The sequence below is a fragment of the Carcharodon carcharias genome (assembly GCF_017639515.1).
Source record: "Carcharodon carcharias isolate sCarCar2 chromosome 27 unlocalized genomic scaffold, sCarCar2.pri SUPER_27_unloc_1, whole genome shotgun sequence".
In the NCBI taxonomy this organism is placed as follows: domain Eukaryota; kingdom Metazoa; phylum Chordata; class Chondrichthyes; order Lamniformes; family Lamnidae; genus Carcharodon; species Carcharodon carcharias.
Window position 1 is genome coordinate 9241762 of NW_024470624.1, and position 71322 is coordinate 9313083.

A 71322-nucleotide genomic window follows, 5' to 3' on the forward strand; every position below is an offset into this window, starting at 1 on the left:
AATCAGACAGTGTTACAGTGAGGGTTATGGGGTATATCAGAGAGTGTTACAGTGAGGAGTGTGTGGTATGTCAGAGAGTCTTACAGTGAGGGGTGTGGGGGAAATCAGAGAGTGTTAGAGTTAGAGGTGTAGGGTATATCAGCGAGTGTTACAGTGAAGGGTGTGGGGTATATCAGAGAGTGTTACAGTGAGGAGTGTGGGGTATATCAGAAAGTGTTACAGTGTGGAGTGTGGGGTATATCAGAGAGTGTTACAGTGACGGGTGTGGGGAATATAAGAGAGAGTGTTACAGTTAGGGGTGTGGGGTAAATCAGAGAGTGTTACAATGAGGGATGTGGGCGAAATCAGAGAGTGTTACAGTGACGGGTGTGGGGTGTATCAGAGAGTGTTACAGTGAGGGGTGTGGTGTATATCAGTGAGTGTTACCATGAGGGGTATGGGAAATATCAGAGACCGTTAGCGTGAGCAGTGTGGGATATATCAGCGAATGTTACAGTGAGGGGTGTGGTGTATATAAGAGAGTGTTAGGCTGAGGGGTGTGGGGTATATCATAGAGTGTTACACTGAGGGTTGCGATGTATACCAGAGAATGTTACAGAGAGGGGTGTGGGGTATATCAGAGAGTCTTCGAGTGAGGGGTGTGGGGTAGATCAGAGAGTGTTACAATGAAAGGTGTGGTGTATATAAGTGTTTGTTACACTGAGGGGAGTGGGGTAGATCAGAGTGTGTTACAGTGCAGTGTGTGGTGTATATCAGAGAGTGTTACAGTGGGGGGTGTGGGGTAAATCAGAGAGTGTTCAAATGAGGGGTCAGGTGTATATCAGAGAATGTTACAATGCGGGTGTGGGACATATCAGAGAGAGTTACAGTGAGGGGTGTGGCGTAAATCAGAGAATGTTACAGTGAGGGGTGTGGGGTATATCAGAGAGTGTTACAGTGACGGGTGTGGCGTAAATCAGAGAGTGTTACAGTGAGGGGTGAGGGGTAAATCAGAGAGTGTTACAGTGAAGGGTGTGTGGGGTATATCAGAGAGTGTTACAATGAGGGATGTGGGGGAAATCAGACAGTGTTACAGTGAGGGGTGTGGGGTATATCAAAGAGTGTTACAGTGAGGGTTGCGGGGTATATCAGAGAGTGTTACAGTGAGGGGTGGGGGTATATCAGAGAGTGTTACAGTGTGGGGTATGGCGTATATCAGAGAGTGTTACAATGAGGGGTGTGGGGGAAATCAGAGAGTGTTACAGTGAGGTGTGTGGTGTATATCAGAGAGTGTTACAATGAGGGGTGTGGGGGAAATCAGAGAGTGTTACAGTGAGGGGTGTGGGGTATATCAGAGAGTGTTACAGTGAGGAGTATGGGGTATATCAGAGAGTGTTACAGTGAGGAGTGTGGGGTATATCAGAGAGTTTTACAGTGAGGGGTGTGGGGTAAATCAGAGAGTGTTACAGTGAGGGGTGTGGGATATATCAGAGAGTGTTACACTGTGGGGTGTGGGGTACATCAGAGAGTGTTACAGTGAGGAGTGTGGGGTATATCAGAGAGTGTTACATTGAGGGGTGTGGGGAATATCAGAGAGAGTGTAACAGGGGTGTGGGGTAAATCAGAGAGTGTTACAATGAGGGATGTGGGGGAAATCAGAGAGTGTTACAGTGAGGGGTGTGCAGTATATCCGAGAGTGTTACAGTGAGGGGTGTGGGGTATATCAGAAAGTGTTACACTGAGGGGTGTGGGGTATATCATCTAGTGTTACAGTGAGAGGTGTGGGTTATATCAGAGAGTGTGACAGTGACGGATGTGTGTTAAATTGAGAGTGTTACAGTATGGAGTGTGAGGTGTATCAGAGAGTGTAACAGTAAGGGGTGAGGGGTATATCAGAGAGTGTTACAGTGACGGGTGTGGGGTAAATCAGAGATTGTTATAGTGAGGGGTGAGGGGTAAATCAGATAGTGTTACAGTGAGGGGTGAAGAGTATTTCACATAGTGTTACAGTGAGGGGTTATGGGTATATCAGATAGTGTTACAGTGACGGGTGTGGGGTAAATCAGAGAGTTTTACAGTGAGGGGTGAGGGGTAAATCAGATAGTGTTACAGTGAGGGGTGTGTGGTATATCAGAGAGTGTTACAGTGAGTAGTGTGGGGTATATCACAGAGTGTTACAGAGAGGGGAGTGCGGAATATCAGAGAGAGTGTTACAGTGAGGGTTGTTGGGTAAATCAGAGAGTGTTACAATGAGGGATGTGGGGGAAATCTGAGAGTGTTACAGTGAGGGGTGTGGGGTATATCATAGAGTGTTACAGTGAGGAGTGTGGGGTATATCAGAGAGTGTTACAGTGAGGAGTGTGGGGTATATCAGAGAGTTATACAGTGAGGGGTGTGGGGTAAATCAGAGAGTGTTACAGTGAGGGGTGTTGGATATATCAGAGAGTGTTACAGTGAGGGGTGTGGGGTACATCAGAGAGTGTTACAGTGAGGAGTGTGGGGTATATCAGAGAGTGTTACATTGAGGGGTGTGGGGAATATCAGAGAGAGTGTAACAGTTATGGGTGTGAGGAAAATCAGAGAGTGTTACAATGAGGGATATGGGGGAAATCAGAGAGTGTTACAGTGAGGGGTGTGCAGTATATCCGAGAGTGTTACAGTGAGGGGTGTGGTGTATATCAGAAAGTGTTACACTGAGGGGTGTGGGGTATATCATCTAGTGTTACAGTGAGGGGTGTGGGGTATATCAGAGAGTGTTACAGTGACGGATGTGGGTTAAATTGAGAGTGTTACAGTGAGGAGTGTGAGGTGTATCAGAGAGTGTTACAGTAAGGGGTGAGGGGTATATCAGAGAGTGTTACAGTGATGGGTGTGGGGTACATCAGAGATTGTTACAGTGAGGGGTGAGGGGTAAATCAGATAGTGTTACACTGAGGGGTGTGGGGTATATCATCTAGTGTTACAGTGAGGGGTGTGCAGTATATCCGAGAGTGTTACAGTGAGGGGTGTGGTGTATATCAGAAAGTGTTACACTGAGGGGTGTGGGGTATATCAGAGAGTGTTACAGTGAGTAGTGTGGGGTATATCACAGAGTGTTACAGAGAGGGGATTGGGGAATATCAGAGAGACTGTTACAGTGAGGGTTGTTGGGTAAATCAGAGAGTGTTACAATGAGGGATGTGGGGGAAATCTTAGAGTGTTACAGTGAGGGGTGTGGGGTATATCAAAGAGTGTTACAGTGAGGGGTGTGAGGTATATCAGAGCGTGTTACAGTGAGGGGTGTGGGGTATATCAGAGAGTTTTACAATGAGGGGTTTGGCGGAAATCAGAGAGTGTTACAGTGAGGTGTGTGGTGTATATCAGAGAGTGTTACAATGACGGGTGTGGGGGAAATCAGAGAGTGTTACAGTGAGGGGTGTGGGGTATATCAGAGAGTGTTACAGTGAGCGGTGTGGGGTATATCAGAGAGTGTTACGGTGAGGAGTGTGGTGTATATCAGAGAGTGTTGCAGTGAGGGGTGTGGGGTATATCAGAGAGTGTCACAGTGAGGGGTGTGGGGGAATTCAGAGATTGTTACAATGAGGGGTGTGGGGGAAATCAGAGAGTGTTACAGTGAGGGGTGTGGGGTATATCAGAGAGTTTTACAGTGACGGATGTGGGGTAAATTGAGAGTGTTACAGTGAGGAGTGTGAGGTGTATCAGAGAGTGTTACAGTGACGGGTGTGGGGTAAATCAGAGATTGTTACAGTGAGGGGTGAGGGGTAAATCAGATAGTGTTACAGTGAGGGGTGAGGGGTATTTCATTTAGTGTTACAGTGAGGGGTTATGGGTATATCAGATAGTGTTACAGTGACGGGTGTGGGGTAAATCAGAGAGTGTTACAGTGACGGGGGTGGGGTAAGTCAGAGAGTGTTACAGTGAGGGGTGAGGGGTAAATCAGATAGTGTTACAGTGAGGGGTGTGTGGTATATCAGAGAGTGTTACAGTGAGGAGTGTGGGGTATATCACAGAGTGTTTCAGTGAGGGGTGTGGGGAATATCAGAGAGAGTGTTACAGTGAGGAGTGTGGGGTAAATCAGAAAGTGTTACAATGAGGGATGTGGGGGAAATCAGAGAGTGTTACAGTGAGGGGTGTGGGGTATATCAAAGAGTGTTACAGTGAGGGGTGTGGGGTATATCAGAGAGTGTTACAATGAGGGGTGTGGGGGAAATCAGAGAGTGTTACCGTGAGGTGTGTGGTGTATATCAGAGAGTGTTACAATGAGGGGAGTGGGGGAAATCAGACAGTGTTACAGTGGGGGTTATGGGGTATATCAGAGAGTGTTACAGTGAGGAGTGTGTGGTATGTCAGAGAGTCTTACAGTGAGGGGTGTGGGGGAAATCAGAGAGTGTTAGAGTTAGAGGTGTAGGGTATATCAGAGAGTGTTACAGTGAGGGGTGTGGGGTATATCAGAGAGTGTTACAGTGAGGAGTGTGGGGTATATCAGAAAGTGTTACAGTGTGGAGTGTGGGGTATATCAGAGAGTGTTACAGTGACGGGTGTGGGGAATATAAGAGAGAGTGTTACAGTTAGGGGTGTGGGGTAAATCAGAGAGTGTTACAATGAGGGATGTGGGCGAAATCAGAGAGTGTTACAGTGACGGGTGTGGGGTGTATCAGAGAGTGTTACAGTGAGGGGTGTGGTGTATATCAGTGAGTGTTACCATGAGGGGTATGGGAAATATCAGAGACCGTTAGCGTGAGCAGTGTGGGATATATCAGCGAATGTTACAGTGAGGGGTGTGGTGTATATAAGAGAGTGTTAGGCTGAGGGGTGTGGGGTATATCATAGAGTGTTACACTGAGGGTTGCGATGTATACCAGAGAATGTTACAGAGAGGGGTGTGGGGTATATCAGAGAGTCTTCGAGTGAGGGGTGTGGGGTAGATAAGAGAGTGTTACAATGAAAGGTGTGGTGTATATAAGTGTTTGTTACACTGAGGGGAGTGGGGTAGATCAGAGTGTGTTACAGTGAAGTGTGTGGTGTATATCAGAGAGTGTTACAGTGGGGGGTGTGGGGTAAATCAGAGAGTGTTCAAATGAGGGGTCAGGTGTATATCAGAGAATGTTACAATGAGGGTGTGGGGCATATTATAGAGAGTTACAGTGAGGGGTGTGGCGTAAATCAGAGAATGTTACAGTGAGGGGTGAGGGGTAAATCAGAGAGTGTTACAGTGAGGGGTGTGTGGTATATCAGAGAGTGTTACAGTGAGGAGTGTGGGGTATATCACAGAGTGTTACAGTGAGCGGAGCGGGGAATATCAGAGAGAGTGTTTTAGTGAGGGTTGTGGGGTAAATCAGAGAGTGTTACAATGAGGGATGTGGCGGAAATCAAAGAGTGTTACAGTGAGGGTTGCGGGGTATATCAAAGAGTGTTACAGTGAGGGGTGTGGGGTATATCAGAGAGTCTTACAGTGAGGGGTGTGGGGTATATCAGAGAGTGTTACAGTGAGGGGTGTGGGGTATATCAGAGAGTGTTACAGTGACGGGTGTGGGGAATATCAGAGAGAGTGTTACAGTTAGGGGTGTGGGGTAAATCAGAGAGTGTTACAATGAGGGATGTGGGGGAAATCAGAGAGTGTTACAGTGAGGGGTGTGGGGAATATCATAGAGTGTTACACTGAGAATTGCGATGTATATCAGAGAATGTTACAGAGAGGGGTGTGGGGTATATCAGAGAGTCTTCGAGTGAGGGATGTGGGGTAGATCAGAGAGTGTTACACTGAGGGGTGTGGTGTATATAAGTGTGTGTTACACTGAGGGGAGTGGGGTAGATCAGAGTGTGTTACAGTGAAGGGTGTGGTGTATATCAGAGAGTGTTACAGTGGGGGGTGTGGGCTAAATCACAGAGTGTTCAAATGAGGTGTCAGGTGTATATCAGAGAATGTTACAATGAGGGTGTGGGGCATATCAGAGATAGTTACAGTGAGGGGTGTGGCGTAAATCAGAGAATGTTACAGTGAGGGGTGTGGGGTATAACAGAGAGTGTTACAGTGACGGGTGTGGTGTAAATCAGAGAGTGTTACAGTGAGGGGTGAGGGGTAAATCAGAGAGTGTTACAGTGAGGGGTGTGTGGTATATCAGAGAGTGTTACAGTGAGCGGAGTGGGGAATATCAGAGAGAGTGTTATAATGAGGGGTGTGGGGGAAATCAGAGAGGGTTACAGTGAGGTGTGTGGTGTATATCAGAGAGTGTTACAGTGAGGTGTGTGGTGTATATCAGAGAGTGTTACAATGTGGGGTGTGGGGGAAATCAGAGAGTGTTACATTGAGGGGTGTGGGGTATATCAGAGAGTGTTACAGTGAGAAGTGTGGTGTATATCAGAGAGTGTTACAGTGAGGAGTGTGGGGTATATCACAGAGTGTTACAGTGAGCGGAGTGGGGAATATCAGAGAGAGTGTTACAATGAGGGTTGTGGGGGAAATCAGAGAGTGTTACAGTGAGGTGTGTGGTGTATATCAGAGAGTGTTACAGTGAGGGTTGTGGGGTACATCAGAGAGTGTTACAGTGACGGGTGTGGGGAATATAAGAGAGAGTGTTACAGTTAGGGGTGTGGGGTAAATCAGAGAGTGTTACAATGAGGGATGTGGGCGAAATCAGAGAGTGTTACAGTGACGGGTGTGGGGTGTATCAGAGAGTGTTACAGTGAGGGGTGTGGTGTATATCAGTGAGTGTTACCATGAGGGGTATGGGAAATATCAGAGACCGTTAGCGTGAGCAGTGTGGGATATATCAGCGAATGTTACAGTGAGGGGTGTGGTGTATATAAGAGAGTGTTAGGCTGAGGGGTGTGGGGTATATCATAGAGTGTTACACTGAGGGTTGCGATGTATACCAGAGAATGTTACAGAGAGGGGTGTGGGGTATATCAGAGAGTCTTCGAGTGAGGGGTGTGGGGTAGATCAGAGAGTGTTACAATGAAAGGTGTGGTGTATATAAGTGTTTGTTACACTGAGGGGAGTGGGGTAGATCAGAGTGTGTTACAGTGCAGTGTGTGGTGTATATCAGAGAGTGTTACAGTGGGGGGTGTGGGGTAAATCAGAGAGTGTTCAAATGAGGGGTCAGGTGTATATCAGAGAATGTTACAATGAGGGTGTGGGGCATATTAGAGAGAGTTACAGTGAGGGGTGTGGCGTAAATCAGAGAATGTTACAGTGAGGGGTGAGGGGTAAATCAGAGAGTGTTACAGTGAGGGGTGTGTGGTATATCAGAGAGTGTTACAGTGAGGAGTGTGGGGTATATCACAGAGTGTTACAGTGAGCGGAGCGGGGAATATCAGAGAGAGTGTTACAGTGAGGGTTGTGGGGTAAATCAGAGAGTGTTACAATGAGGGATGTGGCGGAAATCAGAGAGTGTTACAGTGAGGGTTGCGGGGTATATCAAAGAGTGTTACAGTGAGGGGTGTTGGGTATATCAGAGAGTGTTACAGTGAGGGGTGTGGGGTATATCAGAGAGTGTTACAGTGAGGGGTATGTGGTATATCAGAGAGTGTTACGGTGAGGGGTGTGGGGAATATCAGAGAGAGTTTTACAGTGAGGGGTGTGGGGTATATCAGAGAGTGTTACTGTGAGGCTTGTGGGGTACATCAGAGAGTGTTACAGTGAGGGGTGTGGGGAATATAAGAGAGAGTGTTACAGTTAGGGGTGTGGGGTAAATCAGAGAGTGTTACAATGAGGGATGTGGGCGAAATCAGAGAGTGTTACAGTGACGGGTGTGGGGTGTATCAGAGAGTGTTACAGTGAGGGGTGTGGTGTATATCAGTGAGTGTTACCATGAGGGGTATGGGAAATATCAGAGACCGTTAGCGTGAGCAGTGTGGGATATATCAGCGAATGTTACAGTGAGGGGTGTGGTGTATATAAGAGAGTGTTAGGCTGAGGGGTGTGGGGTATATCATAGAGTGTTACACTGAGGGTTGCGATGTATACCAGAGAATGTTACAGAGAGGGGTGTGGGGTATATCAGAGAGTCTTCGAGTGAGGGGTGTGGGGTAGATCAGAGAGTGTTACAATGAAAGGTGTGGTGTATATAAGTGTTTGTTACACTGAGGGGAGTGGGGTAGATCAGAGTGTGTTACAGTGAAGTGTGTGGTGTATATCAGAGAGTGTTACAGTGGGGGGTGTGGGGTAAATCAGAGAGTGTTCAAATGAGGGGTCAGGTGTATATCAGAGAATGTTACAATGAGGGTGTGGGGCATATTAGAGAGAATTACAGTGAGGGGTGTGGCGTAAATCAGAGAATGTTACAGTGAGGGGTGAGGGGTAAATCAGAGAGTGTTACAGTGAGGGGTGTGTGGTATATCAGAGAGTGTTACAGTGAGGAGTGTGGGGTATATCACAGAGTGTTACAGTGAGCGGAGCGGGGAATATCAGAGAGAGTGTTACAGTGAGGGTTGTGGGGTAAATCAGAGAGTGTTACAATGAGGGATGTGGCGGAAATCAGAGAGTGTTACAGTGAGGGTTGCGGGGTATATCAAAGAGTGTTACAGTGAGGGGTGTTGGGTATATCAGAGAGTGTTACAGTGAGGGGTGTGGGGTATATCAGAGAGTGTTACAGTGAGGGGTATGGGGCATATCAGAGAGTGTTACGGTGAGGGGTGTGGGGAATATCAGAGAGAGTTTTACAGTGAGGGGTGTGGGGTAAATCAGAGAGTGTTACAATGAGGGGTGTGGGGGAAATCAGAGAGCGTTACAGTGAGGGGTGTGGGATATATCAGAGAGTGTTACAGTGAGGGGTGTGGGGTATATCAGAGAGTGTTACAGTGAGGGGTGTTGGGTATATCAGAGAGTGTTACAGTGACGGGTGTGGGGAATATCAGAGAGAGTGTTACAGTTAGGGGTGTGGGGTAAATCAGAGAGTGTTACAATGAGGGATGTGGGGGAAATCAGAGAGTGTTACAGTGAGGGGTGTGGGGAATATCATGGAGTGTTACACTGAGAATTGCGATGTATATCAGAGAATGTTACAGAGAGGGGTGTGGGGTATATCAGAGAGTCTTCGAGTGAGGGATGTGGGGTAGATCAGAGAGTGTTACACTGAGGGGTGTGGTGTATATAAGTGTGTGTTACACTGAGGGGAGTGGGGTAGATCAGAGTGTGTTACAGTGAAGTGTGTGGTGTATATCAGAGAGTGTTACAGTGGGGGGTGTGGGCTAAATCACAGAGTGTTCAAATGAGGTGTCAGGTGTATATCAGAAAATGTTACAATGAGGGTGTGGGGCATATCAGAGATAGTTACAGTGAGGGGTGTGGCGTAAATCAGAGAATGTTACAGTGAGGGGTGTGGGGTATATCAGAGAGTGTTACAGTGAGGGGTGAGGGGTAAATCAGAGAGTGTTACAGTGATGGGTGTGTGGTATATCAGAGAGTGTTACAGTGAGGAGTGTGGGGTATATCACAGAGTGTTACAGTGAGCGGAGTGGGGAATATCAGAGAGAGTGTTATAATGAGGGGTGTGGGGGAAATCAGAGAGTGTTACAGTGAGGTGTGTGGTGTATATCAGAGAGTGTTACAATGAGGGGTGTGGGGGAAATCAGAGATTGTTACATTGAGGGGTCTGGGGTATATCAGAGAGTGTTACAGTGAGAAGTGTGGTGTATATCAGAGAGTGTTACAGTGAGGAGTGTGGGGTATATCACAGAGTGTTACAGTGAGCGGAGTGGGGAATATCAGAGAGAGTGTTACAATGAGGGTTGTGGGGGAAATCAGAGAGTGTTACAGTGAGGTGTGTGGTGTATATCAGAGAGTGTTACAGTGAGGGTTGTGGGGTACATCAGAGAGTGTTACAATGAGGCATGTGGCGGAAATCAGAGAGTGTTACAGTGAGGGGTGTGGGGTATATCAAAGAGTTTTACAGTGAGGGGTGTTGGGTATATCAGAGAGTGTTACAGTGAGGGGTGTGGGGTATATCAGAGAGTGTTACAGTGAGGGGTATGGGGTATATCAGAGAGTGTTACAGTGAGGGGTGTGGCGTAAACCTGAGAGTGTTACAGTGAGAGGTGTGGGGGAAATCAGAGAGTGTTACAGTGACGGGTGTTGGGTATATCAGAGAGTGTTACAGTGAGGAGTGTGGGATATACCAGAGAGTGTTACAGTGAGGAGTGTTGGGTATATCAGAGAGTGTCACAGTGAGGGGTGAGGGGTAAATCAGAGAGTGTTACAGTGAGGGGTGTGGGGTATATCAGAGAGTGTTACGGTGAGGGGTGTGGGGAATATCAGAGAGAGTTTTACAGTGAGGGGTGTGGGGTAAATCAGAGAGTGTTACAATGAGGGGTGTGGGGGAAATCAGAGAGTGTTGCAGTGAGGGGTGTGGGGTATATCATAGAGTGTTACACTGAGAATTGCGATGTATATCAGAGAATGTTACAGAGAGGGGTGTGGGGTATATCAGAGAGTCTTCGAGTGAGGGGTGTGGAGTAGATCAGAGAGTGTTACACTGAGGGGTGTGGTGTATATAAGTGTGTGTTACACTGAGGGCGTGGGGTAGATCAGAGTGTGTTACAGTGAAGGGTGTGGTGTATATCAGAGAGTGTTACAGTGGGGGGTGTGGGGTAAATCAGAGAGTGTTCAAATGAGGGGTCAGGTGTATATCAGAGAATGTTACAATGAGGGTGTGGAGCATATCAGAGAGAGTTACAGTGAGGGGTGTGGCGTAAATCGGAGAATGTTACAGTGAGGGGTGTGGGGTATATTAGAGAGTGTTACAGTGACTGGTGTGGGGTAAATCAGAGAGTGTTACAGTGAGGGGTGAGGGGTAAATCAGAGAGTGTTACAGTGAGGGGTGTGTGGTATATCAGAGAGTGTTACAGTGAGGAGTGTGGGGTATATCACAGAGTGTTACAGTGAGCTGAGTGGGTAATATCAGAGAGAGTGTTACAGTGAGGGTTGTGGGGTAAATCAGACAGTGTTACAGTGAGGGGTGTGGGGTATATCAAAGAGTGTTACAGTGAGGTGTGTGGGGTATATCAGAGAGTGTTACAGTGAGGAGTGTGGTGTATATCAGAGAGTGTTACATTGAGGGGTTTGGGGTATATCAGAGAGTGCCACAGTGAGGGGTGTGGGGGAAATCAGAGAGTGTTACAGTGAGGGGTGTGGGGTATATCAGAGAGTGTTACAGTGAGGGGTATGGGGTATATCAGAGAGTGTTACAATGAGGGGTGTGGGGGAAATCAGAGAGTGTTACAGTGAGGTGTGTGGTGTATATCAGAGAGTGTTACAATGAGGGGTGTGGGGGAAATCAGAGAGTGTTACAGTGAGGGGTGTGGGGTATATCAGAGAGTGTTACAGTGAGCGGTGTGGGGTATATCAGAGAGTGTTACAGTGAGGAGTGTGGTGTATATCAGAGAGTGTTACATTGAGGGGTTTGGGGTATATCAGAGAGTGCCACAGTGAGGGGTGTGGGGGAAATCAGAGAGTGTTACAGTGAGGTGTGTGGGGTATATCAGAGAGTGTTACAGTGATGGCTGTGGGGGAAATCAGAGAGTGTTACAGTGAGGGGTGTGGGGTATATCAGAGAGTGTTACAGTGAAGAGTGTGGGCTATATCAGAGAGTGTTACAGTGAGGAGTGTGGGGTATATCAGTGAGTGTCACAGTGTGGGGTGTGGGGTAAATCAGAGAGTGTTACAGTGAGGGGTGTGGGGTATATCAGAGAGTGTTACAGTGAGGGGTGTGGGGAATATCAGAGAGAGTTTTACAGTGAGGGGTGTGGGGTAAATCCGAGAGTGTTACAATGAGGGGTGTGGGGGAAATCAGAGAGTGTTACAGTGAGGGGTGTGGGATATATCAGAGAGTGTTACAGTGAGGGGTGTGGGGTATATCAGAGAGTGTTACAGTGAGGGGTGTGGGGAATATCAGAGAGAGTGTTACAGTGAGGTGTGTGGTGTATATCAGAGAGTGTTACAGTGAGGGATGTGGGGGAAATCAGAGAGTGTTACAGTGAGGGGTGTGGGGTATATCATAGAATGTTACACTGAGAGTTGCGATGTATATCAGAGAATGTTACAGAGACAGGTGTGGGTTATATCAGAGAGTCTTCGAGTGAGGGGTGTGGGGTAGATCAGAGTGTGTTACAGTGAAGGGTGTGGTGTATATCAGAGAGTGTTACAGTGGGGGGTGTGGGGTAAATCAGAGAGTGTTCAAATGAGGGGTCAGGTGTATATCAGAGAATGTTACAATGAGGGTGTGGGGCATATCAGAGAGAGTTACAGTGAGGAGTGTGGGGTATATCACAGAGTGTTACAGTGAGCGGAGTGGGGAATATCAGAGAGAGTGTTACAGTGAGGGTTGTGGGGTAAATCAGAGAGTGTTACAATGAGGGATGTGGGGGAAATCAGAGAGTGTTACAGTGAGAGGTGTGGGGTATATCAAAGAGAGTTACAGTGAGGGGTGTGGGGTATATCAGAGAGTGTTACAGTGAGGGGTGGGGGTATATCAGAGAGTGTTACAGTGAGGGGTATGGGGTATATCAGAGAGTGTTACAATGAGGGGTGTTGGGGAAATCAGAGAGTGTTACAGTGAGGTGTGTGGTGTATATCAGAGAGTGTTACAATGACGGGTGTGGGGGAAATCAGAGAGTGTTACAGTGAGGGGTGTGGGGTATATCAGAGAGTGTTACAGTGAGCGGTGTGGGGTATATCAGAGAGTGTTACAGTGAAGAGTGTGGTGTATATCAGAGAGTGTTACAGTGAGGAGTGTGGGGTATATCAGAGAGTGTTACAGTGACGGATGTGGGGTAAATTGAGAGTGTTACAGTGAGGAGTGTGAGGTGTATCAGAGAGTGTTACAGTAAGGGGTGAGGGGTATATCAGAGAGTGTTACAGTGACGTGTGTGGGGTAAATCAGAGATTGTTACAGTGAGGGGTGAGGGGTAAATCAGATAGTATTACAGTGAGGGGTGAGGGGTATTTAATATAGTGTTACAGTGAGGGGTTATGGGTGTATCAGAGCGTGTTACAGTGATGGGTTTGGGGTAAATCAGAGAGTGTTACAGTGAGGGGTGAGGGGTAAATCAGATAGTGTTACAGTGAGGGGTGTGTGGTAATTCAGAGAGTGTTACAGTGAGTAGTGTGGGGTATATCACAGAGTGTTACAGAGAGGGGAGAGTCGAATATCAGAGAGAGTGCTACAGTGAGGGTTGTTGGGTAAATCAGAGAGTGTTACAATGAGGGATGTGGGGGAAATCTGAGAGTGTTACAGTGAGGGGTGTGGGGTATATCAAAGAGTTTTACAGTGAGGGGTGTGAGGTATATCAGAGAGGGTTACAGTGAGGGGTGTGGGGTATATCAGAGAGTGTTACAATGAGGGGTTTGGGGGAAATCAGAGAGTGTTACAGTGAGGTGTGTGGTGTATATCAGAGAGTGTTACAATGAGGGGTGTGGGGGAAATCAGAGAGTGTTACAGTGAGGGGTGTGGGGTATATCAGAGAGTGTTACAGTGAGCGGTGTGGGGTATATCAGAGAGTGTTACGGTGAGGAGTGTGGTGTATATCAGAGAGTGTTACAATGAGGGGTGTGGGGTATATCAGAGAGTGTTACAGTGAGGGGTGTGGGGTATATCAGAGAGTGTCACAGTGAGGGGTGTGGGGGAATTCAGAGATTGTTACAATGAGGGGTGTGGGGGAAATCAGAGAGTGTTACAGTGAGGGGTGTGGGTTATATCAGAGAGTTTTTCAGTGACGGATGTGGGGTAAATTGAGAGTGTTACAGTGAGGAGTGTGAGGTGTATCAGAGAGTGTTACAGAAAGGGGTGAGGGGTATATCAGAGGGTGTTACAGTGACGGGTGTGGGGTAAATCAGAAATTGTTACAGTGAGGGGTGAGGGGTAAATCAGCTAGTGTTACAGTGAGGGGTGAGGGGTATTTCATATAGTGTTACAGCGAGGGGTTATGGGTATATCAGATACTGTTACAGTGACGGGTGTGGGGTAAATCAGAGAGTGTTACAGTGAGGGGTGAGGGGTAAATCAGATAGTGTTACAGTGAGGGGTGAGGGGTATTTCATATAGTGTTACAGTGAGGGGTTATGGGTATATCAGATAGTGTTACAGTGACGGGTGTGGGGTAACTCAGAGAGTGTTACAGTGCGGGGTGAGGGGTAAATCAGATATTGTTACAGTGAGGGGTGCCTGGTATTTCAGAGAGTGTTACAGTGATTAGTGTGGGGTGTATCACAGAGTGTTACAGAGAGGGGAGTGGGGAATATCAGAGAGAGTGTTACAGTGAGGGTTGTTGGGTAAATCAGAGAGTGTTACAATGAGGGATTTGGGGGAAATCTGAGAGTGTTACAGTGAGGGGTGTGGGGTATATCAAAGAGTGTTACAGTGAGGGTTGTGAGGTATATCAGAGAGGGTTACAGTGAGGGGTGTGGGGTATATCAGAGAGTGTTACAATGAGGTGTTTGGGGATAATCAGAGAGTGTTACAGTGAGGTGTGTGGTGTATATCAGAGAGTGTTACAATGAGGGGTGTGGGGGAAATCAGAGAGTGTTACAGTGAGGGGTGTGGGTTATATCAGAGAGTGTTACAGTGAGGGGTGTGGGGTATATCAGAGAGTGTTACGGTGAGGAATGTGGTGTATATCAGAGAGTGTTACAGTGAGGGGTGTGGGGTATATCAGAGAGTGTTACGTTGAGGAGTGTGGTGTATATCAGAGAGTGTTACAATGAGGAGTGTGGGGTATATCAGAGAGTGTTACAGTGAGGGGTGTGGGGTATATCAGAGAGTGTCACAGTGAGGGGTGTGGGGGAATTCAGAGATTGTTACAATGAGGGGTGTGGGGGAAATCAGAGAGTGTTACAGTGAGGGGTGTGGGGTATATCAGAGAGTTTTACAGTGACGGATGTGGGGTAAATTGAGAGTGTTACAGTGAGGAGTGTGAGGTGTATCAGAGAGTGTTACAGAAAGGGGTGAGGGGTATATCAGAGAGTGTTACAGTGACGGGTGTGGGGTAAATCAGAAATTGTTACAGTGAGGGGTGAGGGGTAAATCAGATAGTGTTACAGTGAGGGGTGAGGGGTATTTCATATAGTGTTACAGTGACTGGTTATGGGTATATCAGATACTGTTACATTGACGGGTGTGGGGTAAATCAGAGAGTGTTACAGTGAGGGATGAGGGGTAAATCAGATAGTGTTACAGTGAGGGGTGAGGGGTATTTCATATAGTGTTACAGTGAGGGGTTATGGGTATATCAGATAGTGTTACAGTGACGGGTGTGGGGTATCTCAGAGAGTGTTACAGTGCGGGGTGAGGGGTAAATCAGATATTGTTACAGTGAGGGGTGCGTGGTATTTCAGAGAGTGTTACAGTGAGTAGTGTGGGGTGTATCACAGAGTGTTACAGAGAGGGGAGTGTGGAATATCAGAGAGAGTGTTACAGTGAGGGTTGTTGGGTAAATCACAGAGTGTTACAATGAGGGATGTGGGGGAAATCTGAGAGTGTTACAGTGAGGGGTGTGGGGTATATCAAAGAGTGTTACAGTGAGGGGTGTGAGGTATATCAGAGAGGGTTACAGTGAGGGGTGTGGGGTATGTCAGAGAGTGTTACAGTGAGGTGTTTGGGGGAAATCAGAGAGTGTTACAGTGAGGTGTTTGGTGTATATCAGAGAGTGTTACAATGAGGGGTGTGGGGGAAATCAGAGAGTGTTACAGTGAGGGGTGTGGGGTATATCAGAGAGTGTTACAGTGAGGGGTGTGGGGTATATCAGAGAGTGTTACGGTGAGGAATGTGGTGTATATCAGAGAGTGTTACAGTGAGGGGTGTGGGGTATATCAGAGAGTGTTACAGTGAGGGTTGTGGGGTATATCATAGATTGTTACAGTGAGGAGTGTGGGGTATATCAGACAGTGTTACGGTGAGGGGTGTGGGGAATATCAGAGAGAGTTTTACAGTGAGGGGTGTGGGGTAAATCAGTGAATGTTACATTGAGGGGTGTGGGATATATCAGAGAGGGTTACACTGAGGGGTGTGGGGTATAGGAGAGAGCGTTACATTGAGGAGTGTGGGGTATATCAGAGAGAGTGTTACAGTTAGGGTTGTGGGGTAAATCAGAGAGTGTTACAATGAGGGATGTGGGGGAAATCAGAGAGTGTTACAGTGAGGGGTGTGGGGTATATCAGAGAGTGTTACAGTGAGGGGTGTGGGGTATATCAGAGAATGTTACACTGAGGGGTGTGGGGTAGATCATAGAGTGTTACCGTGAGGGGTGTGGGGTATATCAGAGAGTGTTACACTGAGGGTTGTGGGGTATATCAGTGATTGTTACAGTGAGGGGTGTGGGGTATATCAGATAGTGTTACAGTGAGGGGTATGGGCTATATCAGAGAGTGTTACAGTGACGGATGTGGGGTAAATCAGAGAGTGTTACAGTGAGGGGTGTTAGGTGTATCAGAGAGTGTTACAGTATGGGGTGTGGGGTATATCAGAGAGTGTTACAGTGACGGGTGTGGGGTAAATCAGAGATAGTTACAGTGAGGGGTGTGGGGTAAATCAGATAGTTTTACAGTGAGGGGTGAGGGGTATTTCATATAGAGTTACAGTGAGGGGTTATGGGTATATGATATAGTGTTACATTGATGGGTGTGGTGTCTATCAGAGAGTGTTACAGTGAGGGTTGTGGGGTATATCAGAGAGTGTTACAGTGAGTGCTGTTGGGTATATCAGAGAGTGTTACATTGAGGGGTGAGTGTTATATCAGAGAGTGTTACAGTGAGGGGTGGGGGTTTATCAGTGAGTGTTACCATGAGGGGTATGGGATATATCAGAGACCGTTACTGTGAGCAGTGTGGGATATATCAGCGAATGTTACAGTGAGGGGTGTGGTGTATATAAGAGAGTGTTACGCTGAGGGGAGTGGGGTATATCATAGAGTTTTACACTGAGGGTTGCAATGTATATCAGAGAATGTTACAATGAGGGAGTGGGGCATATCAGAGAGAGTAACTGTGAGGGGTGTGGCCTAAATCAGAGAATGTTACAGTGATGGGTGTGGGGTATATCAGAGAGTGTTACAGTAATGGGTTTGGGGTATATCAGAGAGTGTTACAGTGAGGGAGTGGGGCATATCAGAGAGAGTAACTGTGAGGGGTGTGGCCTAAATCAGAGAATGTTACAGTGATGGGTGTGGGGTATATCAGAGAGTGTTACAGTAATGGGTTTGGGGTATATCAGAGAGACTTCGATTGAGGGATGTGGAGTATATCAGAGAGTGCTAGGGAAAGGGGTGTGCTGTATATCAGAGCGTGTTGCAGTGAGGGGTGTGGGGTATATCAGGGACTGTTACACTGAGGGTGTAGGATATATCAGAGAGTGTTACAGTGAGGGATGAGTGGTATATCAGAGAGTGTTACAGTGAGGGTTGGGGGTTTATCAGTGAGTGTTACCATGAGGGGTATGGGATGTATCAGAGACCGTTACCGTGAGCAGTGTGGGATATATCAGCGAATGTTACAGTGAGGGGTGTGGTGTATATAAGAGAGTGTTAGGCTGAGGGGTGTGGGGTATATCATAGAGTGTTACACTGAGGGTTGCGATGTATATCAGAGAATGTTACAGAGATGGGTGTGGGGTATAACAGAGAGACTTCGAGTGAGGGGTGTGGGGTAGATCAGAGAGTTTTACACTGAGGAGTGTGGTGTATATAAGTGAGTGTTACACTGAGGGGAGTGGGGTAGATCAGAGTGTGTTACAGTGAAGTGTGTGGGGTATATCAGAGAGTGTTACAGTGGGGGGTGTGGGGTAAATCAGAGAGTGTTCAACTGAGGGGTCAGGTGTATATCAGAGAATGTTACAATGAGGGTGTGGGGCAAATCAGAGAGAGTTACAGTGAGGAGTGTGGCGTAAATCAGAGAATGTTACAGTGAGGGGTGTGGGGTATATCAGAGAGTGTAACAGTGACGTGTGTGGAGTAAATCAGATAGCGTTACAGTGAAGGGCGAGGTGTAAATCAGATAGTGTTACAGTGAGGGGTGTGTGGTATATCAGAGAGTGTTACAGTGAGGAGTGTGGGGTATATCACAGAGTGTTACAGTGAGGCGAGTGGGGAATATCAGAGAGAGTGTTACAGTGAGGGTTCTGGGGTAAATCAGAAAGTGTTACAGTGAGAGGTGTGGGGTATATCTAAGAGTGTTAAAGTGAGGGGTGTGGGGTATATCAGAGAGTGTTACAGTGAGGGGTGTGGGGTATATCAGAGAGTGTTACAGTGAGGGTTATGGGGTATATCGGAGAGTGTTACAGTGAGGGGTGTGGGGGAAATCAGAGAGTGTTACAGTGAGGTTTGTGGTGTATATCAGAGAGTGTTACAATGTGGGGTGTGGGGGAAATCAGAGAGTGTTACAGTGAGGAGTTTGGGGTATATCAGAGAGTGTTACAGTGAGGGGTTTGTGGTACATCAGAGAGTGTTACAGTGAGGAGTGTGGGGTATATCAGAGATTGTTACGGTGAGGGATGTGGGGAATATCAGAGAGAGTTTTACAGTGAGGGGTGTGTGGTAAATCAGAGAGTGTTGCAATGAGGGGTGTGGGATATATCAGAGAGTGTTACAGTGAGGGGTGTGGGGCATATCAGAGAGAGTGTTACAGTTAGGGGTGTGGGGGAAATCAGAGACTGTTACAGTGAGGGATGTGGGATATATCAGAGAGTGTTACAGTGAGAGGTGTGGGGTATATCAGAGAGTGTTACAGTTAGGGGTGTGGGCTAAATCAGAGAGTGTTACAATGAGGGATGTGGGGGAAATCAGAGAGTGTTACAGTGAGGGGTGTGGGGTATATCAGAGTGTGTTACAGTGAGGGGTGTGGGGTATATCAGAGAGTGTTACACTGAGAGCTGTGGGGTATATCATAGAGTGTTACAGTGAGGGGTGTGGGGTATATCAGTGAGTGTTACAGTGAGGGTTGTGTTGTATATCAGTGATTGTTACAGTGAACGGTGTGGGGTATATCTGAGAGTGTTACAGTGAGGGGTGTGGGGTATATCAGAGAGTGTTACAGTGACGGATGTGGGGTAAATCAGAGAGTGTTACAGTGAGGGGTGTGAGGTTTATCAGAGAGTGTTACAGTAATGGGTGTGGGGTATATCAGAGAGTGTTGCAGTGACGGGTGTGGGGTAAATCAGAGATTGTTACAGTGAGGGGTGTGGGGAAATCAGATAGTGTTACTGTGAGGGGTGAGGGGTATTTCATATAGTGTTACAGTGAGGGGTTATGGGTATATCAGATAGTGTTACAGTGACGGGTGTGGGGTCTATCAGAGAGTGTTACAGTGAGGGGTGGGGGTTTATCAGTGAGTGTTACAGTGAGGGGTGTGGGGGAAATCAGAGACTGTTACAGTGAGGGATGTGGGATATATCAGAGAGTGTTACAGTGAGAGGTGTGGGGTATATCAGAGAGTGTTACAGTTAGGGGTGTGGGCTAAATCAGAGAGTGTTACAATGAGGGATGTGGGGGAAATCAGAGAGTGTTACAGTGAGGGGTGTGGGGTATATCAGAGTGTGTTACAGTGAGGGGTGTGGGGTATATCAGAGAGTGTTACACTGAGAGCTGTGGGGTATATCATAGAGTGTTACAGTGAGCGGTGTGGGGTAAATCAGTGAGTGTTACAGTGAGGGTTGTGTTGTATATCAGTGATTGTTACAGTGAACGGTGTGGGGTATATCTGAAAGTGTTATAGTGATGGGTGTGGGGTATATCAGAGAGTGTTACAGTGACGGATGTGGGGTAAATCAGAGAGTGTTACAGTGAGGGGTGTGAGGTTTATCAGAGAGTGTTACAGTAATGGGTGTGGGGTATATCAGAGAGTGTTGCAGTGACGGGTGTGGGGTAAATCAGAGATTGTTACAGTGAGGGGTGTGGGGAAATCAGATAGTGTTACTGTGAGGGGTGAGGGGTATTTCATATAGTGTTACAGTGAGGGGTTATGGGTATATCAGATAGTGTTACAGTGACGGGTGTGGGGTCTATCAGAGAGTGTTACAGTGAGGGGTGGGGGTTTATCAGTGAGTGTTACAGTGAGGGGTGTGGGGGAAATCAGAGACTGTTACAGTGAGGGATGTGGGATATATCAGAGAGTGTTACAGTGAGAGGTGTGGGGTATATCAGAGAGTGTTACAGTTAGGGGTGTGGGCTAAATCAGAGAGTGTTACAATGAGGGATGTGGGGGAAATCAGAGAGTGTTACAGTGAGGGGTGTGGGGTATATCAGAGTGTGTTACAGTGAGGGGTGTGGGGTATATCAGAGAGTGTTACACTGAGAGCTGTGGGGTATATCATAGAGTGTTACAGTGAGCGGTGTGGGGTAAATCAGTGAGTGTTACAGTGAGGGTTGTGTTGTATATCAGTGATTGTTACAGTGAACGGTGTGGGGTATATCTGAAAGTGTTATAGTGATGGGTGTGGGGTATATCAGAGAGTGTTACAGTGACGGATGTGGGGTAAATCAGAGAGTGTTACAGTGAGGGGTGTGAGGTTTATCAGAGAGTGTTACAGTAATGGGTGTGGGGTATATCAGAGAGTGTTGCAGTGACGGGTGTGGGGTAAATCAGAGATTGTTACAGTGAGGGGTGTGGGGAAATCAGATAGTGTTACTGTGAGGGGTGAGGGGTATTTCATATAGTGTTACAGTGAGGGGTTATGGGTATATCAGATAGTGTTACAGTGACGGGTGTGGGGTCTATCAGAGAGTGTTACAGTGAGGGTTTTGGGGTATATCAGAGAGTGTTACAGTGGGTGCTGTTGGGTATATCAGAGAGTGTTACAGTGAGGGGTGAGGGGTATATCAGAGAGTGTTACAGTGAGGGGTGGGGGTTTATCAGTGAGTGTTACCATGAGGGGTATGGGATATAGCAGAGACCGTTACAGTGAGCAGTGTGGGATATATCAGCGAATGTTACAGTGAGGGGTGTGGTGTATGTAAGAGAGTGTTACGCTGAGGGGTGTGGGGTATATCATAGAGTGTTGCACTGAGGGTTGCGATGTATATTAGAGAATGTTACAGAGAGGGGTGTGGGGTATATCAGAGAGTCTTCGAGTGAGGGGTTTGGGGTAGATCAGAGAGTGTTACACTGAGGGTTGTGGTGTATATAAGTGAGTGTTACACTGAGGGGTTTGGGGTATATCAGAGGGTGTTACAGTGAAGGGTGTGGGGTATATCAGAGAGTGTTACAGTGAGGGCTGTGGGGTAAATCAGAGAGTGTTACAGTGGGTGCTGTGGAGTATATCAGAGAGTGTTCAACTGAGGGGTCAGGTGTATATCAGAGAATGTTACAATGAGGGTGTGGGGCATATCAGAGAGAGTTACAGTGAGGGGTGTGGCGTAAATCAGAGAATGTTACAGTGAGGGGTGTGGGGTATATCAGAGAGTGTTACAGTGAGGGGTGAGGGGTAAATCAGAGAGTGTTACTTTGAGGGGTGAGGGGTCAATCTGATAGTGTTACAGTGATGGGTGTGTGGTATATCAGAGAGTGTTACAGTGAGGAGTGTGGGGTATATCACAGAGTGTTACAGTGAGGCGAGTGGGGAATATCAGAGAGAGTGTTACAGTGAGGGTTCTGGGGTAAATCAGAGAGTGTTACAGTGAGGGGTGTGGGTGAAATCAGAGAGTGTTACAGTGAGGTGTGTGGTGTATATCAGAGAGTGTTACATTGAGGGGTTTGGGGTATATCAGAGAGTGCCACAGTGAGGGGTGTGGGGGAAATCAGAGAGTGTTACAGTGAGGTGTGTGGGGTATATCAGAGAGTGTTACAGTGATGGCTGTGGGGGAAATCAGAGAGTGTTACAGTGAGGGGTGTGGGGTATATCAGAGAGTGTTACAGTGAAGAGTGTGGGCTATATCAGAGAGTGTTACAGTGAGGAGTGTGGGGTATATCAGTGAGTGTCACAGTGAGGGGTGAGGGGTAAATCAGAGAGTGTTACAGTGAGGGGTGTGGGGTATATCAGAGAGTGTTACAGTGAGGGGTGTGGGGAATATCAGAGAGAGTTTTACAGTGAGGGGTGTGGGGTAAATCCGAGAGTGTTACAATGAGGGGTGTGGGGGAAATCAGAGAGTGTTACAGTGAGGGGTGTGGGATATATCAGAGAGTGTTACAGTGTGGGGTGTGGGGTATATCAGAGAGTGTTACAGTGAGGGGTGTGGGGAATATCAGAGAGAGTGTTACAGTGAGGTGTGTGGTGTATATCAGAGAGTGTTACAGTGAGGGATGTGGGGGAAATCAGAGAGTGTTACAGTGAGGGGTGTGGGGTATATCATAGAATGTTACACTGAGAGTTGCGATGTATATCAGAGAATGTTACAGAGACAGGTGTGGGTTATATCAGAGAGTCTTCGAGTGAGGGGTGTGGGGTAGATCAGAGTGTGTTACAGTGAAGGGTGTGGTGTATATCAGAGAGTGTTACAGTGGGGGGTGTGGGGTAAATCAGAGAGTGTTCAAATGAGGGGTCAGGTGTATATCAGAGAATGTTACAATGAGGGTGTGGGGCATATCAGAGAGAGTTACAGTGAGGAGTGTGGGGTATATCACAGAGTGTTACAGTGAGCGGAGTGGGGAATATCAGAGAGAGTGTTACAGTGAGGGTTGTGGGGTAAATCAGAGAGTGTTACAATGAGGGATGTGGGGGAAATCAGAGAGTGTTACAGTGAGAGGTGTGGGGTATATCAAAGAGAGTTACAGTGAGGGGTGTGGGGTATATCAGAGAGTGTTACAGTGAGGGGTGGGGGTATATCAGAGAGTGTTACAGTGAGGGGTATGGGGTATATCAGAGAGTGTTACAATGAGGGGTGTTGGGGAAATCAGAGAGTGTTACAGTGAGGTGTGTGGTGTATATCAGAGAGTGTTACAATGACGGGTGTGGGGGAAATCAGAGAGTGTTACAGTGAGGGGTGTGGGGTATATCAGAGAGTGTTACAGTGAGCGGTGTGGGGTATATCAGAGAGTGTTACAGTGAAGAGTGTGGTGTATATCAGAGAGTGTTACAGTGAGGAGTGTGGGGTATATCAGAGAGTGTTACAGTGACGGATGTGGGGTAAATTGAGAGTGTTACAGTGAGGAGTGTGAGGTGTATCAGAGAGTGTTACAGTAAGGGGTGAGGGGTATATCAGAGAGTGTTACAGTGACGTGTGTGGGGTAAATCAGAGATTGTTACAGTGAGGGGTGAGGGGTAAATCAGATAGTATTACAGTGAGGGGTGAGGGGTATTTAATATAGTGTTACAGTGAGGGGTTATGGGTGTATCAGAGCGTGTTACAGTGATGGGTTTGGGGTAAATCAGAGAGTGTTACAGTGAGGGGTGAGGGGTAAATCAGATAGTGTTACAGTGAGGGGTGTGTGGTAATTCAGAGAGTGTTACAGTGAGTAGTGTGGGGTATATCACAGAGTGTTACAGAGAGGGGAGAGTCGAATATCAGAGAGAGTGCTACAGTGAGGGTTGTTGGGTAAATCAGAGAGTGTTACAATGAGGGATGTGGGGGAAATCTGAGAGTGTTACAGTGAGGGGTGTGGGGTATATCAAAGAGTTTTACAGTGAGGGGTGTGAGGTATATCAGAGAGGGTTACAGTGAGGGGTGTGGGGTATATCAGAGAGTGTTACAATGAGGGGTTTGGGGGAAATCAGAGAGTGTTACAGTGAGGTGTGTGGTGTATATCAGAGAGTGTTACAATGAGGGGTGTGGGGGAAATCAGAGAGTGTTACAGTGAGGGGTGTGGGGTATATCAGAGAGTGTTACAGTGAGCGGTGTGGGGTATATCAGAGAGTGTTACGGTGAGGAGTGTGGTGTATATCAGAGAGTGTTACAATGAGGGGTGTGGGGTATATCAGAGAGTGTTACAGTGAGGGGTGTGGGGTATATCAGAGAGTGTCACAGTGAGGGGTGTGGGGGAATTCAGAGATTGTTACAATGAGGGGTGTGGGGGAAATCAGAGAGTGTTACAGTGAGGGGTGTGGGTTATATCAGAGAGTTTTACAGTGACGGATGTGGGGTAAATTGAGAGTGTTACAGTGAGGAGTGTGAGGTGTATCAGAGAGTGTTACAGAAAGGGGTGAGGGGTATATCAGAGGGTGTTACAGTGACGGGTGTGGGGTAAATCAGAAATTGTTACAGTGAGGGGTGAGGGGTAAATCAGCTAGTGTTACAGTGAGGGGTGAGGGGTATTTCATATAGTGTTACAGCGAGGGGTTATGGGTATATCAGATACTGTTACAGTGACGGGTGTGGGGTAAATCAGAGAGTGTTACAGTGAGGGGTGAGGGGTAAATCAGATAGTGTTACAGTGAGGGGTGAGGGGTATTTCATATAGTGTTACAGTGAGGGGTTATGGGTATATCAGATAGTGTTACAGTGACGGGTGTGGGGTAACTCAGAGAGTGTTACAGTGCGGGGTGAGGGGTAAATCAGATATTGTTACAGTGAGGGGTGCCTGGTATTTCAGAGAGTGTTACAGTGATTAGTGTGGGGTGTATCACAGAGTGTTACAGAGAGGGGAGTGGGGAATATCAGAGAGAGTGTTACAGTGAGGGTTGTTGGGTAAATCAGAGAGTGTTACAATGAGGGATTTGGGGGAAATCTGAGAGTGTTACAGTGAGGGGTGTGGGGTATATCAAAGAGTGTTACAGTGAGGGTTGTGAGGTATATCAGAGAGGGTTACAGTGAGGGGTGTGGGGTATATCAGAGAGTGTTACAATGAGGTGTTTGGGGATAATCAGAGAGTGTTACAGTGAGGTGTGTGGTGTATATCAGAGAGTGTTACAATGAGGGGTGTGGGGGAAATCAGAGAGTGTTACAGTGAGGGGTGTGGGTTATATCAGAGAGTGTTACAGTGAGGGGTGTGGGGTATATCAGAGAGTGTTACGGTGAGGAATGTGGTGTATATCAGAGAGTGTTACAGTGAGGGGTGTGGGGTATATCAGAGAGTGTTACGTTGAGGAGTGTGGTGTATATCAGAGAGTGTTACAATGAGGAGTGTGGGGTATATCAGAGAGTGTTACAGTGAGGGGTGTGGGGTATATCAGAGAGTGTCACAGTGAGGGGTGTGGGGGAATTCAGAGATTGTTACAATGAGGGGTGTGGGGGAAATCAGAGAGTGTTACAGTGAGGGGTGTGGGGTATATCAGAGAGTTTTACAGTGACGGATGTGGGGTAAATTGAGAGTGTTACAGTGAGGAGTGTGAGGTGTATCAGAGAGTGTTACAGAAAGGGGTGAGGGGTATATCAGAGAGTGTTACAGTGACGGGTGTGGGGTAAATCAGAAATTGTTACAGTGAGGGGTGAGGGGTAAATCAGATAGTGTTACAGTGAGGGGTGAGGGGTATTTCATATAGTGTTACAGTGACTGGTTATGGGTATATCAGATACTGTTACATTGACGGGTGTGGGGTAAATCAGAGAGTGTTACAGTGAGGGATGAGGGGTAAATCAGATAGTGTTACAGTGAGGGGTGAGGGGTATTTCATATAGTGTTACAGTGAGGGGTTATGGGTATATCAGATAGTGTTACAGTGACGGGTGTGGGGTATCTCAGAGAGTGTTACAGTGCGGGGTGAGGGGTAAATCAGATATTGTTACAGTGAGGGGTGCGTGGTATTTCAGAGAGTGTTACAGTGAGTAGTGTGGGGTGTATCACAGAGTGTTACAGAGAGGGGAGTGTGGAATATCAGAGAGAGTGTTACAGTGAGGGTTGTTGGGTAAATCACAGAGTGTTACAATGAGGGATGTGGGGGAAATCTGAGAGTGTTACAGTGAGGGGTGTGGGGTATATCAAAGAGTGTTACAGTGAGGGGTGTGAGGTATATCAGAGAGGGTTACAGTGAGGGGTGTGGGGTATGTCAGAGAGTGTTACAGTGAGGTGTTTGGGGGAAATCAGAGAGTGTTACAGTGAGGTGTTTGGTGTATATCAGAGAGTGTTACAATGAGGGGTGTGGGGGAAATCAGAGAGTGTTACAGTGAGGGGTGTGGGGTATATCAGAGAGTGTTACAGTGAGGGGTGTGGGGTATATCAGAGAGTGTTACGGTGAGGAATGTGGTGTATATCAGAGAGTGTTACAGTGAGGGGTGTGGGGTATATCAGAGAGTGTTACAGTGAGGGTTGTGGGGTATATCATAGATTGTTACAGTGAGGAGTGTGGGGTATATCAGACAGTGTTACGGTGAGGGGTGTGGGGAATATCAGAGAGAGTTTTACAGTGAGGGGTGTGGGGTAAATCAGTGAATGTTACATTGAGGGGTGTGGGATATATCAGAGAGGGTTACACTGAGGGGTGTGGGGTATAGGAGAGAGCGTTACATTGAGGAGTGTGGGGTATATCAGAGAGAGTGTTACAGTTAGGGTTGTGGGGTAAATCAGAGAGTGTTACAATGAGGGATGTGGGGGAAATCAGAGAGTGTTACAGTGAGGGGTGTGGGGTATATCAGAGAGTGTTACAGTGAGGGGTGTGGGGTATATCAGAGAATGTTACACTGAGGGGTGTGGGGTAGATCATAGAGTGTTACCGTGAGGGGTGTGGGGTATATCAGAGAGTGTTACACTGAGGGTTGTGGGGTATATCAGTGATTGTTACAGTGAGGGGTGTGGGGTATATCAGATAGTGTTACAGTGAGGGGTATGGGCTATATCAGAGAGTGTTACAGTGACGGATGTGGGGTAAATCAGAGAGTGTTACAGTGAGGGGTGTTAGGTGTATCAGAGAGTGTTACAGTATGGGGTGTGGGGTATATCAGAGAGTGTTACAGTGACGGGTGTGGGGTAAATCAGAGATAGTTACAGTGAGGGGTGTGGGGTAAATCAGATAGTTTTACAGTGAGGGGTGAGGGGTATTTCATATAGAGTTACAGTGAGGGGTTATGGGTATATGATATAGTGTTACATTGATGGGTGTGGTGTCTATCAGAGAGTGTTACAGTGAGGGTTGTGGGGTATATCAGAGAGTGTTACAGTGAGTGCTGTTGGGTATATCAGAGAGTGTTACATTGAGGGGTGAGTGTTATATCAGAGAGTGTTACAGTGAGGGGTGGGGGTTTATCAGTGAGTGTTACCATGAGGGGTATGGGATATATCAGAGACCGTTACTGTGAGCAGTGTGGGATATATCAGCGAATGTTACAGTGAGGGGTGTGGTGTATATAAGAGAGTGTTACGCTGAGGGGAGTGGGGTATATCATAGAGTTTTACACTGAGGGTTGCAATGTATATCAGAGAATGTTACAATGAGGGAGTGGGGCATATCAGAGAGAGTAACTGTGAGGGGTGTGGCCTAAATCAGAGAATGTTACAGTGATGGGTGTGGGGTATATCAGAGAGTGTTACAGTAATGGGTTTGGGGTATATCAGAGAGTGTTACAGTGAGGGAGTGGGGCATATCAGAGAGAGTAACTGTGAGGGGTGTGGCCTAAATCAGAGAATGTTACAGTGATGGGTGTGGGGTATATCAGAGAGTGTTACAGTAATGGGTTTGGGGTATATCAGAGAGACTTCGATTGAGGGATGTGGAGTATATCAGAGAGTGCTAGGGAAAGGGGTGTGCTGTATATCAGAGCGTGTTGCAGTGAGGGGTGTGGGGTATATCAGGGACTGTTACACTGAGGGTGTAGGATATATCAGAGAGTGTTACAGTGAGGGATGAGTGGTATATCAGAGAGTGTTACAGTGAGGGTTGGGGGTTTATCAGTGAGTGTTACCATGAGGGGTATGGGATGTATCAGAGACCGTTACCGTGAGCAGTGTGGGATATATCAGCGAATGTTACAGTGAGGGGTGTGGTGTATATAAGAGAGTGTTAGGCTGAGGGGTGTGGGGTATATCATAGAGTGTTACACTGAGGGTTGCGATGTATATCAGAGAATGTTACAGAGATGGGTGTGGGGTATAACAGAGAGACTTCGAGTGAGGGGTGTGGGGTAGATCAGAGAGTTTTACACTGAGGAGTGTGGTGTATATAAGTGAGTGTTACACTGAGGGGAGTGGGGTAGATCAGAGTGTGTTACAGTGAAGTGTGTGGGGTATATCAGAGAGTGTTACAGTGGGGGGTGTGGGGTAAATCAGAGAGTGTTCAACTGAGGGGTCAGGTGTATATCAGAGAATGTTACAATGAGGGTGTGGGGCAAATCAGAGAGAGTTACAGTGAGGAGTGTGGCGTAAATCAGAGAATGTTACAGTGAGGGGTGTGGGGTATATCAGAGAGTGTAACAGTGACGTGTGTGGAGTAAATCAGATAGCGTTACAGTGAAGGGCGAGGTGTAAATCAGATAGTGTTACAGTGAGGGGTGTGTGGTATATCAGAGAGTGTTACAGTGAGGAGTGTGGGGTATATCACAGAGTGTTACAGTGAGGCGAGTGGGGAATATCAGAGAGAGTGTTACAGTGAGGGTTCTGGGGTAAATCAGAAAGTGTTACAGTGAGAGGTGTGGGGTATATCTAAGAGTGTTAAAGTGAGGGGTGTGGGGTATATCAGAGAGTGTTACAGTGAGGGGTGTGGGGTATATCAGAGAGTGTTACAGTGAGGGTTATGGGGTATATCGGAGAGTGTTACAGTGAGGGGTGTGGGGGAAATCAGAGAGTGTTACAGTGAGGTTTGTGGTGTATATCAGAGAGTGTTACAATGTGGGGTGTGGGGGAAATCAGAGAGTGTTACAGTGAGGAGTTTGGGGTATATCAGAGAGTGTTACAGTGAGGGGTTTGTGGTACATCAGAGAGTGTTACAGTGAGGAGTGTGGGGTATATCAGAGATTGTTACGGTGAGGGATGTGGGGAATATCAGAGAGAGTTTTACAGTGAGGGGTGTGTGGTAAATCAGAGAGTGTTGCAATGAGGGGTGTGGGATATATCAGAGAGTGTTACAGTGAGGGGTGTGGGGCATATCAGAGAGAGTGTTACAGTTAGGGGTGTGGGGGAAATCAGAGACTGTTACAGTGAGGGATGTGGGATATATCAGAGAGTGTTACAGTGAGAGGTGTGGGGTATATCAGAGAGTGTTACAGTTAGGGGTGTGGGCTAAATCAGAGAGTGTTACAATGAGGGATGTGGGGGAAATCAGAGAGTGTTACAGTGAGGGGTGTGGGGTATATCAGAGTGTGTTACAGTGAGGGGTGTGGGGTATATCAGAGAGTGTTACACTGAGAGCTGTGGGGTATATCATAGAGTGTTACAGTGAGGGGTGTGGGGTATATCAGTGAGTGTTACAGTGAGGGTTGTGTTGTATATCAGTGATTGTTACAGTGAACGGTGTGGGGTATATCTGAGAGTGTTACAGTGAGGGGTGTGGGGTATATCAGAGAGTGTTACAGTGACGGATGTGGGGTAAATCAGAGAGTGTTACAGTGAGGGGTGTGAGGTTTATCAGAGAGTGTTACAGTAATGGGTGTGGGGTATATCAGAGAGTGTTGCAGTGACGGGTGTGGGGTAAATCAGAGATTGTTACAGTGAGGGGTGTGGGGAAATCAGATAGTGTTACTGTGAGGGGTGAGGGGTATTTCATATAGTGTTACAGTGAGGGGTTATGGGTATATCAGATAGTGTTACAGTGACGGGTGTGGGGTCTATCAGAGAGTGTTACAGTGAGGGGTGGGGGTTTATCAGTGAGTGTTACAGTGAGGGGTGTGGGGGAAATCAGAGACTGTTACAGTGAGGGATGTGGGATATATCAGAGAGTGTTACAGTGAGAGGTGTGGGGTATATCAGAGAGTGTTACAGTTAGGGGTGTGGGCTAAATCAGAGAGTGTTACAATGAGGGATGTGGGGGAAATCAGAGAGTGTTACAGTGAGGGGTGTGGGGTATATCAGAGTGTGTTACAGTGAGGGGTGTGGGGTATATCAGAGAGTGTTACACTGAGAGCTGTGGGGTATATCATAGAGTGTTACAGTGAGCGGTGTGGGGTAAATCAGTGAGTGTTACAGTGAGGGTTGTGTTGTATATCAGTGATTGTTACAGTGAACGGTGTGGGGTATATCTGAAAGTGTTATAGTGATGGGTGTGGGGTATATCAGAGAGTGTTACAGTGACGGATGTGGGGTAAATCAGAGAGTGTTACAGTGAGGGGTGTGAGGTTTATCAGAGAGTGTTACAGTAATGGGTGTGGGGTATATCAGAGAGTGTTGCAGTGACGGGTGTGGGGTAAATCAGAGATTGTTACAGTGAGGGGTGTGGGGAAATCAGATAGTGTTACTGTGAGGGGTGAGGGGTATTTCATATAGTGTTACAGTGAGGGGTTATGGGTATATCAGATAGTGTTACAGTGACGGGTGTGGGGTCTATCAGAGAGTGTTACAGTGAGGGTTTTGGGGTATATCAGAGAGTGTTACAGTGGGTGCTGTTGGGTATATCAGAGAGTGTTACAGTGAGGGGTGAGGGGTATATCAGAGAGTGTTACAGTGAGAGGTGTGGGGTATATCAGAGAGTGTTACAGTTAGGGGTGTGGGCTAAATCAGAGAGTGTTACAATGAGGGATGTGGGGGAAATCAGAGAGTGTTACAGTGAGGGGTGTGGGGTATATCAGAGTGTGTTACAGTGAGGGGTGTGGGGTATATCAGAGAGTGTTACACTGAGAGCTGTGGGGTATATCATAGAGTGTTACAGTGAGCGGTGTGGGGTAAATCAGTGAGTGTTACAGTGAGGGTTGTGTTGTATATCAGTGATTGTTACAGTGAACGGTGTGGGGTATATCTGAAAGTGTTATAGTGATGGGTGTGGGGTATATCAGAGAGTGTTACAGTGACGGATGTGGGGTAAATCAGAGAGTGTTACAGTGAGGGGTGTGAGGTTTATCAGAGAGTGTTACAGTAATGGGTGTGGGGTATATCAGAGAGTGTTGCAGTGACGGGTGTGGGGTAAATCAGAGATTGTTACAGTGAGGGGTGTGGGGAAATCAGATAGTGTTACTGTGAGGGGTGAGGGGTATTTCATATAGTGTTACAGTGAGGGGTTATGGGTATATCAGATAGTGTTACAGTGACGGGTGTGGGGTCTATCAGAGAGTGTTACAGTGAGGGGTGGGGGTTTATCAGTGAGTGTTACAGTGAGGGGTGTGGGGGAAATCAGAGACTGTTACAGTGAGGGATGTGGGATATATCAGAGAGTGTTACAGTGAGAGGTGTGGGGTATATCAGAGAGTGTTACAGTTAGGGGTGTGGGCTAAATCAGAGAGTGTTACAATGAGGGATGTGGGGGAAATCAGAGAGTGTTACAGTGAGGGGTGTGGGGTATATCAGAGTGTGTTACAGTGAGGGGTGTGGGGTATATCAGAGAGTGTTACACTGAGAGCTGTGGGGTATATCATAGAGTGTTACAGTGAGCGGTGTGGGGTAAATCAGTGAGTGTTACAGTGAGGGTTGTGTTGTATATCAGTGATTGTTACAGTGAACGGTGTGGGGTATATCTGAAAGTGTTATAGTGATGGGTGTGGGGTATATCAGAGAGTGTTACAGTGACGGATGTGGGGTAAATCAGAGAGTGTTACAGTGAGGGGTGTGAGGTTTATCAGAGAGTGTTACAGTAATGGGTGTGGGGTATATCAGAGAGTGTTGCAGTGACGGGTGTGGGGTAAATCAGAGATTGTTACAGTGAGGGGTGTGGGGAAATCAGATAGTGTTACTGTGAGGGGTGAGGGGTATTTCATATAGTGTTACAGTGAGGGGTTATGGGTATATCAGATAGTGTTACAGTGACGGGTGTGGGGTCTATCAGAGAGTGTTACAGTGAGGGTTTTGGGGTATATCAGAGAGTGTTACAGTGGGTGCTGTTGGGTATATCAGAGAGTGTTACAGTGAGGGGTGAGGGGTATATCAGAGAGTGTTACAGTGAGGGGTGGGGGTTTATCAGTGAGTGTTACCATGAGGGGTATGGGATATAGCAGAGACCGTTACAGTGAGCAGTGTGGGATATATCAGCGAATGTTACAGTGAGGGGTGTGGTGTATGTAAGAGAGTGTTACGCTGAGGGGTGTGGGGTATATCATAGAGTGTTGCACTGAGGGTTGCGATGTATATTAGAGAATGTTACAGAGAGGGGTGTGGGGTATATCAGAGAGTCTTCGAGTGAGGGGTTTGGGGTAGATCAGAGAGTGTTACACTGAGGGTTGTGGTGTATATAAGTGAGTGTTACACTGAGGGGTTTGGGGTATATCAGAGGGTGTTACAGTGAAGGGTGTGGGGTATATCAGAGAGTGTTACAGTGAGGGCTGTGGGGTAAATCAGAGAGTGTTACAGTGGGTGCTGTGGAGTATATCAGAGAGTGTTCAACTGAGGGGTCAGGTGTATATCAGAGAATGTTACAATGAGGGTGTGGGGCATATCAGAGAGAGTTACAGTGAGGGGTGTGGCGTAAATCAGAGAATGTTACAGTGAGGGGTGTGGGGTATATCAGAGAGTGTTACAGTGAGGGGTGAGGGGTAAATCAGAGAGTGTTACTTTGAGGGGTGAGGGGTCAATCTGATAGTGTTACAGTGATGGGTGTGTGGTATATCAGAGAGTGTTACAGTGAGGAGTGTGGGGTATATCACAGAGTGTTACAGTGAGGCGAGTGGGGAATATCAGAGAGAGTGTTACAGTGAGGGTTCTGGGGTAAATCAGAGAGTGTTACAGTGAGGGGTGTGGGTGAAATCAGAGAGTGTTACAGTGAGGTGTGTGGTGTATATCAGAGAGTGTTACAATGAGGGGTGTGGGGTAAATCAGAGAGTGTTACAGTGAGGGGTGTGGGGTATATCAGAGAATGTTACAATCAGGGGTGTGGGGTCTATCAGTGAGTGTTACAGTGAGGGGTGTGGGGTATATCAGAGAGTGTTGCAGTGAGAGGTTGTGGGGTACATCAGACAGTGTTACAGTGAGGGGTATGGGCTAAATCAGAGAGTGATTCAGTGAGGGTTGTGGAGTATATCAGGGAGTGTTACAGTGAGGGGTGTGCGGGATTTCAGAGAGTGTTACAGTGAGGGGTGTGGGTTATATCAGAGAGTGTTACAGTGAGGGGTGTGGGGTATATTAGAGAGTGTTACAGTGAGGAGTGTGGTGAATATCAGAGAGTGTTACAGTGAGGGGTGTGGGGTATATCAGAGAGTGTTACAGTGTGGGGTGCGGGGGAAATCAGAGAGTGTTACAATGAGGGGTTTGGGGGAAATCAGGGAATGTGACAGTGAGGGGTGTGGGGTGTATCAGAGAGTGTTACAGTGAGGGGTGTGGGGTATATCATAGAGTGTTACAGTGAGGAGCGTGGGGTATATCAGAGAGTGTTACAGTGAACGGCGTGGGGAATATCAGAGAGAGTGTTACAGTGAGGGGTGTGGGGTATATCAGAGAGTGTTACACTGAGGGGTGTGGGGTATATCAGAGAGTGTTACAGTGAGGGGTGTGGGATATATCAGAGAGTGTTACACTGAGGGTTGTGTGGTATATCAGTGATTGTTACAGTGAGGGGTGTGGGGTATATCAGATAGTATTACAGTGAGGGGTGTGGGGTATATCAGAGAGTGTTACAGTGAGGGGTTTGACGTGTATCAGAGAGTGTTACGGCAAGGGGTTTGGGGTATATCAGAGAGTGTTACAGTGAGGGGTGTGGGGTAAATCAGAGAGTGTTACATTGAGGGGTGAGGGTAAAATCAGATAGTATTACAGTGAGGGGTATGGGATATATCAGAGACCCTTACAGTGAGCAGTGTGGGATATATCAGCGAATGTTACAGTGAGGGGTGTGGCGTATATAATAGGGTGTTACGCTGAGTGTTCTGGGGTATATCATAGAGTGTTACACTGAGGGTCGCGATGTATATCAGAGAATGTTACAGAGAGGGTTGTGGGGTATATCAGAGAGTCTTCGAGTGAGGGGTGTGGGGTAGATCAGAGAGTGTTACACTGAGGGGTGTGGTGTATATAAGTGAGTGTTACACTGAGGGGTGTGGGGTGGATCAGAGTGTGTTACAGTGAAGGGTGTGGGGTATATCAGAGAGTGTTACAGTGAGGGGTGTGGGGTCAATCGGAGAGTGTTCAACTGAGGGGTCTGGTGTATACCAGAGAATGTTACAATGAGGGTGTGGGGCATATCAGAGAGAGTTACAGTGAGGGGTGTGGCGTAAATCAGAGAATGTTACAGTGAGGGGTGTGGGGTATATCAGAGATTGTTAAAGTTAGGGGTTTGGGGTATATCAGAGAGACTTCGATTGAGGGGTGTGGGGTGTATCAGTGATTGTAACACTGAAGGTGTGGGATATATCAGAGTGTGTTACAGTGAGGGGTGTGAGGTATATCAGAGAGTATTGCATTGAGGGGTGAGGGGTATATCAGTGAGTGTTACACTGAGGGGTGTGGTGTAGATCAGAGTGTGTTAAGGTGAAGGGTGTGGGATATATCAGCCTGTTACAGTGAGGGGTGTGGGGTCTATAAGTGAGGGTTACGGTGAGGTGTGTGGGGTATATCAGAGAGTGTTACAGTGAGGGGTGTGAGGTATATCAGAGAGTGTTACAGTGAGGGGTGAGGGGTATATCAGAATCTGTTACTATGAGGGGAGTGGGACATATCAGAGAGTGTTACAGTGAGCTGTGTGGTGTATATCAGAGAGTTTTATAGTCAGGGGTGTGGGGTATTTCAGAGAGTGTTACACTGAGGGGTGTGGGGTATATCAGAGAATGTTACAATCAGGGGTGTGGGGTATATCAGAGAGTGTTACACTGAGGTGTGTGGTGTATATCAGAGAGTGTTATAGTCAGGCGTATGTGGTATATCTGAGAGTGTTACAGTGAGGGTTGTGGGGTATATCAGAGAGGGTTGCAGTGAGAGGTTGTGGGCTACATCAGACAGTGTTACAGTGAGGGGTTTGGGGTGAATCAGAGAGTGTTACTGTGAGGGGTGTAGGGGAAATCAGATAGTGTTACAGTGAGGGGTGTGGGGTATATCAGAGAGTGTTACAATCAGGTGTGTGGGGTATATCAAAGAGTGTTACAGTGAGGGGTGTGGGGTATATCAGAGAGTTTTACAGTGAGGGGTGTGGGGTATATCAGAGAGTGTTACAATGAGCGGTGTGGGGGAAATCAAAGAGTGTTACAGTGAGGTGTGTGGTGTATAGCAGAGAGTGTTACAATGAGGGGTGTGGGGTAAATCAGAGAGTGTTACAGTGAGGGGTGTGGGGTATATCAGAGAGTGTTACAGTGAGGGGTGTGGGGTATATCCGAGAGTGTTACAGTGAGGGGTGTGTCATGTATCAGAGAGTGTTACAGTAAAGGGTGTGGGGTATATCAGAGAGTGTTACAGTGACGGGTGTGGGGTAAATCAGAGAGTGTTACAGTGAGGGGTGAGGGGTAAATCAGATAGTGTTACAGTGAGGGGTGTGGGGAATATCAGAGAGAGTGTTACAGTGGGGGGGGGGTGGGGTAATTCAGAGAGTGTTACAATGAGGGATGTGGGGGAAATCAGAGAGTGTGACAGTGAGGGGTGTGGGGTATATCAAAGAGTGTTACAGTGAGGGTTGTGGGCTATGTCAGAGAGTGTTACAGTGAGGGGTGTGGGGTATATCAGAGAGTGTTACAGTGAGGAGTGTGGAGTATATCAGAGAGTGTTACAGTGAGGGGTGTGGGGAATATCAGAGAGAGTTTTACAGTGAGGGGTGTGGGGTAAATCAGAGAGTGTTACAATGAGTGGTGTGGGGGGAATCAGAGAGTGTTACAGTAATGGGTGTGGGGTATATCAGAGAGTGTTACAGTGAGGGGTGTGGGGTATATCAGAGAGTGTTACAGTGAGGAGTGTGGGGTATATCAGAGAGAGTGTTACAGTGAGGGGTGTGGGGTATATCAGAGTGTGTTACAATGAGGGGTGTGGGGTATATCATAGAGTGTTACACTGAGGCGTGTGGGGTATATCATAGAGTGTTACAGTGAGGGGTGTGGGGTATATCAGAGAGTGTTACACTGAGTGGTGTGAGGTATATCAGTGATTGTTACATTGAGGGGTGTGGGGTGTATCAGAGAGTGTTACAGTGAGGGGTGTGGGGTATATCAGATAGTGTTACAGTGAGGGGTGTGGGGTATATCAGAGAGTGTTACAGTGACGGATGTGGGGTAAATCAGAGAGTGTTACAGTGAGGGGTGTGAGGTGTATCAAAGAGTGTTACAGTAAGGGGTGTGGGGTATATCAGAGAGTGTTACAGTGACGGATGTGGGGTAAATCAGAGAGTGTTACAGTGAGGGGTGTGAGGTGTATCAAAGAGTGTTACAGTGAGGGGTGAGGGGGAGATCAGATAGTGTTACAGTGAGGGGTGAGGGGTATTTCATATAGTGTTACAGTGAGGGGTGAGGGGTATGTCAGATAGTGTTACAGTGACTGGTGTGGGGTATATCAGAGAGTGTTACAGTGAGGGTTGTGGTGTATATCAGAGAGTGTTACAGTGAGTGCTGTTGGGTATATCAGAGAGAGTTACAGTGAGGGGTGAGGGGTATTTCTGAGAGTGTTACAGTGAGTGGTGGGGTTTATCAGTGAGTGTTACCATGGGGGTGATGGGATATATCAGAGACCGCTCCAGTGAGCAGTGTGGGATATATCAGCGAATGCTACAGTGAGCGGTGTGGCGTATATAAGAGAGTGTCACGCTGAGGGGTGTGTGGTATATCATAGAGTGTTACACTGAGGGTTGCCATGTATATCAGAGAATGTTACAGAGAGGGGTGTGGGGTATATCAGAGAGTCTTCGAGTGAGGGGTGTGGGGTAGATCAGAGAGTGTTACACTGAGGGGTGTGGTGTATATAAGTGAGTGTTACACTGAGGGGTGTGGGATAGATCAGAGTGTGTTACAGTGAAGGGTGTGGGGTATATCAGAGAGTGTTACAGTGAGGGCTGTGGGGTAAATCAGAGAGTGTTACAGTGAGGGGTGTGGGGTCAATCAGAGAGTGTTCAACTGAGGGGTGTGGCGTAAATCAGAGAATGTTACAGTGAGGGGTGTGGGGCATATCAGAGAGAGTTAAAGTAAGGGGTTTGGGGTATATCAGAGAGACTTCGATTGAGGGGTGTGGGGTTTATCAGAGAGTGTTAGGGAAAGGGGTGTGCTGTATATCAGAGAGTGTTGCAGTAAGTGGTGTGGGGTATATCAGAGACTGTAACACTGAAGGTGTGGGATATATCAGAGTGTGTTACAGTGAGGGGTGTGGGGTATATCAGTGAGTGTTGCATTGAGGGGTGAGGGGTATATCAGTGATTGTTACACTGAGGGGTGTGGGGTAGATCAGAGTGTGTTACAGTGAAGGGTGTGGGGTATATCAGAGTATGTTACATTGAGTGGTGTGGGATATATCAGCCTGTTACAGTGAGGGGTGTGGTGTCTATAAGTGAGGGTTATGGTGAGGGGTGTGGGGTATATCAGAGAGTGTTACAGTGAGGAGTGTGAGGTATATCAGAGAGTGTTACAGTGCGAGGTGTGGTGTATATCAGAGAGTGTTATAGTCAGGGGTGTGGGGTATTTCAGAGAGTGTTACACTGAGGCGTGTGGGGTATATCAGAGAATGTTACAATCAGGGGTGTGGGGTCTATCAGTGAGCGTTACAGTGAGGGGTGTGGGGTATATCAGAGAGTGTTATAGTCAGGCGTATGGGGTATATCTGAGAGTGTTACAGTGAGGGTTGTGAGGTATATCAGAGAGGGTTGCAGTGAGATGTAGTGGGGTACATCAGACAGTGTTACAGTGAGGGGTGTGGGGTAAATCAGAGAGTGTTACCGTGAGTGGTGTGGAGTATATCAGTGAGTGTTACAGTGAGGGGTGTGGGGGAAATCAGATAGTGTTACAGTGAGGGGTGTGGGGTATATCAGAGAGACTTCGAGTGAGGGGTGTGTGGTAGATCAGAGAATGTTACCGTGAGGGGTGTGGGATATATCAGAGAGTGTTACATTGAGATGTGTGGGATATATCAGACTGTTACAGTGAGGGGTGTTGGGACTATCAGAGAGTGTTAGGGAAAGGGGTGTAGTGTATATCACAGAGTGTTACAGTGAGGGGTGTGGGGTATATCAGAGACTGTTACACTGAGGGGTATGGGATATTTCAGAGTGTGTTACAGTGAGGGGCGTGGGGTATATCAGAGAGTGTTACAGTATGCAGTGAGGGGTATATCAGTGCGTGTTACAGTGAGGTGTGTGGGGTATATTAGAGAGTGTTACAGTGAGTGGTGTGGGATATATTAGAGAATGTTACAATCTTGGGTGTGGGCTGTATCAGTGAGTGTTACAGTGAGGTGTGTGGGGTATATCAGAGTTTGTTACAGTTAGGGTTGTGTGGTGTATCAGTGCATGATGCAGTGAGGGGTGTGGATTATATCAGAGAGTGTTACAGTGAGGGGTGTGTTTTGTATCAGAGAGTGTTATAGTCAGGGGTGTGGGATATATCAGAGAATGTAACAGTGAGGGGTGTAGGTTATATCAGAGTGTGTTACAGTGAGGGTTGTGGGATATATCAGACTGTTACAGTGAGGGGTGTTGGGTCTATCAGAGAGTGTTACAGTGAGGGGTGTGTTGTGTATCAGATTCTGTTACAGTGAGGGGTGTGGGATATATCAGTGTTCCAGTGAGTGGTGTGGGGTATATCATGGAGTGTTACAGTGAGGGGTGTGGGCTATATCAGTGTGTAATACAGTGAGGTGTGTGGGGTATATCATAGAGTGTAACAGTGAGGGTTGTGGGGTATATCAGAGTGTGTTACAGTGAGGGCTGTTAGGTCTATCAGAGAGTGTTAGGGAACGGCGTGTGGGGTATATCAGAGTGTGTTACAGTGAGGGGTCTGGGATATATCAGAATGTGTTTCAATAACGGGTGTGGGGTATATCAGGGTGTGTTACAGTGAGGGGTGTGTGGTATATCAGAGAGTTTTACAGTAAGCGGTGTGGGGTATATCAGAGTCTGTTACTGTGAGTGGAGTTGGACATACCAGAGAGTGTTACAGTGAAGGGTGTGGGGTATATCAGAGAGCGTTACAGTGAGCGATGTGGTGTATATCAGAAAGTGTTACAGTGAGGGGTGTGGGATATATCAGAGAATGTTACAGTGAGGGGTGTTTGGTATATCAGAGAGTGTTACTGTGAGGGGTGCGGGTTATATCACAGAATGTTACACTGAAGGGTGTGGGGTATATCATAGAGTGTTGCACTGAGGGTTGCGATGTATATCAGAGAATGTTACAGAGAGGGGTGTGGGGTATATCAGAGAGTCTTCGAGTGAGGGGTGTGGGGTAGATCAGAGAGTGTTGCACTGAGGGGTTTGGGGTATATCAGAGGGTGTTACAGTGAAGGGTGTGGGGTATATCAGAGAGTGTTACAGTGAGGCGTGTGGGGTAAATCAGAGAGTGTTACAGTGGGTGCTGTGGAGTATATCAGAGAGTGTTCAACTGAGGGGTCAGGTGTATATCAGAGAATGTTACAATGAGGGTGTGGGGCATATCAGAGAGAGTTACAGTGAGGGGTGTGGCGTAAATCAGAGAATGTTACAGTGATGGGTGTGGGGTATATCAAAGAGTGTTACAGTAAGCGGTTTGGGGTATATCAGAGAGACTTCGATTGAGGGGTGTGGAGTATATCAGAGAGTGTTAGGGAAAGGGGTGTGCTGTATATCAGAGCGTGTTGCAGTGATGGGTGTGGGGTATATCAGAGACTGTTACACTGAGGGTTGCGATGTATATCAGAGAATGTTACAGAGAGGGGTGTGGGGTATATCAGAGAGACTTCGAGTGAGGGGTGTGGGGTAGATCAGAGAGTGTTACACTGAGGGGTGTGGTGTATATAAGTGAGTGTTACACTGAGGGGAGTAGGGTAGATCAGAGTGTGTTACAGTGAAGGGTGTGGGGTATATCAGAGAGTGTTACAGTGGGGGGGTGGGGTAAATCAGAGAGTGTTCAACTGAGGGGTCAGGTGTATATCAGAGAATGTTACAATGAGGGTGTGGGGCAAATCAGAGAGAGTTACAGTGAGGGGTGTGGCGTAAATCAGAGAATGTTACAGTGAGGAGTGTGGGGTGTATCAGAGATTGTTACAGTGAGGGGTGTGGGGTAAATCAGAAAGTGTTACAGTGAGGGTTGAGGGGGAAATCAGATAGTGTTACAGTGAGGGGTGTGTGGTATATCAGAGAGTGTTAAAGTGAGGAGTGTGGGGTATATCACAGAGTGTTACAGTGAGGCGAGTGGGGAATATCAGAGAGAGTGTTACAGTGAGGGTTATGGGGTATATCGGAGAGTGTTACAATGAGGGGTTTGGGGGAAATCAGAGAGTGTTACAGTGAGGGGTGTGGGGTATATCAGAGAGTGTTACAGTGAGCGGTGTGGGGTATATCAGAGAGTGTTACAGTGAGGAGTGTGGTGTATATCAGAGAGTGTTACAGTGAGGGTTGTGGGGTATATCAGAGAGTGTTACAGTGAGGAGTGTGGGGTATATCAGAGAGTGTTACAGTGAGGGGTGTGGGGTATATCAGAGAGTGTTACAGTGAGGAGTGTGGGGTATATCAGAGAGTGTTACAGTGAGGGTTGTGGGGTATATCAGAGAGTGTTACAGTGAGGAGTGTGGGGTATATCAGAGAGTGTTACAGTGAGGGGTGTGGGGTATATCAGAGAGTGTTACAGTGAGGAGTGTGGGGTATATCAGAGATTGTTACGGTGAGGGGTGTAGGGAATATCAGAGAGAGTTTTACAGTGAGGGGTGTGGGGTAAATCAGAGATTGTTACAATGAAGAGTGTGGGGGAAATCAGAGAGTGTTACAGTGAGGGGTGTGGGATATATCAGAGAGTGTTACAATGAGAGGTGTGGGGTATATCAGAGAGTGTTACAGTGAGGAGTGTGGGGTATATCAGAGAGTGTTACAGTGAGGGGTGTGGGGAATATCAGAGAGAGTGTTACTGTTAGGGGTGTGGGGTATATCAGAGAGTGTTACAGTGAGGGTTGTGGGGTATATCAGTGATTGTTACAGTGAGGGGTGTGGGGTATATCAAAGAGTGTTACAGTGAGGGCTGTGGGGTATATCAGATTGTGTTACAGTGAGGGGTGTGGGGTATATCAGAGAGTGTTACAGTGACGGATGTGGGGTAAATCAGAGAGTGTTACAGTGAGGGGTGTGAGGTGTATCAGAGAGTGTTACAGTAAGGGGTGTGGGGTATATCAGAGAGTGTTACAGTGACGGGTGTGGGGTAAATCAGAGATTGTTACAGTGAGGGGTGTGGGGTAAATCAGATAGTGTTACTGTGAGGGGTTGTGGGGTATTTCATATAGTGTTACAGTGAGGGGTTATGGGTATATCAGATAGTGTTACAGTGACGGGTGTGGGGTCTATCAGAGAGTGTTACACTGAGGGTTGTGGGGTATATCAGAGAGTGTTACAGTGGGTGCTGTTGGGTATATCAGAGAGTGTTACAGTGAGGGTTGAGGGGTATATCTGAGAGTGTTACAGTGAGGGATGGGGGTTTATCAGTGAGTGTTACCATGAGGGGTATGGGATATATCAGAGACCGTTACAGTGAGCAGTGTGGGATATATCAGCGAATGTTACAGTGAGGGGTGTGGCATATATAAGAGATTGTTACGCTGAGGGGTGTGGGGTATATCATAGAGTGTTACACTGAGGGTTGCCATGTATATCAGAGAATGTTACAGAGAGGGGTGTGGGGTATATCAGAGAGTCTTCGAGTGAGGGGTGTGGGGTAGATCAGAGAGTGTTACACTGAGCGGTGTGGTGTATATAAGTGAGTGTTACACTGAGGGGTGTGGGGTAGATCAGAGTGTGTTACAGTGAAGGGTGTGGGGTATATCAGAGAGTGTTACAGTGAGGGGTGTGAGGCGTATGAAAGAGTGTTACAGTAAGGGGTGTGGGGTATATCAGAGAGTGTTACAGTTAGGGGTGAGGGGTAAATCAGATAGTGCTACACTGAGGGGTGTGGGGTAGATCAGAGTGTGTTACAGTGAAGGGTGTGGGGTATATCAGAGAGTGTTACAGTGAGGGGTGTGAGGCGTATGAAAGAGTGTTACAGTAAGGGGTGTGGGGTATATCAGAGAGTGTTACAGTTAGGGGTGAGGGGTAAATCAGATAGTGTTACAGTGAGGGGTGATGGGTATTTCATATACTGTTACAGTGAGGTGTGAGGGCTATGTCAGATAGTGTTACAGTGACTGGTGTGGGGTATATCAGAGAGTGTTACAGTGACGGTTGTGGGGTATATCAGAGCGTGTTACAGTGAGTGCTGTTGTGTATATCAGAGAGTGTTACAGTGAGGGGTGAGGGGTATATCTGCGAGTGTTACAGTGAGTGGTGGGGTTTATCAGTGAGTGTTACCATGAGGGTTATGGGATATATCAGAGACCGTTACAGTGAGCAGTGTGGGATATATCAGAGAATGTTACAGAGAGGGGTGTGGGGTATATCAGAGAGTCTTCGAGTGAGGGTTGTGGGGTAGGTCAGAGAGTGTTACACTGAGGGGTGTGGTGTATATAAGTGAGTGTTACACTGAGGGGTGTGGGGTAGATCAGAGTGTGTTACAGTGAAGGGTGTGGGGTATATCAGAGAGTGTTACAGTGAGGGCTGTGGGGTAAATCAGAGAGTGTTACAGTGTGGGGTGTGGGGTCAATCAGAGAGTGTTCAACTGAGGGGTCTGGTGTATATCAGAGAATGTTACAATGAGGGTGTGGGGCATATCAGAGAGAGTTACAGTGAGGGGTGTGGCGTAAATCAGAGAATGTTACAGTGAGGGCTGTGGGGTATATCAGAGAGTGTTACAGTGAGGGGTGTGGGGTATATCAGAGTGTGTTACAGTGAGGAGTGTGGGGTATATCAGAGATTGTTACAGTGAGGCGTGTGGGGTATATCAGAGAGTATTACAGTGAGCGGTGTGGGGTATATCAGAGAGAGTGTTACAGTGAGGGGTGTGGGGTATATCAGAGAGTGTTACACTGAGGGGTGTGGGGTATATCATAGAGTGTTAGAGTGAGGGGTGTGGGGTATATCAGAGAGTGTTACAGTGAGGGGTGTGGGGTATATCAGAGAGTGTTACACTGAGGGGTGTGGGGTATATCAGAGAGTGTTACAGTGAGTGGTGTGGGGTATATCAGAGAGTGTTATACTGAGGGGTGTGGGGTATATCAGTGATTGTTACATTGAGGGGTGTGGGGTGTATCAGAGAGTGTTACAGTGAGGGGTGTGGGGTATATCAGGTGTTGTTACAGTGAGGGGTGTGGGGTATATCAGTGAGTGTTACAGTGACGGGTGTGGGGTAAATCAGAGAGTGTTACAGTGAGGGGTGTGAGGTGTATCAAAGAGTGTTACAGTAAGGGGTGAGGGGTATATCAGAGAGTGTTACAGTTAGGGGTGAGGGGTAAATCAGATAGTGTTACAGTGAGGGGTGATGGGTATTTCATATAGTGTTACAGTGAGGGGTGAGGGGTATGTCAGTTAGTGTTACAGTGACTGGTGTGGTGTATATCAGAGAGTGTTACAGTGACGGTTGTGGGGTATATCAGAGAGTGTTACAGTGAGTGCTGTTGGGTATATCAGAGTGTTACAGTGAGGGGTGAGGGGCATATCTGAGAGTGTTACAGTGATTGGTGGGGTTTATCAGTGAGTGTTACCATGAGGGTTATGGGATATATCAGAGACCGTTACAGTGAGCAGTGTGGGATATATCAGCGAATGTTACAGTGAAGGGTGTGGCGTATATAAGAGATTGTTACGCTGAGGGGTGTGGGGTATATCATAGAGTGTTACACTGAGGGTTGCCATGTATATCAGAGAATGTTACAGAGAGGGGTGTGGGGTATATCAGAGAGTCTTCGAGTGAGGGGTGTGGGGTAGATCAGAGAGTGTTACAGTGAGGGGTGTGGTGTATATAAGTGAGTGTTACACTGAGGGGTGTGGGGTAGATCAGAGTGTGTTACAGTGAGGGCTGTGGGGTAAATCAGAGAGTGTTACAGTGAGGGCTGTGGGGTAAATCAGAGAGTGTTACAGTGAGGGGTGTGGGGTCAATCGGAGAGTGTTCAACTGAGGGGTCTGGTGTATATCAGAGAATGTTACAATGAGGGTGTGGGGCATATCAGAGAGAGTTACAGTGAGGGGTGTGGCGTAAATCAGAGAATGTTACAGTGAGGGCTGTGGGGTATATCAGAGATTGTTAAAGTTAGGGGTTTGGGGTATATCATAGAGACTTCGATTGAGGGGTGTGGGGTATATCAGAGAGTGTTACAGTGAGGGCTGTGCTGTGTATCAGAGAGTGTTGCAGTGAGGGGTGTGGGGTATATCAGAGACTGTAACACTGAAGGTGTGGGATATATCAGAGTGTGTTACAGTGAGGGGTGCGAGGTATATCAGAGGGTGTTGCATTGAGGGGTGAGGGGTATATCAGTGATTGTTACACTGAGGGGTGTGGGATAGATCAGAGTGTGTTACAGTGAAGGGTGTGGGGTATATCAGAGTATGTTGAATTGAGTGGTGTGCGATATATCAGCCTGTTACAGTGAGGGGTGTGGGGTCTATAAGTGAGGGTTACGGTGAGGGGTTTGGGGTATATCAGAGAGTGTTACAGAGGGTTGTGGGGTATATCAGAGTGTGTTACAGTGACAGGTGTGGGGTAAATCAGAGAGTGTTACAGTGAGGGGTGAGGGGTAAATCAGATAGTATTACAGTGAGGGGTGTGGGGAATATCAGAGAGTGTGTTACAGTGGGGGGGGTGGGGTAAATCAGAAAGTGTTACAATGAGGGATGTGGGGGAAATGAGAGTGTTACAGTGAGGGGTGTGGGTTATATCAAAGAGTGTTACAGTGAGGAGTGTGGGGTATATCAGAGAGTGTCACAGTGAGGGGTGTGGGGAATATCAGAGTGAGTTTTACAGTGAGGGGTGTGGGGTAAATCAGAATGTTACAATGAGTGGTGTGGGGGGAATCAGAGAGTGTTACAGTAAGGTGTGTGGGGTATATCAGAGAGGGTTACAGTGAGGGGTGTGGGGTATATCAGAGAGTGTTACAGTGAGGGGTGTGGGGAATATCAGAGTGAGTTTTACAGTGAGGGGTGTGGGGTAAATCAGAATGTTACAATGAGTGGTGTGGGGGGAATCAGAGAGTGTTACAGTAAGGTGTGTGGGGTATATCAGAGAGGGTTACAGTGAGGGGTGTGGGGTATATCAGAGAGTGTTACAGTGAGGAGTGTGGGGTATATCAGACAGTGTAACAGTGAGGCGTGTGGGGTATATCAGAGAGTATTACAGTGAGCGGTGTGGGGAATATCAGAGAGAGTGTTACAGTGAGGGGTGTGGGGTATATCAGAGAGTGTTACACTGAGGGGTGTGGGGTATATCAGAGAGTGTTACAGTGAGGGGTGTGGGGTATATCAGTGATTGTTACAGTGAGGGGTGTGGGGTGTATCAGAGAGTGTTACAGTGAGGGGTGTGGGGTATATCAGATAGTGTTACAGTGAGGGGTGTGGGATATATCAGAGAGTGTTACAGTGACGAGTGTGGAGTAAATCAGAGAGTGTTACAGTGAGGGGTGTGAGGTGTATCAAAGAGTGTTACAGTAAGGGGTGTGGGGTATATCAGAGAGTGTTACAGTGAGGGGTGTGGGGTATATCAGAGAGTGTTACACTGAGGGGTGTAGGGTATATCAGAGAGTGTTACAGTGAGGGGCGTGGGGTATATCAGAGAGTGTTACTTTGAGGGGTGTGGGGTATATCAGTGATTGTTACAGTGAGGGGTGTGGGGTGTATCAGAGAGTGTTACAGTGAGGGGTGTGGGGTATATCAGATAGTGTTACAGTGAGGGGTGTGGGGTATATCAGAGAGTGTTACAGTGACGGGTGTGGGGTAAATCAGAGAGTGTTACAGTGAGGGGTGTGAGGTGTATCAAAGAGTGTTACAGTAAGGGGTGTCGGGTATATCAGAGAGTGTTACAGTTAGGGGTGAGGGGTAAATCAGATAGTGTTACAGTGAGGGGTGATGGGTATTTCCTATAGTGTTACAGTGAGGGGTGAGGGGTATGTCGAATAGTGTTACAGTGACTGGTGTGGGGTATATCAGAGAGTGTTACAGTGACGGTTGTGGGGTATATCAGAGAGTGTTACATTGAGTGCTATTGGGTATATCAGAGAGTGTTACAGTGAGGGGTGAGGGGTATATCTGAGAGTGTTACAGTGAGTGGTGGGGTTGATCAGTGAGTGTTACCATGAGGGTTATGGGATATATCAGAGACCGTTACAGTGAGCAGTGTGGGATATATCAGCGAATGTTACAGTGAGGGGTGTGGCGTATATAAGAGATGGTTACACTGAGGGGTGTGGGGTATATCATAGAGTGTTACACTGAGGGTTGCCATGTATATCAGAGAATGTTACAGAGAGGGTTGTGGGGTATATCAGAGAGTCTTCGAGTGAGGGGTGTGGGGTAGATCAGAGAGTGTTACACTGAGGGGTGTGGTGTATATAAGTGAGTATTACACTGAGGGGTGTGGGGTAGATCAGAGTGTGTTACAGTGAAGGGTGTGGGGTATATCAGAGAGTGTTACAGTGAGGGCTGTGGGGTAAATAAAAGAGAGTGTTACAGTGAGGGGTGTGGGGTCAATCAGAGAGTGTTCAACTGAGGGGTCTGGTGTATATCAGAGAATGTTACAATGAGGGTGTGGGGCATATCAGAGAGAGTTACAGTGAGGGGTGTGGCGTAAATCAGAGAATGTTACAGTGAGGGCTGTGGGGTATATCAGAGATTGTTAAAGTTAGGGGTTTGGGGTATATCAGAGAGACTTCGATTGAGGGGTGTGGGGTGTATCAGAGAGTGTTACAGTGAGTGCTGTGCTGTGTATCAGAGAGTGTTGCAGTGAGGGGTGTGGGGTATATCAGAGACTGTAACACTGAAGGTGTGGGATATATCAGAGTGTGTTACAGTGAGGGGTATGAGGTATATCAGAGAGTGTTGCATTGAGGGGTGAGGGGTATATCAGTGATTGTTACACTGAGGGGTGTGGGATAGATCAGAGTGTGTTACAGTGAAGGGTGTGGGGTATATCAGAGTATGTTAAATTGAGTGGTGTGGGATATATCAGCCTGTTACAGTGAGGGGTGGGGGGTCTATAAGTGAGGGTTACGGTGAGGGGTGTGGGGTATATCAGAGAGTGTTACAGTGAGGGTTGTGGGGTATATCAGTGAGTGTTACACTGAGGGGTGTGGGGTATATCAGAGATTGTTACAGTGAGGGGTGTGGGGTACATCCGAGAGTGTTACAGTGAGGGGTGTGACGTGTATCAGAGAGTGTTACAGTAAGGGGTGTGGGGTATATCAGAGTGTGTTACAGTGACGGGTGTGGGGTAAATCAGAGAGTGTTACAGTGAGGGGTGAGGGGTATATCAGAGAGTGTTACAGTGAGGGGTGTGGGGTCAATCAGAGAGTGTGTTACAGTGGGGGGGGTGGGGTAAATCAGAAAGTGTTACAATGAGGGATGTGGGGGAAATCAGAGAGTATTACAGTGAGGGGTGTGGGGTATATCAAAGAGTGTTACAGTGAGGGGTGTGGGGTATATCAGAGAGTGTTACAGTGAGGGGTGTGGGGTATATCAGAGAGTGTTACAGTGAGGAGTGTGGGGTATATCAGAGAGTGTTACAGTGAGGGGTGTGGGGAATATCAGAGAGAGTTTTACAGTGAGGGGTGTGGGGTAAATCAGAATGTTACAATGAGTGGTGTGGGGGGAATCAGAGAGTGTTACAGTAAGGTGTGTGGGGTATATCAGAGAGGGTTACAGTGAGGGGTGTGGGGTATATCATAGAGTGTTACAGTGAGGGATGTGGGGTATATCAGAGAGTGTTACAGTGAGGGGTGTGGGGTATATCAGAGAGTGTTACACTGAGGGATGTGGGGTATATCAGAGAGTGTTACACTGAGGGGTGTGGGGTATATCAGAGAGTGTTACAGTGAGGAGTGTGGTGTATATCAGAGAGTATTACAGTGAGCGGTGTGGGGAATATCAGAGAGAGTGTTACAGTGAGGGGTGTGGGGTATATCAGAGAGTGTTACACTGAGGGGTGTGGGGTATATCAGAGAGTGTTACAGTGAGGGGTGTGGTGTATATCAGAGAATGTTACGCTGAGGGGTGTGGGGTATATCATAGAGTGTTACACTGAGGGTTGCCATGTATATCAGAGAATGTTACAGAGAGGGGTGTGGGGTATATCAGAGAGTCTTCGAGTGAGGGGTGTGGGGTAGATCAGAGAGTGTTACACTGAGCGGTGTGGTGTATATAAGTGAGTGTTACACTGAGGGGTGTGGGGTAGATCAGAGTGTGTTACAGTGAAGGGTGTGGGGTATATCAGAGAGTGTTACAGTGAGGGCTGTGGGGTAAATCAGAGAGTGTTACAGTGAGGGGTGTGGGGTCAATCAGAGAGTGTTCAACTGAGGGGTCTGGTGTATATCAGAGAATGTTACAATGAGGGTGTGGGGCATATCAGAGAGAGTTACAGTGAGGGGTGTGGCGTAAATCAGAGAATGTTACAGTGAGGGCTGTGGGGTATATCAGAGATTGTTAAAGTTAGGGGTTTGGGGTATATTAGAGAGACTTCGATTGAGGGGTGTGGGGTATATCAGAGACTGTAACACTGAAGGTGTGGGATATATCAGAGTGTGTTACAGTGAGGGGTGTGAGGTATATCAGAGAGTGTTGCATTGAGGGGTGAGGGGTATATCAGTGATTGTTACACTGAGGGGTGTGGGATAGATCAGAGTGTGTTACAGTGAAGGGTGTGGGGTATATCAGAGTATGTTAAATTGAGTGGTGTGGGATATATCAGCCTGTTACAGTGAGTGGTGCGGGGTCTATAAGTGAGGGTTACGGTGAGGGGTGTGGGGTATATCAGAGAGTGTTACAGTGAGGGTTGTGGGGTATATCAGAGAGTGTTACACTGAGGGGTGTGGGGTATATCAGAGAGTGTTACAGTGAGGGTGAGGGGCATATTAGAGAGAGTTACAGTGAGGGGTGTGGCGTGAATCAGAGAATGTTACAGTGATCGGTGTGGGGTATATCAGAGAGTGTTACACTGAGGGTGTGGGATATATCAGAGTGTGTTACAGTGAGGGGTGTGAGGTATATCAGAGAGTGTTGCATGGAGGGGTGAGGGGTATATCAGTGAGTGTTACACTGAGGGGTGTGGGGTAGATCAGAGTGTGTTAGTGAAGGGTGTGGGGTATATCAGAGTGAGTTACAGTGAGGGTTGTGGGATATATCAGCCTGTTACAGTGAGGGTTGTGGGGTCTATAAGTGAGGGTTACGGTGAGGGGTGTGGGGTATATCAGAGAGTGTTACAGTGAGGGGTGTGAGGTATATCAGAATCTGTTACTATGAGGGGAGTGGGACATATCAGAGAGAGTGTAACAGGGGTGTGGGGTAAATCAGAGAGTGTTACAATGAGGGATGTGGGGTATATCAGAGAGTGTTACAGTGAGGGGTGGGGGGTACATCCGAGAGTGTTACAGTGAGGGGTGTGACGTGTATCAGAGAGTGTTACAGTAAGGGGTGTGGGGTATATCAGAGTGTGTTACAGTGATGGGTGTGGGGTAAATCAGAGAGTGTTACAGTGAGGGGTGAGGGGTAAATCAGATAATGTTACAGTGAGGGGTGTGGGGGAAATCAGAGAGTGTTACAGTGAGGGGTGTGGGGTATATCAAAGAGTGTTACAGTGAGCGGTGTGGTGTATATCAGAGTGTGTTAAAGTGAGGGGTGTGGGGTATATCAGAGAGTGTTACAGTGAGGAGTGTGGGGTATATCAGAGAGTGTTACAGTGAGGGGTGTGGGGAATATCAGAGAGAGTTTTACAGTGAGTGGTGTGGGGTAAATCAGAATGTCACAATGAGTGGTGTGGGGGGAATCAGAGAGTGTTACAGTAAGGTGTGTGGGGCATATCAGAGAGGGTTACAGTGAGGGGTGTGGGGTATATCAGAGAGTGTTACAGTGAGGGGTGTGGGGTATATCAGACAGTGTTACAGTGAGGGGTGTGGGGTATATCAAAGAGTATTACAGTGAGCGGTGTGGGGAATATCAGAGAGAGTGTTACAGTGAGGGGTGTGGGGTATATCAGAGAGTGTTACACTGAGGGGTGTGGGGTATATCATAGAGTGTTACAGTGAGGGGTGTGGGGTATATCAGAGAGTGTTACAGTGAGGGGTGTGGGGTATATCAGAGAGTGTTACACTGAGGGGTGTGGGGTATATCAGAGAGTGTTACTTTGAGGGGTGTGGGGTATATCAGTGATTGTTACAGTGAGGGGTGTGGGGTGTATCAGAGAGTGTTACAGTGAGGGGTGTGGGGTATATCAGAGAGTGTTACAGTGAGGGGTGTGGGGTATATCAGAGAGTGTTACAGTGACGGGTGTGGGGTAAATCAGAGAGTGTTACAGTGAGGGGTGTGAGGTGTATCAAAGAGTGTTACAGTAAGGGGTGTGGGGTATATCAGAGAGTGTTACAGTTAGGGGTGAGGGGTAAATCAGATAGTGTTACAGTGAGGGGTGATGGGTATTTTATATAGTGTTACAGTGAGGCGTGAGGGGTATGTCGAATAGTGTTACAGTGACTGGTGTGGGGTATATCAGAGAGTGTTACAGTGACGGTTGTGGGGTACATCAGAGAGTGTTACAGTGAGTGCTGTTGGGTATATCAGAGAGTGTTACAGTGAGGGGTGAGGGGTATATCTGAGAGTGTTACAGTGAGTGGTGGGGTTTATCAGTGAGTGTTACCATGAGGGTTATGGGATATATCAGAGACCGTTACAGTGAGCAGTGTGGGATATATCAGCGAATGTTACAGTGAGGGGTGTGGCGTATATAAGAGATGGTTACGCTGAGGGGTGTGGGGTATATCATAGAGTGTTACACTGAGGGTTGCCATGTATATCAGAGAATGTTACAGAGAGGGTTGTGGGGTATATCAGAGAGTCTTCGAGTGAGGGGTGTGGGGTAGATCAGAGAGTGTTACAGTGAGGGGTGTGGTGTATATAAGTGAGTGTTACACTGAGGGGTGTGGGGTAGATCAGAGTGTGTTACAGTGAAGGGTGTGGGGTATATCAGAGAGTGTTACAGTGAGGGCTGTGGGGTAAATCAGAGAGTGTTACAGTGAGGGGTGTGGGGTCAATCAGAGAGTGTTCAACTGAGGGGTCTGGTGTATATCAGAGAATGTTACAATGAGGGTGTGGGGCATATCAGAGAGAGTTACAGTGAGGGGTGTGGCGTAAATCAGAGAATGTTACAGTGAGGGCTGTGGGGTATATCAGAGATTGTTAAAGTTAGGGGTGTGGGGTATATCAGAGAGTGTTGCAGTGAGGGGTGTGGGGTATATCAGAGACTGTAACACTGAAGGTGTGGGATATATCAGAGTGTGTTACAGTGAGGGGTGTGAGGTATATCAGAGAGTGTTGCATTGAGGGGTGAGGGGTATATCAGTGATTGTTACACTGAGGGGTGTGGGGTAGGTCAGAGTGTGTTACAGTGAAGGGTGTGGGGTATATCAGAGTATGTTAAATTGAGTGGTGTGGGATATATCAGCCTGTTACAGTGAGGGGTGTGGGGTCTATAAGTGAGGGTTACGGTGAGGGGTGTGGGGTATATCAGAGAGTGTTACAGTGAGGGGTGTGAGGTATATCAGAGAGTGTTACAGTGAGGGGTGAGTGGTATCTCAGAATCTGTTACTATGAGGGGAGTGGGACATATCAGAGAGTGTTACAGTGAGAGGTGTGGTGTATATCAGAGAGTGTTACACTGAGGGGTGTGGGGTATATCAGAGAATGTTACAATCAGGGGTGTGGGGTCTATCAGTGAGTGTTACAGTGAGGGGTGTGGGGTATATCAGAGAGTGTTATAGTAAGGCTTATGGGGTATATCTGAGAGTGTTACAGTGAGGGTTGTGAGGTATATCAGAGAGGGTTGCAGTGAGATGTTGTGGCGTACATCAGACAGTGTTACAGTGAGGGGTGTGGGTTAAATCAGAGAGTGTTACCGTGAGGGGTGTGGAGTATATCAGTGAGTGTTACAGTGAGGGGTGTGGGGGAAATCAGATAGTGTTACAGTGAGGGTTGTGGGGTATATCAGAGAGTGTTACAGTGAGGGGTGTGGGGTATACCAGAGAGACTTCGAGTGAGGGGTGTGCGGTAGATCAGAGAATGTTACCGTGAGGGGTGTGGGATATATCAGAGAGTGTTACAGTGAGATGTGTGGGATATATCAGACTGTTACAGTGAGGGGTGTTGGGACTATCAGAGAGTGTTAGGGAAAGGGGTGTAGTGTATATCACAGAGTGTTACAGTGAGGGGTGTGGGGTATATCAGAGACTGTTACACTGAGGGGTGTGGGATATTTCAGAATGTGTTACAGTGAGGGGCGTGGGGTATATCAGAGAGTGTTACAGTATGCAGTGAGTGGTATATCAGTGCGTGTTACAGTGAGGTGTGTGGGGTATATTAGAGAGTGTTACAGTGAGTGGTGTGGGATATATTAGAGAATGTTACAATCTTGGGTGTGGGCTGTATCAGTGAGTGTTACAGTGAGGTGTGTGGGGTATATCAGAGTTTGTTACAGTTAGGGTTGTGTGGTGTATCAGTGCATGATGCAGTGAGGGGTGTGGATTATATCAGAGAGTGTTACAGTGAGGGGTGTGTTTTGTATCAGAGAGTGTTATAGTCAGGGGTGTGGGATATATCAGAGAATGTAACAGTGAGGGGTGTAGGTTATATCAGAGTGTGTTACAGTGAGGGTTGTGGGATATATCTGACTGTTACAGTGAGGGGTGTTGGGTCTATCAGAGAGTGTTACAGTGAGGAGTGTGGGGTATATCAGACAGTGTTACAGTGAGGGGTGTGGGGTATATCAGAGAGTATTACAGTGAGCGGTGTGGGGAATATCAGAGTGTTACAGTGAGGGGTGTGGGGTATATTAGAGAGTGTTACAGTGAGGGGTGTGGAGTATTGCAGAGAATGTTACAGTGAGGGGTGTGGGGTATATCAGAGAGTGTTACAGTGAGGGGTGTGGGGTATATCAGAGAGTGTTACACTGAGGGGTGTGGGGTATATCAGAGAGTGTTACAGTGAGGGGTGTGGGGTATATCAGAGACTGTTGCAGTGAGGGGCGTGGGGTATATCAGAGAGTGTTGCTGTGTTGGGTGTGGGATATATCAGAGAATGTCGCAGTGAATGTTGTGGGGTATATCAGAGAATGTTCCAGAGAGGTGTGTGGGGTATATCAGAGAGTGTTATAGTGAGCGTTGAGGGGTATATCAGAGACTGTTACAGTGAAGTGTTTGGGCTCTTTCAGAGAGTGTTATACTGAGGAGTGTTGGGTATATCAGAGAGTGTTATAGTGAGGGTTGTGGGGTATATCAGAGAGTGCTACAGTGAGGGTTGTGGGGTGTTTTGGTGTGTATTACAGTGACTGGAGTCTGCTTAATTCATATCGTTTCTTAAATATTGTTTTCATTAATTCGCTTAATTATTACTGCCCATCCCTAACTAACCCTTGAAGGGGCGGTGGTGAGCTGCCTTCTTGAGCCCTTGCAGTCTGTGTGATGTTGGTGCTGCGGCACTGCTGTTAGTGATGGTGTTCCAGGAATTTGACCCGGCGACAGTGAAGGAACGGCCGATATATTCTCAAGTCGGGATGGCGAGTGCGGCTCGGAGGGGAATTTCCAGGTGGTGGCGTTCCCCGTGCGTCTGCTGCCCTCGTCCTTCTAGATGGTAGCGGTCGTGGGTTTGGAAGGTGCTGTCGAAGGAGCCTCGGTGAGTTGCTGCAGTGCATCTTGTAGATGGTACACACACTGCTGCCACTGTGAGTCGGTGGTGGGGGGAATGAATGTTGGTGGAGGGGGTGCCGATCAAGCGGGGGCTGCTTTGTCCTGGACGGCGTCGAGCCGCACTCATCCAGGCAAGTGGGGAGTGTCCCATCACACTCCTGACGTGAACGAGACCAGGAATTTAACGGTGGGGTGGGGTCGGGGAGGGGGTGCGATTTGCCCTGGATCAGAAAGGAGAAGAGTCAACGGGCAGTGGAGGTGGTGAGTGGGACTCCCATGTAGGCCAGACCGGGTAAGGACAGGGGATTTCCCTTCCCTCATGGGGGGCTGCAGTGGACCGGGTGGATTCACCTGGCACTCGGGAACGTTTCCACGCTCGCCATGAGGCCTACGAATTCCCGGTTTTCTCTGGGAACCAATTCCACCACCTGGGTCACGACAGGATTCGAACCGGCCGTGGGGGGGATGGTTGGAAGGGCCGGGGAGGTCGGTACCCCCCCACCCAGAGCGTTACCCCCTGGGGTTTCCGGATTAACGGCCCAGTGACAGTGCTCACGACGTCATCACCTCACCGGGCAGTGATTTGTCCCCGCAGGGTGACCCGTGTCCATCCAGCCCCGCGCGCTCCCGCTCTCCCAACGAGGAGACTCAGAGAGGGTCATCGTGAGTCGGAGCAGGAGTGGGCCATTCAGCCCCACGAGCCTGCCCCACCGACCCTTAGTGCCCACCCGGGAGGCAAGTAGCAGTCGAACATCTCCAAATCCCATTGGCCGGCTCGGGCCCAGCATTTATTGCCCAACCCTAGTTGTCCCTTGAGAAAGTGGCGTTGAGTTGCCCTATTGAACCGCCGCACTCCACGCTTGCCTGTCCGTAACCCTGACTTCCCCCCTTCCCCTGCCCCATCGCGCCCCCCATCTCCCCCCCATCACCCTCGACTCCCCTCGTCGTCGATCAAAACTCTGTCTCACTCGGCCTCGGATATATTCAGTAACCCGGCCTCCGCCGCTCTCTGGGGGCGGCGGGGGGGGGGGGGGAGAGAATCCCACAGACTGACCCCCCCCGACTGAGAGAAGAAATTCCTCCTCGTCTCCCTCTTCACTAGGAGACCCTCCCCGCCTTATTTTTAAACTGTGCCCCCCCCCGTCGTTCTAGAATCCCCCCCCTCCATGAGAGGGGAAACACCCTCTCAGCATCCACCCTGTCAAACCTCCTCTCTTCCCCCCCCCCACCCCTCAGGATCTTATCTGTCTCAATAAGATCCCCTCTCGTTCTTCTAAACCCCAATGGGTACCGACCCCGACCTGCTCAACCTTTCCCCATGAGACAAACCCCACCCCTTCATCCCGGGAATCGGCCGAGCGAACCTTCTCCCAACGGTTCCCAACGCAAGAAGGTGGCTGACCACCACCGCCACCATCGCCCGTTCTCAAGGGGCAACATTGCCAGCAATGCCCCAGAACCGGGTCTGTACACACTAATGCCCCAAAAGGGTTCCTTGCCCCAACAGGCGTTGAAGCTGAGCTGCTGCAAGCGGGGGAAGACTATGGTGGAGACGCTAAGTCCAAGGCGCTTGTCCCCACTTTATATCTGCCCCCCCCTCAGCCGTCAACCCCCAAGTTGGCCGCGGCGCTCCGGAAGGTTCCGCTCCTGTTGTTCACCAGAAAAAGACGAGTCGAGTCAGAGGCTGGGAGTCTCGGCCTTTATTAACGACGCAGACAAAGGGCCCACGCGCAAGGACAGTAATTGCAGGACACGCACCCAAGGAACTTTTTGACTCCAAAACGCTCGCCGACAATAGGGACCACGGTTCAGGAGGAAATTGTTGGCTTGTGTGAGGCGATGAAGCCAAGATGTGGTGGTGGGGGGGGGAAACGAGGGGGGAGTTGGTTAGCAGGCGGAACCTCGGACACCCATCGCCCATTGGTCGTCGCGCTCCGGCCAGAAGGGTCGGAGGTCAAGTCGGCAGCCCCACGAGCCGATGAACCTGATCGCCCCCACCCTCCCCCTAATCCTCTCAGGTCGGCTGGGATTGTCGGCGTCGATCGGCAAATGTTCTAGAAGGCACTCCTCGGCGGGGAGGGTGGTGGAGGGGAGTCAAGGGTTGCAGGCAGCGCTGCTCAGGCTTCTCTCAATGGGCTGGGCCCAGGCCTGGTTGCCGGACTCGGCAGGCATACTGCTGACCCCCCCTCCCCCCCGCCAGTCACCGGCGGGCAGCTACATGTAGCTGTCCACACGGTGGGTGCCGCCGGCCTCCAGCTCCACCGGGCCCCGGCTGGACCCCAAGGTGACGGCCACTCTGTCGGCGCTCCACTGCACGTCCACGAAGCCCGGCTTGAAACTGCTCACCAGGCAGCTCAGGGTGGCCGTGCCGGCCCAGGACATTTCGTCCTGCGATGGGGGGAAGACGGTGACAGACGGTGGAATGGCCGCACTGCCTGTTGGAGGGTGGAGGGGGGGGAAGAAAAGAAGAGAGTTAGAGAAGCGCCAGGAACCAGGTTTAACCATGGCATTCGCACCCTTCCCCCACTATCTCGGTTAGACGTCTAAATATTTCCTTCTCGTAAAAAGAGCGAGGCCCAGCTCATCCCTAGTTGCCCCTCAAAAAGGTGGCGGTGTGCCATCTTCTCGAACCGCTGCAGTCCTGTACTTACACCCACCGTGCTGTTAGGGAGGGAGTTCCCAGGATTTTGACCCAGCAACAGTGAAGGAACGGCCGATATATTTCCAAGTCGGGATGGCGAATGCGGCTCAGAGGGGAACTTCCAGGTGGGGGTGTTCCCCGTGCATCTGCTGCCCTCGTCCTTCTAGATGGTAGTGGTCGTGGGTTTGGAAGGTGCTGTCGAAGGAGCCTGGGTGAGTTGCTGCGATGCATCTTGTAGATGGTACACACACTGCTGCTACTGTGCATCGGTGGTGGAGGGAGTGAATGTTTGTGGATGGGGTGCCGATCGTGCGGGGGCTGCTTTGTCCTGGATGGTGTCGAACTTCTTGAGTGTTGTGGGAGCCGCACTCATCCAGGCAAGTGGGGGGGAATGCTCACTCTCCTGATGTGAAGGAGACCAGGAATTCGATGGTGGGGGTGGTGCAAGTTGGTGAGGGGCACAACGCTAGATGGCCAGGATATTCCCACTCCATTATTTGGTGGAGCACAAAATATTGGCAGACTGTGGCCGTAGGATAGGGTGTCATGTCTATGAGGCTATGGGGTCCAGATAGTGGGGTGTGGTGTAATCGGGGTGTGGCGGGTTGAGGTAGTGGGCTTGGGGTAAAGGGGGAGTGGAAAGCGGGGTAATAGAGTAGTGGGGAGTGGGGTAATGGGCGAGTGGGGTAATGGGCGATTTGGGGAGTGGGGTAATGGGGGTGTGGGGAGTGGTGTAATGAGGGTATGGGGAGTGGGGTAATGGGGTGTTGGGATCGGGGTAATGGGGATGTGGGGAGTGGGGTAATGGAGTAGTGGTGGGGTGGGGTAATGGGTGAGTAGGGTAATGGGCGAGTTGAGGAGTGGTGTAATGGGGGTGTGGAGAGTGGTGTAATGGGGATGTGGGGAGTTGGGTAATGGGGATGTGGGGAGTGGGGTAATGGAATAGTGGTGGGGTGGGGTAATGGGGAATGGGGGAATGGGGAGTGGGGAAATGGGGGTGTGGGGAGTGGGGTAATGGTAGTATGTTGGTGTGGGGTAATGGGGAGCAGGACATGGGGTAAAGGGGGTGTAGGGAGTAGGTGATGGGGGAGTGGAGCATTGGGTAATGGGTTACTGGGATGGGTAATGGTGAAGCAGGGTGTGGGGTAATGGGAGAGCGAGTAGTGGGGTAAAGAGGGTGTGGCGAGTGGGGTAATGGGGGAGTGGGGGAATGGGGACTGGGGTAATGGTGTGAGGAGTGGGGTAATGGGGATGTGGGGAGTGGGGTAATGGTGGTGTGGGGAGTGGGATAATGGGGGACTGGGGTAATGGGGGCATGGGTAATGGGGGATTTGGTAATGGGGAAGTGGGGTAATGGGGGTGTGGGGAGTGGGGTTTTGGGGTGTGGGGTTTGGGGTAATGGTGGTGTGTGGAGTGAGATAATAGGGGAGTGGGGTAATGGGGGTTTGGGCAGTGGGGTAATGGGGGAGTGGGGTAATGGGGAAGTGGGGTAATGGGGGTGTGAGGTAATGGGGCAGTGGGATAATGGGGGTGTGGGGAGTGGGGTAATGGGGGAATGGGGTAATGGGGAAGTGGGGTAATGGGGGAGTGGGTAATGGGGTAATGGGGGTGTGCATCATGGGGTAAAGGGGGTGTAGGGAGTAGGTGATGGGGGAGTGGGGCATTGGGTAATGGGTTACTGGGGTGGGTAATGGTGAAGCAGGGTGTGAGGTAATGGGGCTGTGGTAGGTGGGGTAATGGGAGAGCGGGGATTGGGGTAAAGAGTTTATGGAGAGTGGGGTAATGGGGGTGTGGGGAGTGGGGTAATGGAGTAGTGGTGGGCTGGGCTAATGGGGGGGTGGGGGAATGGGGAGTGGGGAAATTGGGTGTGGGAATTGGGGTAATGGGTTTGTGGTGGTGTGGGGTAATAGGGGAGTGGAGCATTGGGTAATGTGTTACTGGGGTGGGTAATGGTGAAGCAGGGTGTGAGGTAATGGGGCTGTGGTAGGGTGGGGTAATGGGAGAGCCGGTAGTGGGGTAAAGAAGGTGTGGCGAGTGGGGTAATGGGGGAGTGGGGTAATGGAGTAGTGGTGGGGTGGGGTAATAGGGGAGTGGGGGAATGGGGAGTGGGGTAATGGTGTAAGGAGTGGGGTAAAGGGGGTGTGGGGAGTGGGGTAATTGTGGTGTGGGGAGTGGGATAATGGGGGACTGGGGTAATGGGGGCATGGGTAATGGGGGATTTGGTAATGGGGAAGTGGGGTAATGGGGGTGTGGGGAGTGGGGTTTGGGGGTGTGGGGAGTGGGGTAATGGTGGTGTGTGGAGTGAGATAATAGGGGAGTGGGGTAATGGGGGAGTGGGTAATGGGGGTATGGGGTAATGGGGGAGTGGTGTAATGGGGGTGTGGGGAGTGGGGTAATGGGGGAATGGGGAAGTGGGGTAATGGGGGAGTGGGGTAATGGGGAAGTGGGGTAATGGGAGTGTGGGGTAATGGGGGAGTGGTGTAATGGGGGTGTGGGGAGTGGGGTAATGGGGGAATGGGGAAGTGGGGTAATGGGGGAGTGGGGTAATGGGGAAGTAGGGTAATGGGAGAGTGGGTAATGGGAGAGTGGGATAATGGGGAAGTGGGGTAATGGCGAAGTCGAGTAATGTGGGGTGTGTGGAGTGCGGCAATGAGGGAGTGGTGTAATGGGGGTGTGGGGATTGGGTAATGGGGGTGTGGGGAGTGGTAATGGGGGTGTGGGGAGTGGGGTAATGGGGGAGTGGATAATGGGGTAATGGGGGTGTGCATCGTGGGATAAAGGGGGTGTAGGGAGTAGGTGATGGGGGAGTGGGGCATTGGGTAATGGGTTACTGGGGTGGGTAATGGTGAAGCAGGGTGTGAGGTAATGGGGCTGTGGTAGGGTGGGATAATGGGAGAGCAGGGAGTGGGGTAAAGAGGGTGTGAGGGGGGGTAGGGTAATGGAGTAGTGGTGGGGTGGGGTAATAGGGGAGTGGGAGAATGGGGAGTGGGTTAATGGTGTGGGGAGTGGCTGAATGGGGGAGAGAGATAATGGGGAAGTGAGGTAATGGGGCTGTGGTAGGGTGGGGTAATGGGAGAGCGGGGAAAAGAGGGGTGGCGAGTGGGGTAATGGGGGAGTGGGGTAATGGAGTAGTGGTGGGGTTGGGTAATAGGGGAGTGGGGTAATGGTGTAGGGAGTGGGGTAATGGGGGTGTGGGGAGTGAGGTAATGGTGGTGTGGGGAGTGGGATAATGGGATAATGGGGTTACGGGGGGTGTGGGGAGTGGGGTAATGGGGAAGTGGGGTAATGGGAGTGTGGGTAGTGGGGTAAAAGGGGAGTGGGGAGTGGGGCAATGGGGGTGTGCAGAATGGGGTAATGTGTGAGTGCGGTAATTGGGATGCAGGATGTGGGGTAATGGGGCTGTGGGGAGAGGGGAAATGGGGTAGTGGGGCAATGGAGGAGTGGGGTAATGGGGGTGTGGGGAGTGAGGTAATGGTGGTGTGGGGAGTGGGATAATGGGGGAGTGGGGTAAATGGGGGTGTGGATAATGGGGAGTCGGTAATGGGGAAGTGGGGTAATGGGGGTGTGGGGATTGGGGTAATGGGGGAGTGGGGTAATGTGGGTGCAGGATGTGGGGTTATGGGGAGAGGGGTTATGGGGGAGTAGGGTATTGGTGGTGTGGGGTAATGGGGGAGTGGGGAATGGGGGTGTGGGGTGTGAAATAATGGGGGTGTGGGGTAATGGGGGAGTGAGGTAATGGGGGAATGAGGTAATAGGAGTGTGGAGTGTGAGGTAATGGGGGAGTGGGGTAATGGGGGAGTGGGGAGTGGGCTAGTGGGGGAGTGGAATGATGGGGGTGTGGGGAGTGGGGTAAATGGGGGAGTGGAGTAATGGGGGAGTGATGGGGCAGGCTAGTGGAGGGGTGGGGTATTGGGGTAGTTGGGTAATGGGGGTGTTGGGTAATGGGGTGTGGGGGGTATTGGGGGAGTGGGGTAATGGGGGTGCAGGATGTGGGGTAATGGGGGTGTGAGGTAATGGGGGACGGGGAAATGGGGGGTGGGGGGGCTAATGGGGGAGTGGGGTAATGGGGGAGTGGGGTAATGGAGGAGTGGGGTAATGGGGGAGTGGTGGGGCGGGCTAGTGGGGGAGTTGGGGGGGTGGGGTATTGGGGGTGGAGCAGTCCGGAGGGCGGGTGGGGTAATTGGGTTGAGACGTGGGGGTGGGGGTGGGGAGCGGGGGGTGGGGGGGGGAGACTTGAGGAGGGGGAGGCAGCCTGGCGGAGCCTGGGGCCGGGGGCGTCCTGGGGAAGGGGGGGGTGGGAGGGGGGGTGTGGGGGAAGGGGCAATTTGGGTGGGGAGGGGGCCCGGGGAGGGTGGGGGCTGTGAGGGCGAGGGGATGGGATGTGGCGCTGGGGAATGCGGGGGGGGGGGGGGGGTGTGTGGTGGTGGGGGATGGGGAGGAGAAGTGGGGGGGGGCACGGGGATGGGGAGGGGGAGGTGGGGTGAGTGTGGGTGGGGCGGCGCCGTTAATACTGGGAGGCCCCACGGCGCCAACCCGGCTGGGGAGGGTAGCACCACCCGATGGCGGGAGGGCGACACTACGCCCGGGGTTATTCCACCCGCTCCGTAAAGGGGAGGGGTTACAGGGCACCAATGGTCCCAGCCTAACCCCGGCCAGGAACCAAGCCGCTCAACTCCGGCGGCGGCGTGGGGAAGGTTTCCTGCCGGATCGCGAATTCTCCCACCGGATCTCCCCGACTCCCCGGACCCGCAGCATTAACCGTCCCTCCCCTTTGACCTTTACGAAGGACTTGGTGGCCGGGCTGAGGCTGGTGGACCGCAGCGGGCCTCACGTCCCCAGCACAGCTCGGTGGGGACAGACTCCCTCCCCCCGCCGAGTTTGGCATCAAAGGCGGAGGCCGGGACCGGAGAGCTGTGCTGGGGGGGGGCGGGGGGTGGTGATGGGACCCCACCTCGCCGGCTAACTGGTGCCTCACGGGCATGCTAGGCCCACTCCCTGCCCAACCCGCTCGGCCGCAACCCCCTCACCCCCCCGCCCACCCGCTCGACCCGCCTCGATCTCGCCGTCCCCCAGCCCGTCCCGCTCCGTCACTGAGAGCAGAAGGTCGTAGGTCCGAGGCAGCCAATCTGGAGGCTCCGGCTCCGTGTTCCAGTGCTGACTCCGGGTGCTGGTAGTGAGGGAGTGCGGCTCTGTCGGAGGGTTAGTCCTGAGGGAGTGCTGCTCTGTCGGAGGGTCAGTGCTGAGGGAGTGCTGCAATGTCAGTGGGTCAGGACTGAGGGAGTGCTGCTCTGTCGGAGGGTCAGTACTGAGGGAGTGCTGCTTTGTCAGAGGGTCAGTGCTGAGGGAGTGCTGCACTGTCAGTGGGTCAGGACTGAGGGAGTGCTGCTCTGTCGGAGGATCAGTACTGAGGGAGCGCTGCTCTGTCGGAGGGTTAGTACTGAGGGAGTGCTGCTCTGTCGGAGGATCAGTACTGAGGGAGTGCTGCTCTGTTGGAGGGTCAGTGTTGAGGGAGTGCTGCAGTGTCAGAGGGTCAGCACTGAGGGAGCGCTGCGTTGTGGGAGCGGCAGTACTGAGGGAGTGCCGCACTGTCAGAGGGATAATACTGAGGGAGTGCTGCACTGTCAGAGGGGCAGTATAATACTGAAGGAGTGCCGCAACATCGGTGTTGCTGTTTTTCAGATGAGACATTAAACTGAGGCCCTGCCTGCCCTCTCCAGTACAACACAGGAACACAGGACTCGTCTCCTCAGGACCTTATCTGTTTCAATAAGATCACCTCTCACAATTCCGAACCCCGATCTCTTTGGGCCAATCCTGCTCTGCTCAAAGTCGCCTCGTAAGATAAACCCTTGATGCTTGAGGAGTTGGCCTAGTGAATGTTCTCTGAACTGCTTCAAACGTAACTTTACCCCTTCCGAATAAGCAACACAAAACTGTTACACAGCGCTCCTGAAGTAGTCCTCACGAAAGCCCTGTACAGCTGCTGTAAAACTCCCCTCACTTTTACACTTCAGCCCCTCAGCGATAAAGACCAACGCTCCCCGTGCCTCCCTCGTCGCTTGCTGTCACCGAACGCTGACCTTTTTGTGATTCACGTCCCAGGACGCTCGGATCCCCTTGGTACCTCAGAGTCCCGCAGCCTCACTCCATCTAAATAATACCCCGCCTGTCTCATCTCCCTTGCCAAACCGGGCAACCTCGCGTTCTCCCACATTACGCTCCACCTGCCAAATTTTCGCCCGCTCGCTTAACCGCTCCGCACCCCCTTGACAACTGAATTTCCAACCATCTCTGTGCCTGCGGCAAATTTGGCGAGCACACGCCTTCAACCCCTTCGTCCAATGTCATTGGTATGGATTGTAAAGAGCCAAGACCCCAGCACTGATCCCTGTGGCGCTCTGCTAGTTACAGCCAGCATTTATCCCTACTCTCTGCTCCCTGCTAGCTAAACCACCTTCTGTCCATGCTAATATGTCGCGGCTACACCATGAGATCTTATCTTGTGTAGTAAGCTTTGACGTTAACAGCTCATCAAATAACTTTTGGAAATCCAAGTGCAGCAGCACATCTACAGATTGTATCAGAAACTGAACCGGACCAGCCATATAAATACTACGGCTACAAGAGCAGGTCAGAGGCTGGGAATCCTGCGGAGAGTCACTCACCTCCTGACTCCCCCCAAAGCCTGTCCACCATCTACAAGGCACAAGTCAGGAGTGTGATGGGACACTCCCCCCACTTGCCTGGATGAGTGCGGCTCCCTCAACACTCGAGAAGCTCGACACCGTCCAGGACAAAGCAGCCCCCGCTCGATCAGCACCCCATCCACAAACATTCACTCCCCCCACCACCGACGCACAGTGGCAGCAGTGTGTGTACCATCTACAAGATGCACTGCAGCAACTCACCCAGGCTCCTTCGACAACACCTTCCAAACCCACGACCGCTACCGTCTAGAAGGACGAGGGCAGCAGACGCACGGGGAACACCCCCACCTGGAAGTTCCCCTCCGAGCCGCACTCGCCATCCCGACTTGGGAATATATCGGCTGTACCTTCACTGTCGCCGGGTCAAAATCCTGGGAACTCCCTCCCTAACAGCATGGTGGGTGCGCCTACACCACAGGGACTGCAGCAGCTCAAGAAGGCGGCTCACCCACCACCACCTTCTCAAGGGGGCAGTTAGGGACAGGCCATAAACGCTGGGCCCGGCCCACATGGCCCTGAATGAATAAAAAAAAAGGTTCCCCTTGCCCCACCTTGCTAGTTACTTCCTCAAAGAGCTGTAATAAAGTAGTTAAACACCATCTGCCTTTCACAAAACCATGACGACCGTGCCCGATTGCATTGTGGGTTTCCTGAGCATCTTGCTATGACCTCCTTAATGACGGACTCTAGCGACTTCCCGACGCCATACGTCCAGCTCCCTCGTTCACTCGGATCCTGGCCGACCAGCATCTCAACCCCCCACCACCCCCCCACCCCCCACCACTAGCCCTCTCCGGATAATTTAACCCATTTAGCCCTCCCCCCCAACCGGCCGGGGATCGTTCTGGCCAATCAGCTCCGCCCACCCCCCACCACCCCCGAGGCCTATACATGATCCCTGAAGTGAGGGGGTGGGGGGGTGGTTCCTAGGACTGAACACAGGTTCCCCGAGCGGGGTCTGACTAGTGCTCTATACAGCTGAATCTCCAGTTCCCTCCCTATCCAAGCTCCTCCGGTATAACGAGCGATGTCCAATTCCAATTTGGAATTAGTTATTGCGCCGTTCCGCTCGATTTTCATCATTCCTGTACCCGGACACCTAGATTTCTCTCTCTTTCTCTCTCTCCCCTTATCCACAGTTCCAAGCCTCTTGGGATTCAGGAAAATAACATCGGATGGGGGGGTTGGGGTGGAGGACTGAGAGTGAACTCCCGGCGCGGAGCAGCGGGAGTTAGATCAGGGGTGGCCCAATCGTGGGCTCGCAGGATTTTAACAGCGCAGGAGGAGGCCATTCAGCCCATGCCGTCAGCAACCCCGGCTCTCCAAATAATCACCGGATGCCCTCACGGATGCCCCTGATGGAACCTGGCCCTGCCAGGCTCCCAGGCAGCGCATTCCAGACCCCAACTGCTCCGCTCTGTGAGAAAAGGGTTTTTTTCACATCGTCCTCGCTCCTTTTGCGAATCGCTTTAAATCCCTGCTCCCCCGCACCCCCCCCCCACCTTTTCCAAGTGGGAACAGCTTCTCCCTGTCGGCTCTGTCCAGAACCCCCCCCCCTCCCCCCCCCGCCCCCCTTCGTGGTTTTGAACATCTCTATCGAATCTCCTCTCAGCCTCCCTCTCTCCGAGGAGAACCGTCCCAACCTCTCCAATCTATCCTCGGAGCTGAAGTGTCTCATCCCTGGGAACGTTCTTGTAAACCTCTTCTGCACTTTCTCCGATGCGTTCACATCCTCCCTATAATGTGGTGCCCAGAACATAGAAACTAGGAGCGGGAGGAAGGCCATTTGGCCCTTCGAGCCTGCTCCGCCATTCATTATGATCGTTGCTGATCATCCAACTCAATAGCCCTGCTCCTGCTTTCTCCCCATATCCTTTGATCCCTTTCGCCCCCTAGAGCTACATCTAACTCCTTCTTGAAAACATACAATGTTTTGGTCTCAACTACTTTCTGTGGAAGTGAATTCCACAGGCTCACCGCTCTCTGGGTGAAGAAATTTCTCCTCATCTCTGTTCTAAATGGTCTACCCCGTATCCTCAGACTGTGACCCCTGGTTCTGGACTCCCCCACCATCAGGAACATCCTTCCTGCATCTGCCCTGTCTAGTCCTGTTAGAATTTTATTGGTTTCTATGAGATTCCGCCAACCCCGCCTCGCCACCAACTCATTCAAAGAGCAAAGAAAAGTACAGCACAGGAACAGACCCTTCAGCCCTCCAAGCCTGCACCGACCATATTGCCCGTCAACTAAAACATCTTGCACTTCCGGGGTCCGTATCCCTCTATTCCCATCTTATTCATGTATTTGTCAAGCTGCCTCTTAAACCCCACTATCCTACCTGCTTCCACCACCTCCTCTGGCAGCGAATTCCAGACACTCACTACCCTCTGCGTAAAAGTCTTGCCCCGCACATCTCCTCTATAGTTTTCTCCTCTCACCTTAAATCTATGTCCCCTAGTAATTGACTCTTCCACCCTGGGAAAAATCTTCTGACTATCCACTCTGTCCATGCCACTCATAATTTTGAAAACTTCTATCGAGTCGCCCCTCGATCTCCGTCGCTCTAGTGAGAACAATCTGAGTTTCTCCAACCTCTCCTCGAAGCTAATAACCTCCAGATCAGGCAGCATCCTGGTAAACCTCCTCTGCACCCTCTCCAGTGCCTCCATATCCTTCTGGTAATGTGGTGACCAGAATTGCACGCAATATTCCAAGTGTGGCCTAACCAAGGTTCTATACAGCTGCAGCATGACTTCCCAGCTTTTATACTCAGTACCCCTGCCGATGAAGGCAAGCATGCCATATGCCTTCCTGACGACCTTATCCACCTGCGTTGCCACTTTCAGTGACCTGTGGACCTGTACACCCAGATCCCTCTGTCCATCAATGCGCTTAAGGGTTCTGCCATTTACTGTGTAATTCCTGCCTGTATTAGACCTTCCAAAATGCATTACCTCGCATTTGTCCGGATTAAACTTCATCTGCCATTTCTCCGCCCAAGTCTCCAACTGATCTATATCCCGTTGTATCCTTTGACAATCCTCTTCACTATCTGCAACTCCTCCAACCTTAGTGTCGTCTGCAAACTTACTAATTAGCCCAGTTACATTTTCCTCCAAATCATTTACATATACTACAAACAGCAATGGTCCCAGCACTGATCCCTGCGGAACACTACTAGTCACAGCTCTCCATTCAGAAAAGCACCCTTCCACTGCTACCCACTGTCTTCTATGACCAAGCCAATTCTGTATCCATCCTGCCAGCTCACCTGTGATCCTGTGCGACCTTATCTTCTGTACCAGTCTGCCATGAGGGACCTTGTCAAAGGCCTTACTGAAATCCATGTAGATAACATCCACTGCCCTTCCATCGTCGATCATCTTTGTCACTTCCTCGAAAAGCGCGATCAACTTAGTGAGACATGACCTCCCCTTCACAAAACCATTCTGCCTCTCACTAATGCGCCCATTTGCTTCCAAATGGTAGTAAATCCTATCACTTCCGAACTCCAGCAAATATAATCCTAATCAACTCAATCTCTCCTCATATGTCAGTCTCGCCATCCCAGGAATCAGTCGGGTAAACCTTCGCTGCACTCCCTCTATAGCAAGAACATCCTTCCTCAGATAAGGAGACCAAAACTGCGCACGATATTCCAGGTGCGGTCTCACCAAGGCCCTGTACAATTGCAGCAAGACATCCCTGTTCCTGTACTCGAATCCTCTGGCTATGAAGGCCAACATACCATTTGCCTTCTTTACCGCCTGCTGCACCTGTATCGCTTACCTTCAGCGACTGGTGTACAAGGACACCCAGGTCTCGTTGCACATTCCCCTCTCTCAATTTATAGCCATTCAGATAATAATCTGCCTTCCTGTTTTTGCTACCAAAGTGGATAACCTCACATTTATCCACATTATACTGCATCTGCCATGCATTTGCCCACTCACTCAGCTTGTAAATCACACTGAAGCATCTCTGCATCCTCCTTACAGCTCACCATCCCACCCAGCTTTGTGTCATCTGCAAATTTGGAGATATTACATTTAGTTCCCTCATCTAAATCATTAATATATATTGAGAATAACTGGGGTCCCAGCACCGATCCCTGCGGTATCCCACTAGTCACTGCCTGCCATTCGGAAAAAGACCCATTTATTCCTACTCTTTGTTTCCTGTCTGCCAACCAGTTTTCTATCAATCTCAATACACTAACCCCCAAATCCCATGCGCTTTAATCTTACACACCAATCTCTTATGTGGGACCTTGTCGAAAGCCTTCTGAAAGTCCAAATAAACCACATCCACTGACTCCCCTTCATCAACTCTACTGGTTACATCCCCGAAAAATTCCAGTAGATTTGTCAAGCATGATTTCCCTTTCCAAATATTACACAATATTCCAGCTGAGGTCTAACCAGTGTCTTATATAAATTCAGCATAACCTTCCTGCTCTTGTACTCTATGCCCCCATTAATAACCCAGGATACGATATGCTTTACTAACCGCTCTCTCCACCTGTCCTGCCAGCTTCAATGATTGATGCACACGTACATCCAGGTCCCTCTGCTCCTGCACCCCCTTCAGAATTCCACCCCTTATTTTATATTTGCCTGCCCTGCCTAATCGCCTAATCCGGGTTAACAATATTGACCGGCGCTCCATAACAAGCGAAGCAAGCCACCTCCTCAGCCGCGGAACGTGCTGGCATGTCCCCGAGGGAGGAAGGCGCACCCCTGTCCCCTGTACGGAGCTCGCCGCTCGGCCCACGCTCTCCCCCGGCGGAGAGAGATGACCCGGCGCCCTTCCGGACCCCGCGCTCTGGATGTTCACCCGGCGCAAAGGAAAGTGGCAGCAAAGCAGGGCTCGAGCGTTGGGGGCGGGGGGAGGGGGTGGGGGGGTGGAGGGGGGGGGGGGGTGGCGGTGGTGGAGGACCTGACTGTAGAAGAAAGGGTTAAAAAATGGTCGACTCACTCTGAACATCCAACGGGATCCCGTTGCCCGTGACATGGGCACAGTGGGGCCGGCGCCAGGTGAGCGCCTTACAAAAACACCACCCTCAGTCCTCGGTCCTCAGGGTGTGGGTGGGTCGATGGCGAGGCCCGGTGGTGGGTACCCGGTCACCTCCGCGTCGTCCCCCGAGAGCGGCTTGGGTGGAGAGACCTCCTCGAGCGTCAGCCTCTGTGCGGGATACAGGCTGCCCCGGTTCAGCCACACGTCTCAGCCCGTCGCCGGCGAAGCTTGGGGGGGGGGGTGGCGCGGTGGGGGGTGGCGGGGAGGGCGGAGGTAGCCTAGGGAGCTGTTGCCGGGGTCAGGAGGCAGAGGCGACCGGAGTGGCGAAGAGGAAGGTCCCTCCGGGGTCGAGGCGTCGGATGAGGTTTCTGTCAGGCCGCGTATCACCGTGTAACCAAGGTCACCGAGCTACGCCAGGCAGTAATAGACAGCCCCGTCCGCGGCCTCCACGTTGCTGACGCTCAGGTAGTAGCTGAAGCTGGACTTGTGGGCCGAAGCACTGAATAGGTCTGGGATGCCCGGGGCCCAATAGATTTTCTGGTCTCCGGTACGAACTAAATCACCCTGGGGAGGCCCGGTGCCTGGCGCAGCCAGTTTACTTCGTAGGTGCCGGGGCTGACGCCGTGGAGGTTGCATTTCAGTTTCACCGTCTCGCCGGCGTTGACCGTCCCGGTGAGGGGGTCTTGAGTGACTCGAGGGTCGGCGAGGACACCTGGAAAGCAACGAGACAGCTGTCAGTGAGGGAGGGGCGGGATTCGCTGGCGGACCCCACACCCAAACCCCTTAAATAAATTAAAAAGGGAAACAGACTGTCGGTGAGTGAGGGGCTTTCACTGTGGACCCCACACCCAAACCCCTTAAATAAATTATAAAGGGAAACAGACTGTCAGTGAGGGAGGGGCTTTCACTGTGGACCCCACACCCAAACCCCTTAAATAAATTAAAAGGGAAACAATCTGTCAGTAAGGAAGGGGATTCACTGTGGACCCCACACACAAACCCCTTAAATAAATTAAAAGGGAAACAATGTCAGTGAGGGAGGAGGTGGATTTGCTGGAGGACCCCACACCCAGCCCCTTAAATAAGTTAAAAGGGAAAAAGTCTGTCGGTGAGGGAGGGGGGAACTCGCTGGCGGACCCCACATCCAAACACCTTAAATAAATTAAAAAGGACATAAACTGTCGGTGAGGGAGGGGCTTTCACTGTGGACCCCACACCCAAACCCCTTAAATAAATTAAAAGGGAAACAATCTGTCGGTGAGGGAGGAGCTTTCACTGTGGACCCCACACCCAAACTCCTTAAATAAATTAAAAGGGAAACAATCTGTCAGTGAGGTAGCGGGGGGGACGGGGGGGATTCGCTGGCGGACCCCACACCCAGCCCCTTAAATAAGTTAAAAGGGAAACAATTTGTCATTGAGGACTGGGGGGATTCGCTGGTGGACCCCACACCCAAACGCCTTAAATAAATTAAAAAGGAAACAATCTGTCAGTGAGGGAGGGGGCGTTTCCGCTGGCGGACACTACACCCAGCCCCTTAAATAAATTAAAAGGGAAACAATTTGACAGTGAGGATTGGGGGGATTCGCTGGTGGACCCCACACCAAAACCCCTTAAATAAATTAAAGAGAAACAATCTGTCGGTGAGGGAGGGGATTCGCTGGTGGACCCCACACCTAAACACCAAATGCCAAATCTATCCAGAGTTTTGTGAGGGTAGATAAGGGGGAACCAGTGGATGTAATGCATTAGGAGTTTTAAATGATATTCAATGAGGTTGTTACACAAGACTAGGGCTCACAGGACTGGGGGAGATATATTAGCATGGATTAAGGGTTTGATTCAAAGACAGGGGTTTGGAATAACTAGGTGATTTTTGGAAAAGGCAGGCCGGGACTAGAGGAGTACCGCATGGATCTGCGCCCGGGCCTTCGTTATTTGCAATCTACATCAATGGCTTCGATGAGGGGACTGAGTGCAACGAACCCAAGTTTGCTGATGATGCAAGGTTAGCTGGGAAGGTAAGCTGTGAGGAGGACACAAAGAGACTGCAAAGAGATACAGTCTGGCTTAAGTGAGTGGCCAGCAAGGTGGGGGATGGGAGCATCACACGGGGCAGTGAGAGAGTGTCCACTTTGGCAGGACAGATGGAAAAGCAGGAAGTATTTTAAAAGGCGAGAGGCAATTAAATGTTGGGATTCGGGGGGTGGGGGGGTGGGGGGGGGGGGTTTAGGATCCTTGTGCATAAATCGCAGAGAGTTAAGATACCAACCCAGCAAACAACCAGGGAGGCCAATGCTTCATTGGCCTCCATTGTGAGAGGTTCAGAGTGAGGAAGTCTCGCTGCTTTTCTATCGGGCTTTGGTAAAACCGCCCCTGGGGAATTGGAGGTGGGGGGGGGGGCAGAGATCTTGGTGGGTAGTAGGGCTGGGGGAGGTCACCCAGGTTAGGGAGCGGCCACCGATTCCCCGCCCCCATCTATCATTGGCGTCCCACCATCTACGGTCCCCCAGAGGAGGGGAGGGGGAGGCAAGGGGAGGGGAGGGGAAGGGGAGGTGGTGGAGAGGAGGGGTAGGAGAGGGGGAGTGGGAGTGTAGGGGAAGGGAGGGGTGGGGAATGGAGATGAGGGGGAGGGAGATGAGAGGAAGGGGAGGGGTAGGAGAGGGGGAGGCATAGAAGAGGAGGAGGGGTAGGGGAAGGGCAGGGAGGGGGGTGGGAACGGGAGGGTAGGGGAGGGGGAGGAGAGGCAAGGGGTAGCGATGGGGAGGTGAGGGGAAGGGAGGGTAGGGGAAGTGAAGATAGGCGAAGGGAGGGGAAGTGAAGAGAGGTGGAGGGGAGGGGAAGTGAAGAGAGGGGAGGGGAGGGGGAGGGGATGGGAAGAGAGGGGAGGGGAGGCAAGGGGTAGGGAGGGGGAAGGGAAGGGAGTAAGGGAGGGGAGGGGAGGCAGGGACGTGGGTTCAGCTCCCACCAACGGCAGCCGGCGGAATTTAAATTCTGTCCAACTCGGGGAGCCTCAGTCACGGTGAACATGAGAACCACCATCGGCTGCGGTTAAAAACCCCACCCGGCCCGGCTCACTCATCTGGAAATGGGTGGGGGGCAGGGGTCCAGGAACCTGAAGGCAGGGCCGGCTTTGATGGTGAAGCGATTCAAACTGGTGGGGGGGGGGGCGGGGTGGGGAAGAGGGGGTAACGTTCGAGAGGACGGAACTGGATGAATGCGGAGGATCTTGGAGTGTCGAGGGGGCTGGAGGCGAT